This window comes from Prenolepis imparis, unplaced genomic scaffold (assembly GCF_030444845.1).
Source record: "Prenolepis imparis isolate NDT839.2.m4 unplaced genomic scaffold, iyPreImpa1.0 SCAF_121, whole genome shotgun sequence".
NCBI classification, from domain to species: domain Eukaryota; kingdom Metazoa; phylum Arthropoda; class Insecta; order Hymenoptera; family Formicidae; genus Prenolepis; species Prenolepis imparis.
In genome coordinates, this window is record NW_028141279.1 from 7,528 (window position 1) to 79,616 (window position 72,089).

Genomic DNA, 72,089 nt, shown 5'->3' on the forward strand with positions numbered 1-72,089 from the left:
TGATTAATAATAGAATAATAACTATTTGTATTATTAATACAAAATAAAAGATTGAATAGAAAATTTTTATAATAACTTTTGCTATTAGAATGCTAATTGTGCTATTACGTTTGATACGTACGTTCCTGAGACCATGTGCCGCGCTCCTTAGTTACGAGCGGCCGGCGCTGCGTTGCTACGGCGCGAGCGAGGAGTGGGGGGCAAGAGGCGTGCGTCTCGAAATCTCGCCGTAAATGGCAAGTAAATCCCAGCACTGATGTAAATAATCGAATTATTAATAAATTTTATTTATCAACAAATTATAAGTATAAAATATTAAAATATGACTTATCTTCTTAGATTTCTATCTGTTTAACATTATAACATTTCTATACAACAAAATCAACGAAATAAGAAATCTAGAAAAAAGTATAAAAGTTTGCCTTTTCAAAGTTATAATATGTACAAATATAATTTTAATAATAGAAAAATTTACATAATACAGACTTATGTTATTTTTTTATTGTTATTAATTTTAATTAATATAAAATTTTAGATGTGAATAATTTCTATTCAAGCGACAGTGATACTGATACAGAAAAATCCTTCTCTCAGAAAAAAAGCGTTCTAGTAAGTTTTATAGAAAATACAGTGTAAGAACTGTGATATAATAATATATATACATATGTAATATATACTTTCTGCTTTTTATTTTATTTATCATTTTCTATTTTCTACTTAGCATCACCATATGGGAAATGTAAAAGAGTATATTGGAATGAAACCGAAAAAATGATTGTATTGGATATGTTCGGAAGTTATATTTCGAAAAAGTTACCCTCGTTGCACGAAATTCAAGAATTAATTAAAAAGAATCCAATCGCTTTAAAACGCAGAACTGCTGTCACAATAAAAGCGTGGCTAATGAATCAGAAGCAGAAGCAAAGGGCTTTAAAATCCTAATTGTTTTTTTATTTTTAGCTTTACTTGATTTATTTTATGTTTGGCATATACTATGCATTAAAAGAATTAAACAAAATATTTAAAATATTCTTACATTATAAAATATATTTTGTAATATACTAATAATGTATGTTATTATAATGTAAGAACATTTCAAATATTTTGTTTTTAATTCTTAAAAATACAAGATATTTTATAATGTTACATTATTTATATACATATATGTAAGAACAATTTTAATTATATATTTCAATTATACTATATTTCTACAATTTTTATTTTAAAGAATTACATATTTGTTCTACAGTTAAAGTTTTTTAATTTTTTATGTAAGTATTTTTTTTAAAATACTTAAAAAGTAAGGTGTATACAAATAGTAATATAGATTTGTATTTTAACTAATTTTTCTTATCTTCTTATTGTCAATTATAATTGATCAACATTATTAAGTAGTAATCACAAATAATCACATATTTTGTTGTATTCTAATAAAAATTTAGTAAGTTTTTTAAATATAAACAAACAACTGCTTTATTAATTTTATATCTATAAATATAAATAAGCAAATACAAAGAAAGAATGTTATATCTTAAGAATGTTATGTTATGTTTCATATAAAGAATATAATTTTGTTATCAACTACTTAGTACATTTTTCAAATTAATTGTCAAAACAAATATAATAAATATGTTAAAAATACTTCGAAATCTATTATATATTATCCCCATTACGTGCTCCTTTTATTTCTTATGTCCTTATCTATTTCAAACGCCATATTGCATCTTGTGATATCAATAATATATTGCTGCGAATTGTAAGTAATGACAAAAACATTTGACATATTTAAATATATTATACATATATATTTAAATATCATATATATAATATAATATATATATGTGAAACGTATATTGTGAGAACACTTTCAGTGAACAATCGTACATTATGTAGACCAAACGTCATTATGAGGACGGTCCTCATAATATTTTATACGCAACGTATATTATGTGAACCGAATTTCACAATTCCTTTACCGACTTTTGTATATTATGAGTACCATTTTTATAATTATACGAAACGTGCATTACGAGGACTTCTTAATTTTTGTCTTTTGTATATTGCGATGACAATCCAATTTATTTTGCTATAATTTGCATATGATAAAATGATAAAGCCATTTGCTGTTTCGTTCAATTTAATGTACATAAAAGAAATATTACCTAGAAGAGACATTAAATAAATTTAAAAGATAATTTATAACATTTCTACATTAGACGTAAAGAATTTAGAAATAGCGCTTTATGAAATAGTATTATTTTAACTCGAGAAATTATCGATTGAAGAGGTTTTATTCTTCAAATCATTATCTATCGTTTTAGTACAAAACACATGCTGATCTTACAATGCGGTAGATCAATATACTATATTAAAATAAAATATTTTCTAATTTACTCCCAAAAAACGTAAGATCTTAATTTATGAACGAGTATTTTTTTTTAATAACTTGAAACTTTGCTGAAATATAAATAATTTTTATAGAAACAATATTAATTATTAAATAAATTGTATATTTAATTATAATTTTTATAGAAAAGTCGTATTTCATATTTATAAATGATTTTATAACTAAATGTTAAAATGTGTTAACGTAAATACTGCATAATTCTTGTCAAATGTTAGATAAAAACTAAAAATACAAATAAAAGTAAAAAAATGTTTTTTTTTACTTTAAAGTATTCTCCAAAAGATTAAACTTTCGCTTAACATTTTTTTCTATCTCATAGTTTCGACGATATACGACCCTAAAAGAAAAACCGTTTTTTTATAGAAGTGTTTTACCCTTTAAATCTTAATATCCGAACATATAAAAAAATACGTGTCTTTTAGATTTTTGTGTTTAACATATTTAAAAGAAAATCAAATCGGTTTCGGACAGTTGTAAAATATCCTTTGTGAGTAGTTAAACAACTTAAGTTAAACAACTCGAGTCCGAATTTTTCATATTTTGATATGTGATGTGATTATCGTCATTTTTGCATTTTGTATTTTTCTCACATTTTTATTATTTTGGCACATATTTATTTGTACCATTTGTAAATATGTATCAATGATAAATATCAAAGATAGGAGTATTAAAATTTATCACTTTAGGGGTATTAATATATTGCACAAATTTGTTATATTTGTATAATTTTTTGTTATATTGGTATAATTATTATAAATATATTTCGCTAACTATTCCTGTCAGCATGTTATTACATTGTTATTACTAATTTTATAACATTGTTTCCAGTAGTAAAAAGCAACATATACTATGAAAAAATATATTATAATTATATTATAAAAAAATTACTTTTTTTCTAATTTGAACTGATCATTTTTTACCTTATTTATCTTATTTTTTACTTTATTTGTTTATCAACATAACATACATTTCTTTGTAATCTTTATAATTTCACTGAAGAGAGAAAGTCCAGACGGGGACTGAAATGTTTGAATGAAGTAATTACATGTTACGTGCATATATGATGAATTGACATTGCTCGAGATCAATCATTTGCGATTTTTAGTTTGAATAATTACGCCGTTTGACAAAAATTATGCAATATTATTTACATTATCATTTCATTTTTTAGTAATATAAATTTATTTATAAATATGAAAAAAAAATTCTATAAAGATATGATAATTAAATATACAATTTATATTTTATAATTAATATTGTTGCCATAAATATTATTCATATTTCAGCAATTTCTCAAGTTATCAAAAAGATTCCACAAATTAAGATCTCAAACTCTTAGCCGTAAATTAGAAAATATATTATTTTAATACCAATCTATCGCACTGTAAAAGAAACGGCATGTATTTTACACTAAAACGACAATGACAAATAATGATTTGCATTTTTTCAATCGATAATTTCTTGTGTTATCAAAATAGTACTATCACATAAATCGCTATTTTAAGTTTAAATTATTTCTAATAATTATTTAAATTATTTTTTACATAGAAATGTGTCATAAATAATCGTGTTAAAATTATTTCGTATGTAATATCTTTTCATGTGCATTAAATTGCACGAACAAAACATGATTGTCAAATTTTATCATGTCCAAATTATTACAAATTAAATTGGATGGTCCTCGCAATATACAAAACACAAAAATTAAGAAGTCCTCCTAATGCACGTTTTGTATAATTATAAAAATGGTACTCATAATATACAAAAGTCGGTAAAGGAATTGTGAGGTCCGGTCCACATAATATACGTTGCGTATAAAATATTATGAGGACCGTCCTCATAATGACGTTTGGTCTACATAATGTACAATTGTTCACTGAAAGTGTTCTCACAATATACGTTTCACACACATATATATATATATATATATATATATATATATATAAAATAAGTGGTAATAACTTTATAAATTGTATCTACATAAATATTTGTTATATGTGTGTGTGACAAGGCCAAATTTATTGTATTTTATTATTTAAATTTATTATTATATATAACAAAACCAAATTTAAGAAGACTTTAATGAATAATTTTTCCGAGAAGAGAATATCTGAACAATACAGAAATAAAAAATTTTTTATGAAATAATATGAAAATTAAACAATGTTATTTTATAAATTTAGCATAAATTATATATATATAAACTTTTCTTATGTTTTTTAAGGCATTAAATATTTTTTTTACTTTTAATATTGTTAAAAAAGAAAAAAATAATAAAAATTAATATTTAACTGTGCTTATTTCGAAACAATTATTACAAAATCGGTAAAAAAAATAAAAAAATGAAAAATATGGTCAAGAATTTTAGTAGCAGTAATAAGTAATAATGGTAATAGTCTTTAATATCTTTAAGTTATTAGCAAAAGAGAAGTAAGAGTTCGGCTGATCCAGCGAGACGTTACATGTGTGTCTCGACGCGACAGTGAAATTGCGTGAGTTTACGCTGACATTCAGCAGCAGCGCGTAAAATGCATTTTTTACAAGCTATTTCTATCTCTCTCGTTATGCTCACTACTACATTATTAAATTATAAAATATGTTAATTATAAAAATATATTTAAAATAAATATATTATTTCAATAAGTGTACGTATATATTTCATGATTATTCTCTTATTAATATTCTGGAATCACACATTGCATAGCAAAAGTTATAAGAAAAATATAACAAGTTTTTACTTTGAAATAAAGAACTAAACCAGCGAAGAATTAATATGCGTAAAAATAAAAATAAAATTTAATTAAGTTTTACATAATTATGTAGTGCTACTTCTCTAAATTCTTTTTCGTGAAATTTATATTAATTTGTATACTTTAAATATAGTATTTATGTATGCCACTGATTACAGTTATTTTAATATATTTAATTTGTCAACACTGTGACGTGACGCTTTGGTACGCGTCCGTCACAAGGGCGGTAACTCGACCGCGGAGGGGATCCGGGGGTTGCGCCTCTTCTTGTCTGGGAGGGCGCCGATTTTTGTTCGGCAGACTTCTGCGTTGTACCGTTTTCGCATCTTTCGTTTTCGTTTTGTTTCGTTTAGTCTCGTTCGCGTCTACAGTTCATTGTAGTTAGCGAGTCGCATAGGGTCCCCAGTGAACGGCGGAAGGAAAACTATGTCAAAGCAAGAAAGAAGAAGATGCTGGATACCGTAGGGAGGGAGCAAGGGGGGAGCCTCTCGCGCGCGACACGAAGAATTTTTCCCGGAAAAGGTCATGTATTCTCTTTCTTCTGCGCCCGGTTACCGCCGCGCGATTCCCGCCGAGAAATGATGCTGCTTTAAAATTTACAGCAATATTACCGACGCTTAAGGAAAAGGAGGAGTGGCTGCCCGAAAGACGCAAGGCCACGAGGACCGCCACCGCTACTGCAGGGCAGGTGGACGGCCTGGACGGCCCGAACGCCCCGCCGACCCAGGAAAGGATCCGTTGTCGGCCTGGCCAGCCGGACGGACCGCCAGGGCAATTAGCGGGCTTAATTAAGACGGGCCTACCAGCGAAATCACCGTTTAGAAAATCTACCCCGATACCGAAGAGGGGCAACCGGATCGAAGAATTCGACGCGGGACGCTATCTAACACCCCTCCCAGCGAGGGAAGCGCGATCGGTTGGGGGAAGCCAATGCGTGAATCGATGCGCGAGGATCGAAGGATCGAGAGTGAGGGCGCACCTCCCAGATTTTGACTTCCGAGGGACGACCACAGCCGGCGAAATCAATTTGTAAGGCCGCCACTTGGGGTAACCCGTAGAAGTAGAAGATCGGAGTAACGCCGGCCTCAGCTCGCGGAAAAGATCCGGCGTATGACCGGCAATTACCGTTTGTTTTGTTATTAGGAATTTTCGCGAAATACCGTATCGTTACCGAGCGAATTTTATAAATTGGAGATAAATTCGCTTCGGGGACAGTCTGAGGCGGGCCGGATACCGATTCCGTTTTTTTTGTACAAGCGAGCCCACTCAGAGGTGCCGGGTCGTCGACAGTCATTCCCGTCTGTGTGTGTGATTTCTTTGATGTCCTCATAGCGATCATTCCCGCGTCCGGAAGTTAAACCGAAGTCTACTTTCGCGGTGACCTCTGTTACCGAAGAGAAACTCGGATTACGCGAAGCGACCGTTTTCCGGATCGAGATTACACGTTCCGCTGTATCGTGCGTAGATTCTCGGTTACTTCGCAGAGGGAGCGGGCGAATGAAAAGTATTACACTGCAAAAAATGGCCGTGTTCGATGTGTGTTCAACGTGTGTAGAAATAAGACATAACACACTTTGCTCACGTGTACTGAACGGCTGCTGTGTTGATACTACACACTTTGAATAGAATAATACGTGTACAATACACGTAAATGTGTAGTTTTAATATGATTAGGTGTTATACACACTTCTCGATTACAACTCGTTAACAACACGTTAATTCAAACACACTTAAAGCGTGTTGATATAATACAGAAAGTACTATGTTACACATATCGTACGGTACAACACACGTTGATAATAACGCACGAGCGAAACTAACACGGAAAAAAGAAACACATTTATAAGTGTGTAAAAAAAATTAATTGAAAAAAATACAAAGAACTAAAGAAAATATATAATGACTAACTCTGTAATGGGTGACTAACCATGTAATAAAAATGTATAATATATAAGCTAACTAATATATAGACCTATCTATATAACATGCTACCTAACTAAAATATATATATGTAAACACAACTCTATACAAATATATGTATAACAAAATATTATAATTTATAAAATCATTAATAATTGATCAGATCAGTATTAAAAGTTTGTATTTTGTGTTTAAATTCGTATAAAAGAAATAAAAATTTAATATAAACATATAAATAAATTAATCCTACGGAAAATCCATACGAAAAATGAATCAAAAAAATTAGAAATCCCGCTGTAAAACAATTTTAGGGGTGTTCGACGGCCGTAGAAGTAACGTGCAAAATGTTGCATCATGTACATCGTATACACATAATGCAACGAATACGCGTAAAACGTGTAAAAACAACACACATAGATGCATACATTCAACACACGTGTGTTCTTATTTTACACACGATGAAACGTGTAAAAAGTGTCTACAGAATGGGTGCAGTCGCACCCATCACTGCAAAAACAAGTGTGTTACTTTTACACATTTTAAGCGTGTTATTCTGTAGACACTTTTTACACGTTTCATCGTGTGTAAAATAAGAACACACGTGTGTTGAATGTATGCATCTATGCGTATTGTTTTTACACGTTTTACGCGTATTCGTTGCATTATGTGTATACGATGTACATGATGCAACATTTTGCACGTTACTTCTACGGCCGTCGAACACCCCTAAAATTGTTTTACAGCGGGATTTCCAATTTTTTTGATTAATTTTTCGTATGGATTTTCCGTATGATTAATTTATTTATATGTTTATATTAAATTTTTATTTCTTTTATACGAATTTAAACACAAAATACAAACTTTTAATACTGATCTGATCAATTATTAATGATTTTATAAATTATAATATTTTGTTATACATATATTTGTATAGAGTTGTGTTTACATATATATATTTTAGGTAGGTAGCATGTTATATAGATAGGTCTATATATTAGTTAGCTTATATATTATACATTTTTATTACATGGTTAGTCACCCATTACAGAGTTAGTCATTATATATTTTCTTTAATTCTTTGTATTTTTTTTCAATTAATTTTTTTTACACACTTATAAATGTGTTTCTTTTTTCCGTGTTAGTTTCGCTCGTGCGTTATTATCAACGTGTGTTGTACCGTACGATATGTGTAACATAGTACTTTCTGTATTATATCAACACGCTTTAAGTGTGTTTGAATTAACGTGTTGTTAACGAGTTGTAATCGAGAAGTGTGTATAACACCTAATCATATTAAAACTACACATTTACGTGTATTGTACACGTATTATTCTATTCAAAGTGTGTAGTATCAACACAGCAGCCGTTCAGTACACGTGAGAAAAGTGTGTTATGTGTTATTTCTACACACGTTAAACACACATCGAACACGCCTATTTTTTGCAGTGATCTTATGGCAAATACTTTAAGGTACATATACATTTGTTAATATTTTAGATATTATTTTCTAATTGTAAGTCTCCTGTTACATATTTTTAATTATTATTTTTGTATTTTTATGATACATGAAGAAATATACGTCGAAATTTCATGACGCACTTGATGCTAAGTCAGATATAAAACAAATGCTTAAAAACGTGGGATTTGAAATCAAGAAATGTCGTTTTACTTTTGATGTTGCACATAAATCAAAAGATTACATTATACGTAAGTATTTTAATTTTTTACCATACGTATATTAAATATAGATATTAAAATCTTATCTAAGAAATCAAATTTGTTTTAATGTAGCTATTTAACGGTGGTGTGAATTATATTATCAGTAAATCAATTAACTTTTTATGTATGTATATATGTTTTTCATGAGAATTATTTATTTTACAGCGTATATCTTCTGCGGTCTTCCCTTTATACAGCAACTGAAATCTGAGGAACAAGAAGAGTTGAAATGGCATTTAGAACACGAATGGGATATAATGCCAAAAATTAACGAAGATTTGCCGTACAATTGCCTAGGTGAAAAGAACATTGGCGCATATGACACATTAGAAATATTCGCGTATAAAAGCCCTATATATTAGATCTTCTACATAACAGATTATTATAATATATCATAACATAATAGCTCATCATTATATATTATAACATACAATAATTATCTGTATCAATCAACTACTATTTTAATCTATCTACAATATGAACTTATTCATTTATTTTATGTGATAGTATATATAATGTAATATAATATAATATAATATAATATAATATAATATAATATAATATAAATAAAAAAAATTTATATATACATATGTATAACGCGCTTATTTGCTGCAACAATGACATAACTAAAAAAATGTGATTTTTCAGGAGACATGATTTAATAGTAGTACAAATGTAGCAACTTTTCTCTCTGTATTCAACTCGAAAATTTTTGATTTCTAAGTTATGTCATTGTTGCAGCAAATGAGCGATATATAAATATAAATATATTTATATGTATATAATATAATTGTACATAATATATGATTATTTATATGTAAATCTGATAATATATTACATATGTATTAATAATTGTAAACTTTTATAATAAAAAATATATATATTTTAAAACTGTTTTTATGTAATTTGCAATATTGTTAACTATATAATTTGTAAAGTTGTAAATCTTATTTTATTAGTGCAAATTCTATTAAATATTAAAAACATAAAATACATTACATAAGCACAGATTAATGAATAATTTGAAAATTTAAAATAATATTAAAATTTTTAGAATAGTTTAAATGTGTTGCAACGTGTTTTCCGCTCGAATCCGCCGTGGTTCGAGGGCACACGGCCAAATTGACGATAATCTCGAATAATCGCCCCAAAATGCCAAAAAAAAAAAAGGAAAGAGAAACGGTAGCTCGGTATCAGGGAAAACCCCGAACGGTAGCAGGTAATATTGGGCGCCAGGCGCACGTAATCGCGCTGTCTCAATTAACGCACTAATACGCGACACGCGAATTTTCGGTAGCTCTGCGGAGAGCGACGTTCTCTTAGGGGGAGAGGAATCTGGAGAGAGAGTGTCGTAATAAATCCCAAGCTCACGTTACATATAGAAAGAAAGTAGAACATATTATACTAAAAAGGAGAATAGCTTCGTTGTACAGTTGTTCAGCATACGCCGGTAACAATATTCGCGACAATAAGAACGGAGTAATATAAATGTCGGATTTCTTAGGGGGAATGCAATGTGGTAGAAGGATCGCAAGGAAATATGAGAGAGAGTGCGGCGATAATCAAAGAGATATCGATACTCAATTTTTCGGTGTATGATACGGAGATCGTCGAAGGCGTCCGCGAATTTCTATTCTCGAGAGCTCGAACGGTAGCGCGAGAGCGTCTTCACGCAACGGGTGTACCAAAGTAACGTATCGAAAGCCGTCTTCACAATTTTCCGGTGATCCGGGCCCTCGCACGGGCAACTCTGACCGTAATCTTGACACGCGTAACAATTATCCTCAATTTTCCCAAACAATAAACACGATACCGACAAAATATACGGACCACTACACTGCAAAAACAAGTGTTACTTTTACACATTTTAAGCGTGTTATTCTGTAGACACTTTTTACACGTTTCATCGTGTGTAAAATAAGAACACACGTGTGTTGAATGTATGCATCTATGCGTGTTGTTTTTACACGTTTTACGCGTATTCGTTGCATTATGTGTATACGATGTACATGATGCAACATTTTGCACGTTACTTCTACGGCCGTCGAACACCCCTAAAATTGTTTTACAGCGGGATTTCTAATTTTTTTGATTCATTTTTCGTATGGATTTTCCGTAGGATTAATTTATTTATATGTTTATATTAAATTTTTATTTCTTTTATACGAATTTAAACACAAAATACAAACTTTTAATACTGATCTGATCAATTATTAATGATTTTATAAATTATAATATTTTGTTATACATATATTTGTATAGAGTTGTGTTTACATATATATATTTTAGTTAGGTAGCATGTTATATAGATAGGTCTATATATTAGTTAGCTTATATATTATACATTTTTATTACATGGTTAGTCACCCATTACAGAGTTAGTCATTATATATTTTCTTTAGTTCTTTGTATTTTTTTTCAATTAATTTTTTTTACACACTTATAAATGTGTTTCTTTTTTCCGTGTTAGTTTCGCTCGTGCGTTATTATCAACGTGTGTTGTACCGTACGATATGTGTAACATAGTACTTTCTGTATTATATCAACACGCTTTAAGTGTGTTTGAATTAACGTGTTGTTAACGAGTTGTAATCGAGAAGTGTGTATAACACCTAACCATATTAAAACTACACATTTACGTGTATTGTACACGTATTATTCTATTCAAAGTGTGTAGTATCAACACAGCAGCCGTTCAGTACACGTGAGCAAAGTGTGTTATGTCTTATTTCTACACACGTTGAACACACATCGAACACGGCCATTTTTTGCAGTGTGTAATATTTCATAAAGTTTAAACGCATGTTTTATAACCATCATTGCATAGAAGTATCCTCCAGGTTTCAGCATATTATAAATATTGCGAAATTCTTGTCTATTAAATAAAAAAAAAAATATATATATATAATTAATTTCTAACAGTTATGTATGTGTTATAATACTTTTGGACTAAACAAATTTATTTAATACTAATCTTATGTTAATGTTGCACCAAAATCAATTAACATAGAGCTTATTGTTTCAATATGTTGTACTTTTTATCATTATATATAATATTTTGCATAAATATCAACATAAAAATAAAAAAAAAGCAATTTCGTGAAAATTTTTAAAAGGTTCTATAAAAATATTATTTATTTAAAACAACTTTTGTAAAACTTTTTTTCTTTATATAATAAAATTTAATTTATACTTACAGAATATCATTGCGAGAAAGTATCGTCGGAAAAGAGAAAATGTGATCGAATTGACCTATATATTTCTTGGGTAGATTCTTAGTTTGAATGTTAAATACTTCAAAATCAATTTCTTTGCTGCTTTTATATGTTTTTCTCGCATATTGTATCATTTTCTCTGAACTATCGGTACCTTAAAGTAATACGCAATATTTGAGAATTAAAAAATAATTTTGTCTTAAAATTTATTATTATACACACAATTTTATATAATTTATTCTTTATATTCTTACCTATTATTGTCGATTTACTCTCAAGCTTTGGCAATAAATAATTTTTGGTGATATTTCCAAAAGCACAATTCACTTCCATACATTTTGTTGGAACAAAGAATAGTTTTTTTTGTGATACTATTCTCATTAGCTCTTCAGCATATCTCAGCATTTGTTCTTTTATGGCCAGCTCCGGATTGAATTCCATATCTTTTTATGAATGGAAATAACTAACACTCAAAAAAAAAGAACACACGAAACACAACACTACTACAATATTTTATTGTTTTTTTTGGATTTTTGTTCACCGAACGAAGTTCACTTATTGTAAGAGAATATAATAATAGATATTACGAAAATTTCTGATAACACACGGTAACAATATACTTTGCACGATAGAATGCTATGATGTAGCTAGGACACGTTATGCGTTATAGTTATAGAAGTAAAGGCCCGAGAAATTTTGACCTTTTTATATACTCTTTCCTCCTTGTTCTTCTTCTTCCATTGGCTCTACAGTCCTTGAAGGGCCTCGGCCTGGCGTACTATTCGTCGCCACTCTTCCCGCAATCTCGCCAGATCCTCCTCATTCCTTGTCCGCGTTTGGCTTCGTAAGTCCGTCCGTGTTCCGAGGCTTTGTTTAGCTTTTTTAACATGTCTTTTTACTGGGTGGGGTTGTTAGCCCCACGCCCAACCCTCCTCCTTTCTTAACCTGGCTTGGGACAGGCTATGGCAGAGTTACTCTACTTCCTTCCACTCAGGTACAAACAGTGAACAGCGGGGAAACTAGCGAACAGTGGGGAAACAACAAAGTGAGAGATAGCTATGGTGTATGTTCGACACATGCACTAACTTATAGAAAATATGTGTGTGTGTGTGTGTGTGAAATCCCTAAAAAAAATATTATATTTGTAAAATTTTGTAAAAAGAATTATAAAAATATTTTTACAAATTTGAAAAAGCTTGTTAAAAATTAGCTTTTCAAGAACGGATTGAATAAAATCAATTGAATTAATCAAGTATATAAGTAAGTTAATTATGTACTATTAATTTATAATTGACTCGAAATGAAGGAAAAATTAAGATTTTATTATATGTAGTTTTGGTAAATACAATATATGTATATAGTTTAAACAAAAGTTTTATTTTCAGCAAATTTTCAGTAGCATAAAATGACCTTATTGAAGTAAAGTACGAAATTTTGATAGGCTCCAGCTACAATTAAACGTATACATTTTTGCAAATGTCTTATATTCGACAATCTTTAATAATAATTTACGAATACGCACATAGCTTGATGTTAATTATTTTATATTATCTTCCAAAATCAAATTTCATATATGTAAAAATGAATTTTTAGTCGTATATAAATAGATATATTAAACGCGAAAATATTTTAATAAAATACAGACGACGGCTAAAATTTTTTTAACATTATTCATGCCATTGGTGATATATGTATGTCAAAATCAGTAGTGTTAATTTTTTTTTTTTTTAACATATTTATATAACATATTGTACATGTCTATATAAGGTTGTGCGTGAGGCAGGTTGATACATCAAAGATTATACTGCGTAAAGTAGATACAACCATTTATTAATAAAGACACTTATCGCTAGATCCGAGGATTTGGTGATTTAGCTATAAGTCGAGAGCTGAGTACGTTTTATGTACAAAAAGAAGACATTTTTTTCGAAAGTTGGCGTTTTAGTCCTTCCAAATGGTTCCATCTGAGCGCCAAATGAGTCAGACAATAGACTGCCTCGGGCATTCCCAGTTGGGCCGAGCGCAACAGATCGAGCCGAAAGGCCTCGAGTTTAACGCGTGAAAAGCTGAAACGGTTAAAACATGTGACAAGGGTCTGCCGTCACATATTATATATAAACAAATATTATAATTATTACACAAATATGTAATTAAAAAATTGAAATAGTCGATATAGGGAATCTAATGTTGTATTCAAACAAATCTCTATGGGGTTGTACAATAATTTCTACATATCATTTTTCTATTTACTTAGTTAATATTTGATTTTTGATGCCGACTAATTGCTGAATATCACAGGAATATAGCAGATCGCATAAGGAAATATTTAAAAATTTTGAAAAATTGATTTTACTTTTCTTAAATCTTCTGAAATGCTTATAATATCAAGAATGAATCGCGTTAAGTAAAATTTCGTAGACATAGGCAAAGAATCGTACAAATATGGACCATCTGCAGGACACAGGTCTAAGATTATTGCCGTCTATAACAGGTTTTCTTTCATTTTCAGCTTTTGTGTATTCATTGTATACATAAAGTGATAAATGAATGGAGAAAGTAAAGATTTTCAAAGAAAATTTTTACGAGCGTATATTTCTAACAGGCAAAAATATCAAAAAATGCAATAAGAGAGGTCACAAGCAGAAATTTTCAAGTAAGATGTGTGTTGAGCCAAGCGGCTTTTTAAGAAAAGCACTGTGCTCATAAATTACAAATAAATAATCAAAATAAAAATTATTTTAATTAATAAAAAATTTGTTATATAAATTCGATAAATTGATAAATCTTTTTTTTATGTTATATTTGCATACGTTAGGAATTTTGAATAAAATCGCATTTTTTTTAAATTAGTCTTTTTAATCGTTTGACATAATCTTTATAAAGTTATAGAATCGCTCGACTTTAATTATTTTTAATAAATAAGAATTTTATACATATTTGATTGTGTTGTTAAAATTAAATTTATGTAATGTTTTTTTAATTTTTTTCTGTTTTTCTCTTTTTACTTTTTAAGAAATATTATTTTATTAAAAAATATATGAAAAAAGAATAGTAATCATTTACGTTTTACAATTTGATAATAATTTTGAGAATAAGAATGAAAAAACTGCACTACTTGAATAAGCAATTTTTTACTTATTTTTTTACGAAGAAATTTCTTTCATAATTCAATAATAACGAATTTGTAACAATGATGATAATTATAATGAGAGAGATCGAAATAACTTGTTAAAACATTCTAAATAATGTGTTTCGAAAATCCTAATGTATCTGTATTATATATTTTATATATTTATGATATGACTAATGTATATCGAAAAATCTAATGTATCTCGATGCGAATTATCATGGTAAAAGTATTTCTGCTTTACTTTTTCTGTTTATACTCATGTACGATTTCTGACATCGAGTAATTACTATTGTCACGATGAGTCACACAAGAGCCGCACATTTAAGGTAGTTTTCTTGTGAATCGCAATTAATAAGAAAAATTTGAAAATTTAGCTATTTATTATTAAATATGATATCTACACGTTTGTACAATTTAAAAATACTTGACCGTTCCAAACGCGAGATAATCGCTCAAAAATTGCATTTTTTTCAGATATTACATACACAAAAAGTAAGAAAATCTCATGTTTTAGCTTTTAATAATTAATAGGAACAACAAGAAAATAATATAAGACAGATATATGGAAGAAATAAATTACACTTTAGGAATATGTTACACTCTAGAAATATTAGTAAAAAACTGAAATTATTAACCGTTTAGTTTTAGAAATGCAATAATAAAAAGATGTTTACTTTCACGGTTATTCGACGTGAAAGAGCGATTGAAAAGGATGCGCCGCAGCTCATTGTTTTGTGTGTGAAGGTCAGAAATACTTAAAGGTTTCACTTGTATAACCATAAATAATCAGATGTTTTAACGTTGACTTATAAAATTTTGAATTGTACTGTCGCAAGACGACTGCCTTAGGAATATATTTTAATGCTTTCTTTTTTTTTATTATAAATAAAGAAAGCAAACCAATATGTTTATCGGCAAAATATAGTTTATCTGCTAAATAGCTCTATTCTTGCTCGAATGAGTCGATATTTTCCATTCACGATGTTTCCAATGTATATCGAGAAAGCCTAACGTACGAAAAATCATGATAAAAATATGCTTGCATTTTTTGTACCTACGTAGGTATGATTTTTGCCTTCGAGCGATTGCTGTCCGATGAATCATGCGTTGCATATTTGAAGATAATATTATGTAGGGACAAGGAAGGACAATAGAGAACAAGATATACTTTTTGGTTGACTGTAGGTAGAAGTTGTGTAGAAGAAAAGAAAACAATGTCCTTGTGGTCTTGACGGAGAGAGCATTTTACTTCGTATATCTCAGTTTTTAAAAGAAAATATAAAACTAGAACTGATGTTCAATATTTCCTCATGCCGATGCTGCACGAAGTATTGATGAAAAATTAGAACCATGTATTGCTCTATTTATTCCGGCCTAAAATCCTTTTTGATTTTTTTGTCTTATATATTACAGATTAATATAATACTTTGCAGTTAATAGTAATACACAAGACTCTTTAACAGACACATATTTTTTAGAAATTTTGTAACATTTATGATGCTCTATAAATAATTATATATATTTTTATAATTACATATATATAATTATAAATATATAATTAGATATATAATTATAAATATATAATCATAAATATGCGAATTTATAATAATTATATTTTATTGTTTAGATTATTCAGAAAATTTAAGAAAAATATCATATACTCTTTAAAAAATGGAAACTGTTCACGTTGAAATAACATAGAAAAATTGTGCACAGATTATGTTATTACTATTTGAGAAAATTAATAATCACAAGATATATATTTATCTTTTAATTTTTGTTAATAGGAAGATTATAAAAATTTTGACTCTTAATTTTACGACTATATCTATGAATAAGAAATTAAGAAAATGTGCATTGATACCAAATGATTTCATAAAATGCATTGATGTTTATGAAGAGAGACTTAGACTTAAAGAAAAAAAAAAGAATAAGCCTAAGCCTTGTAGAAAAAATATAAAGAAAATGCAACTTGAGAACATATACATTAGATTTAATATCTTTATTAAAATAATTTTAATACAAAATTTTATAATAACCCATAATTAAAATTGTTTATAAAGTTTCAATTAAGATTAAAAATATATTCTTATAAAATTAATTTTGAAAATCAATTCTTAAAAATTCTTAAGAGATCTCAACATTTTGAAGTTCTTGCAATCACTGAAAGATCTTCGTACAACAATTTATAAAAATGTTAATTACAACTGTAAATTACAACTCGTCCTTAAAATTTTTTAAATCTGCACTATGTAACTTCATCCGATGTGTTAGCTGATTCCAAAATGTCATTCTTTCCGAGAGAAGATTGTTTTCCATAATTATCTTAGACGAATTTCCTATGTATAGATACTCTGGTGAATAATTTGTTTTCACCGGCTTCCACTTTATGGGAATTGCCTTCGTGACCTTTGGCGTTGGATTTCTAAAGAATTTTATTATAATATGTACCTTATATACTAATGCATCATTTTCAACGTATATAATCAAAAGAAAAAATTATTATAACTCCATTATTAACTCATTGTATAATTATTATAAGATAATCATGATAAAATAATGCAAAAAATAGACATTATTACGCTAACTATTATCGTGATTAAATATTAATTTTATTATATACACACATTGGTCTTTCACATTTTTATAAAATTTATATATATATATAAAATTCTGGGTAAATATGCATAATAACGGACCCAGCCCCAATCATCTTGACCTTGACAACATGTCAAGGTCAAGGTGATTGGGGCTGGGTCCGTTATTATGCATATTTACCAAATTCTGATATATAAGTCATAATAAAATCACGATGTAAATCCGAATTGTGAGATAGCTGGTTGTATTCAGTAATAAATTTTATCGCTAAAAATATTAACACTTACCCGGAATTTGCAAAATTGTACCAGAGTTCGGTCATGATACTAATTATCTCGTTATCCTCCTTGGACAATTCCGTTTCCACGAACAATTGTTCACCCACAGGGAACAAATACTGCAATTCGTCCGCGTGTGACACTCCATAATTCCTTTCTCTATCGTCGAATATCGAGCTAAAAGATGCTCCCTCTGTACGCGAAGTAGTAATAATAGACTGATGAAGTTTGATTCACAATAAAGTCTTGGATAGCTTCGTGAGTGCCGTGATTAAACCACGCGTCGCTGTACATCTGCAAAATTATTAGGTTAATACAGAAACTAATTAAATTAATTAGTAATTAAATAGTAATTAGTAAAAACTAAATTACATCGATGACTTTGAATCTAGCTTCATCGGATTCATCGATGTCTTCATTGCCGAAGTAGAATTCGCGAATACTAGTGCTTATTTCATCTCGAAATTGTGTATCTCGAAGACGGTATCGCTCTTCGTAGTATAAGCTGAGAGGTGCAACATTGTGGAAATCACTATTCAATTTCTTCACATGTTCACCTTGATCTCGTCCGTAAATACCTGAGGAGCATCTTATGCATAAATTGTTTGTTCAACTTAAAAAAAATTTTATATAAGAAATTTTATATTACGTTATCATAAAATAAGATTAATCGAAATTTTAATAATGCTTGTGTCGAAGAATTATCCAATAATTTATTAATATGTAATAATTTGCAACACGGTTAAAAGTGTGATGTTAAAACTGTATTTACATGTTATCTAGATTTTGTTTCTAAAACAAATACTTTTATAAGGTTTTATGCAAGCAAGCTTTGTTGAAATAAGTTACAGGAAGAAGTAGTTTTCCGATCTTATTCTAAAAATTATCTTCAAAATTTTATAAATGTTTCTAAGAAAAATTATCCTGCGCAGTTTTCCGATAATTGTAATTCTAAAATGATAATATCATGTAAATCTCTCGGTTTTTGAACTGGAGATCTATGTAGAAAGTTAGTAGTCCCTTATCTGCTACCTTAAGGGTTCCTTCTTCTGATGTAATTCCTGTTATCCAAGGTTTATCAGCTATACGGCCTTGTCGCACGGAAATTAATGGATCTTCCGCCATAACACCTGTGTGTCTGGGTTCGATCACTGGTTTAAAGGGTATCATTGGACAATAACCATAATGCTGAGATAAAACAAGGGATAATTAATTAATTTAAATTATAGAAAAACCAGGAATAAAAACATATGTTTCATAGGAAGATAAATAAGGCTTTGTTGAATGGTAATAAAGAAGTATGACATAAGAAAACTAATTAACAACAGTGCTAAATAGAGTGATAAACAAACTCTATAATTAAATATCAAAATAATATCAAAATAAAGGAAAAAATATTGAAATAATTAAATATTAAATAATAAAATATTAAAACATTAAAATATTAAAATTAAATAATAAATATTAAATAAGTATTAACTAATAAAGTATTAAAAATAAAGTCAAGTCAAGATTAAAAGAATCGAGCGATTTGTGTGATTTTCAATTCACGGTCTATAATGTATTGCGCGTTTATTAAAAACTCGATCAGTTTAGCCTTTATTGAAAACCGAAAATCTAAAATACACGTTTTTTGATTACAATATTAATCGTTCAATGTAGAAATACAAATTTGTTTTTATTTTTATATTTAATAAAATTATTTCTACACAAAATAAATTCATTTTTATGCAGATTTCTAAAACATATGTTATTTTTCTCAGAATTAATCATCTGTTCGTTAATAGCGCAACATTTGAATGATTGATAAAATATGCAGAATATCGTATTCAAGAAATAGGGAAAATTTCTATTATCGATAACATAATTAGCGATGACGATTCTTTAGTTAATCAGTCTCTTGCAACTTGTTTCCTGTTTTTTTTTTTTTTAATTTCAATCGATAGAGGTGCGATGCACGAGCGTGAATAAAAATGTCAATTACATATACAGAAAAACATGCACGTCTCGTTAAACTGGTTTTTCTCGCATCGCCAGAACTTTGTGAACATATTTATTCACACAGTTTCGTAACTGAATTAGATTATTTAAAACACATATTACTCATAAATAAAAATTATCTTGTCAGAAAAATTCCTACGGCGCCTATTTAAATAAATAAAGTATCAACAAACAAATAATATCGGTCACAATAAATAAATAAATATTTTAATAAATTTCATGAATATATATATACCAGATGTCTCATTTTAAAGGACTCACTCAAATATCTCATTGTCAGAAACACTGCGTTAAATAGAAAAATGTTTTCTACAAAAGTTGTAAGGTTTCGAGGGGGACATAACATAGTAATATTCATTTGACCTTGGGCAGCATCTCCAAGGTCAAGTGAAGGTGAGAATTTGAAGGTGAGAAGGTGAATTTTGAAGAAAATAAAAAAATGCTTCAGATAAAAGTTGTTCAAATTAATTAGTAGAAAAAGATGTTATAATAAAAATATGGGTTTCCATTTAAAACATTTATTCTCACCTTCACTTGACCTTGGAGAAGTGGCCCAAGGTCATATGAATATTACTATGTTATGTCCCCCTCGAAACCCTACAACTTTTGTAGGAAACATTTTTTGATTTAACGCAGTGTTTCTGAGATATTTGAGTGGGTCCTTTAAAATGGGACACCCGGTATATATATATGCAGATTGATGAAAACGTGATCTATCATCATAATTTTTTTCGAGTTTATTTTAATTTTGCATCGGGACACGCCTATTCCAAAGTGGGATAAAATGACTTCGCGTGACTGTTCACGGATCATGCAACCATATCAATGTCAGTATGTAAGCATACATATATAATTTTTCTGAAACTGATGCACGCGCAGAGATATAGAGCTTGTCTCTCACTGTTACGCTTTTAACAGCTGTGCATGAATGTGTTTAGATGACATTTTAAGTTAAATAGTAAAAGTAGATAGTTCACGCGCATACAAAATATTAATATTACAAATTGGTGTGTGTGAAATTGGCGTCTCATTTTGTGGAAACTCATAAATAAATAAGAGTTCTAGCTTTATTTACAATAGTTCTAGAGTTCCTGATAGTTTAAACAAATAATTCCGGCCATTAAAGCAAAAAAATCGATTCGGACAAACTGAGACGCCAAGTTCACGCAGCGAATGTACATGCCCAGAACTATATGAGAACTGCTTTAAATGAAGCAGAACTATTGAAAATCGACTGGCGTCTCACTTTTAAAGTCGAAAAAATGCATTTTTCGATCAAAATAATTAGTTTAAAAAAGTTCTAAGTGATTTATTTATCAGAACTCTTTGGAAATGTAATGTACATGCCCAGAACTATATGAGAACTGCTTTAAATGAAGCTGAACTCTTGAAAATTGACTGGCGTCTCACCTTTAAAGTGGAAAAAATGCATTTTTCGATCAAAATAATTAGTTTAAAAAAGTTCTAAGTGATTTATTTATCAGAACTCTTTAGAAATGTAATGTACATGCCCAGAACTATATGAGAACTGCTTTAAATGAAGAAGAACTATTGAAAATCGACTGGCGTCTCACCTTTAGACTCGAAAATATGCATTTTTCGGGCAAAATAACTGTTTTAAAAAATGTCTACTTGTTTTAATTATCAGAATTCTTTGGAAAGGCAATATACATGCCCAGAACTATATGAGAACTGCTTTAGAATAAGCAGAACTCTTGAAAATCGACTGGCGTCTCACCTTTAGACTCGAAAATATGCATTTTCGGGCAAAATGATTGTTTAACAAACTTTTTAATTGTTTTAATTATCAGAACTCTTTAAAAATGTATTGTACATGTCAGAAACTATACGAGAACTGCTTTAGAATAAGCAGAACTCTCGAAAATCGACTGGCATCTCACTTCGACATCTATAGCTATTGGTATCCGGTTGTCTTTATTGTTGTTTAATTAGTGTTTTTTGCTTTTAAAAGGTAGAACTCTTCTTAGAACTCATGTAGAACTATAGATCTTTTCATTTCTGATAATTACTGATAAGGAAAACGCCGTAGGACAAAGTGGTGAGACGCTGCGTGAACTTGGCGTCTCAGTTTGTCCGAATCGATTTTTTTGCTTTAATGGCCAGAACTATTTGTTTAAACTATCAGGAACTCTAGAACTATTGTAAATAAAGCCAGAACTCTTATTTATTTATGAGTTTCCACAAAATGAGACGCCAACTTCACACTACAAACTGGACTTGATTTATGTGCTCGACTTTTTACATAAAGATTACATCAAAATAGTAATTAACAATTTAAATCAGAGATTACATTAGAATAATTATTAATAATTTAAATAAGATTATATTACAAATAATAAATGTGATTCATATACAGGATGTTCTATTTTAAAGAAATAAAAAAAATTTTATATTAAATAAATAAATAAAAAAAAAATATATATCTTATTAGACTTAGGTATAAAAGATAAAGAGCCAGAGAGAGAAGGAAATAAAAATTTATAAATTTCATGCAACACGTAGCAACGCTATGCACACATGATTGGCAGCTTAACGAATGCCTTCAGATACCTGTCGAAATAAAGAATAAAGAAATGCGTAAGAAGGCCGCACGAGAAAACATTTAACAAGCAGTCAAAGTATTAAATATTCAGGTCAAATTCCAGCAGTTAATTCAAGTTCTTAGATTATATATATACATACTTTGCATCTAATTAAATGTTACATTTGCACACTCTAAGACACCTATATTTATGTGAAAAATATACGAAGCCTATAAATCGACAGAGAAATTAATTAGTAAGAAACAAATTGTATTAAATTATTCGATAATTGAAATTATTTATACTTCTTCCTTTTACTTCGAGATTTAAGAAACATGATTGAGATCGTTTCAACATTCATTCATTTAATATTAACGAAAGAAAAACTCCAGTAAATTAGAAGTATAGTAAAATAAATTGTTTATTTTTAAATAATCTATAATTGTAATTAAAAAAAATTGTATTTTTTAATTATAATATTTCGTTTTACATATATTAAATTGTCCCGTTTAATTTTAATTTTAACATTACGATAACTGTCATATTCATGTTTTATTTATATAATATTTTTTAATTATATTATATAAACTCTCTTAATAAAATATTATTATTGTTGAAAATATTATACATGACATCATCTACAATGATTCGTTATTATCAGAGATAAATATGTTAAAAAATTCATTTACCTACCTAGAAAAGACGATCGGTACCAATAAATCTCCTTTGCGTTTTATATTTTTATATTAATATTTAATTTATATTTTAAACTATATGCATTATTATAATTCAAGAAAGAATATAATGTATTAAAAGATAAATATTTTTTATATTTTATATAATTAATAATAATTATAATATAATAATAGATTTAATATTTATATATAATATAATATTTTATATAATATAATATTTTATATATAATTGATATCAATTATTTATATAATTAAAGAAAGAATATAATAAATTTAAAGATAAATGTCATTTAAATATTTTAAAGAGATAAATTATAAGGAATTAAAAACCACACAAAGACCGGAGAGAATAAAAGTGTTTCACACATATAGATGCAAATATATATACATATTAATGTGATTTATTATGAAAATCTTGCCAAAGACCTTACCTTCTGAAAGAGGGTTCACCATATGGTAATGAACACTTGCGCCTCCCGCACTTTCGCCAAAGAGAGTCACTCTGTTCGGATCACCGCCAAAAGAAACGATATTCTCCTGCACCCATCGCATGGCTTGCTGCTGATCTTTCAATCCAAGATTGCCCAGACATTCCAGGTCCTCCGTACTCAAGAAGCCCAGCGGTCCAAGTCTAATGCAAAAAATCGACGTGTTATTACGCATAACACATCTGTTATTTAAAAATCGATTTCTCTTTGAATTACGAGGCGCATTTTTTAAGTAAGGACCGTTTTGAAATAAAAAAAAGATCTTAACAATATAAAACTATAAAAAATAATTTATTATAGCCAAAAAACTTCTACAAGCTTACTTTATTTTTCCACATAATCATCATAAACGCCGTTACTAAGTGGTTCAAGACACAGGCGGCAGACTTTTAAGAAAATGGAATTATGAAGCTGTTGAAATTATATCAAAAATAGGTGGAAGTCAATGATGATTATGTGGAAAAATAAAGTAAGCTTGTAGAAGTTTTTTGGCTAAAATAAATTATTTTTATATGTTAAGATCTTTTTTTTATTTCAAAACGGACCTTACTTTAAAAATGCGCCTCGTATATAAAAGAAATTGTAATAACTTTCTTACTCCTCCTCCCCAATAATTGTGTAAAAACAAACATCATTCATTGTGCATATAATATTTTTACATAATTTTAATATAAGAAATTACACATCTCTGCGTGTAAAAAATTAAATTACACAATTAATCTTAGAGTGACATTAGTCATCCACGTGGTATAAAATTTGAATACACTTATTGTACTAAAGTGTAAGTCTCTTTTTCAAAATATAAAGTTACATTTTCATTATTTTTATAAAATAATTAAAATTAGTTGATAAAAATAAATGAAAATGAAAACTTTTATGATTATTTTGACAAGAAAAATTTTGATTAGATTTTATCTTATCAGAGGAACATTTTAAAAAATCTTACGTAAGAACTACTTCAACTTCCTTCTCCCAAAAGCCTAACGTAATCTAAGAATGACCCCTATATGTCTTTATATTTTAATTCGTCTGAAAATAGATGACAGATGTCAATCATGCAATCAATAATGTCATTTAATAGCGACCCCTTCAAGGTTAAAGAATAATCAAGATCGAACTTCACCGAAAATTGAGGGTGACGAGGACAAAATCGTGATCCAGCAGAAACTTGGGCCCGTAAAATTCGGAATGACCAGCCCCGGTGAGCCATCCGCCACCGTGAAACCAGATCATGACCGGATATCGATGGGCGGTGGATGACGGCGTTTCGGAAGCGCGCTGCGTATAGCCGTTCAGGTAAAGACAGTCCTCGCCGCCGACGATCTCTTCCTGATATGTGTAGCTATTCCGTTGCGTACAAATTTCCGCGTTTTCCACAGCTGCTCGTACTCCGTTCCAGGCGGCCGCGAGTTGAGGCGGCTTCAAAAAAATTAAATTGCGATGATTTTGATTCATCCATGCATGGAAATTGATCTTGCGAAGGCTCGACGATGCTGGACAAATTAAGCGTTTCAAGGACACGACACTTTGGTGAAATAAAGAAATTTATCTTGTCTTGAGATCAATAAATTGTCTTGGATACTAAGGTATCCAGAAGCTAGTAAGAGTCAAGGACAGATATTAGGTGCAATAAAATTCTTTTTAAAATCTTCTATACTTATTTTGAACGTTTCCACTCTTCGATGATCCAAAGAAAGGACCAGAAAGTTAAACAATAGGTATAGAGAAATTTAAAAAGAATTTTATTGCTCCTAATATCAGTGCCTGACTTTTACTAGTCCTTTTTATGAAACTGTCTTGAGACACAATATGAAATTGTTGTTTCAGAACGTTCAATTAAATTGTTTGGTTTCTTTAGAATTAGTCAATGTTTTTAGAAGTGGAGACAAAAATATTATTAATAAGAGAGCCGAATTTAGCGAAAGTAGGCAAAAATTTAGTAATAGAAAAAATTAAGTAATAAAAATTATTTCGATTATGCTTTAATATTATTAAAATTTTATTCGTAAAATTGTACGAATATATAATAAATATATATTACACATTTGTACAAAATAAATATTATAAACATCACGAGAATTGTATATAAAATCTAAAAATTATAGTGTATAAATTTTCTACAAATATAGATGTTTTACTTATATTGCAGAATTGAATATCGAAAATAAATTTAATACGGGCATTTATATTTATTATTATATAATATTTATTATTTAACGAGTCTTATTTGATATGGTATTTATATTTATTATAATATTAAATATTTTATAATACTGTAGTTTTATAATATAGTTTAATGAGATTTCCAATTGTGTTTTGCTCTTCCGTTTTTTACGCAAAAATGTTCTGAAAAATGAACCTTATATTTAATATGTAAATGTTCAAGTGTAGAGACAACAAATTTCGCATTGATGCGTCAGCCATTTGTAATGCTGATTAATGTATGTACATGTATATTTTATGTTATTATTCGAAGCGTAGGTAATTTATGCGCGTGCTTATTCTTGTAAGCGACTTATACGTATGAGTAAATTATTCCTGATGAGCAAAATTATGACGATGTTTATGATTAAGGAAACTCGTTTGTCATACTTGTATTGGCTTTTTACAAAATTAAGTTAAAATTATTTTTAATTTAGCCATTTTGATTTATCGAAATAGAAAAAATTTGCAAAAATTTGTAACATTATGTGTAACATTAAAGATCTTTATGTTAAATATTTTAAAATATTAATTGGTATATTTAATACCATTCTTGACATAAAACTCAAGATTTGATCTCGAATCTCAATTCATGATTCAAATATTAACCTGATATTATTTGTGATATTAATTACAATTAAGTATAATGTCTTTATTGAAAAATGTAAAATTTTTCAATACAAAATTTGCAAAAATAAACCACAGAGTGTATTGGTGAATGACTTTACTCGTGTTTATATTTGCATAATAACATCTTTTTTCATTTTCAGAATAGATCGATGATATTACGTACGAAGAATTATGCAATGTGTTTGTGATTATCTCATATTACATAATTGAGAAAAAAAATAATCGACAGCTAAAGACATTTAGACTTTTATTTATTAAGAGTTTCCTATAAAAAATTTAACTGCAAGATTTAATTAGAAAGAATCAATAAGCACATACATTTCTTTATAAACATAATAGTAAATAAAATATAGAACGATGACGTATTAAAACATACATTAAGAATAAAATAAATACTTTAAATTCTCATTTTATTTATATTTATTTATATTTATATTTTTATATATTTACTTTTCATTATATTAGTAAATGAGAAATACATTATACAAATTCGAGTAGAGAAAATTAAGAAATATATATTATACATTGCTAAAAATTTTAAATTAACATTTTATATAATTACATATGACAAATGTTAAAAAGAATTTGTTATATAATAAAATAATAATTAAATTTGATACGTCAACATATTTTAGTTTCATTTCCGCTATTGTTACGGTTTACTTTATATCTAATTGATGATAAATTTCCAAGCTTCTAGAATTCAAAATTAATATCAGATAATTTTTCTCTCTTCCCCTCTCTCTTTCTCTCTCCTTTTTTCTCTTTTTTTCTCTTATATCCTTATATCAGGTATTATATTAACATCACTGAATACGCGTGATGTTACGAAATAAACGATGAATAAAATGCAAGGAGCAATCTTCGTAAGTCGTTAAATGACGAAGGCAATCGACCAGCAGAATATCTAATGCGAGCAAATAATATTATTAGCATGATTTCCGTGATGTATATATTGCGACGTCTTTACCCGCCTCGCGAACGCCGATCGCGAAGGGGGGTTCGTGCAATCTCAAAAGTTCAACGGTAATGATTAGTTATTCGTTAACGATAGAAATTCCGGTATCCGGAGCGTTCGTTAAATATGCGAACCTTCGGTAACCGGGGTGCTCGGTAATATACTGCAATTCGGTAACCCGGTATGTTCGTGAAATAATTGGGCGCCAGGCGCGATTTCTCGCGCCACGGTAACGAGAATATTTTAGAGTAGCGGAATAGCGGTCCGGCTTCCGGCTGCGCCTAGCCCAGTCTATGGGTGAGACACGGTAGTTTACGATTAGAGGTACGTTTCGAAAAGGCGCTCACCGAGACAATTAACTGTATTGTTTACGCAGAATTTGATAATGTAATAGAAATCGATTCGTCTCGTCAAGTCATTGTCGATTTTTCCGGTTAAATTTTTTATCACGGTATGCTTCTCGTTGCAGCATATTCGATTAAAAATTTTTACGTATTTTTCTTATCCCCACCCTCCTTTACTTTCATTCACCGATGCGTTTCAAGAGAAAAAAACTTATAATGTAACGAAAAAAAATATCAGTTTCCTTTGAGACGCTCTCGTCGACGGATCGTGAAAAACTTAAACCTCGTCAACAAAAACGTATAAGTTTTTTCTTCGCAATATGGATATAGTCATCGACATACAAGGCTTCCGCGATGCGAGCGAGAAGTTTCTTCCCAAGGAAGTCGCGGTTGTTGCGATTAACGCGTCGATCGTCGACCACTGGATTATGATGCCGCCGCATCCGTTCACTGAATTACCCGAAAAAGTAAGACGACAAAACTGCTGACTCACACGAAATTATCATGGGATCGAATGGTTCGACGGCGAGACTAATCCAAAATATTTTACATTGCATTTATGTGAAATTATAAGGCACACGCGTCACATTTACGTTAGAGGCAGTGAAAAAGCACACTACTTGCGAAATCTACTTTCCAGAGAGATATATAATTTGGAAGGTATCTCTCCAGCATTTAAAAATCTAATTAGATGAAGAGTGCGGACAATATTGCGCTCATCACGGAATTCGAAAAATCTTTCATTGCGCGTTACATAACGTTTACAAATTGAAACGTTGGCTACTCGATCAAAATAATAGCGGCAGCAGCGATACTCTCAGCGTAAGTCAACCCGATACTTGTAGTTCCCCCGAAAATTATCAATTGAGTGACAGCGACGACGACGTCAGCTATGAAAGCGTGAAAACCAGCTGCGACAAGGATTATTCTGCTAGCAACGTAAATGGCAATTCCGTTCTAATTCATAATATTAAAGCTTAAACGGATAATGTATTAGAGATAAAAAAATTGTCGAGAGCCGAGCAGGCGATTGAAAAAAAAGAAGAAAAAGAAGAAAGACTTGCAAAGCTCAAATTGACGAGCGAAAACGTTATAGCGGGAGAAATAAAAACCGAAGTTATTCAAATAATACCAGGATCCACGCGTTCGTCGTTGTACCAAAAAAATGAACTCTTGCGAAATTCTACGAGCATTGAGCCATATCAATGTCAGGCATGCGGGTGTCTATCCCGCCAACAGAGTTCCGAGGGTGTGGACGAGGTCGACGGCTATCGTCGCTAATACAGACGATCATAATCGACCTGAAGAACATTGGGTCGCCTTTTTCCTCGATGAACACGGAACAGGCACCTACTTCGACAGCTATGGAATACCACCCTTGGAGCCCGGATTTCTCCTTCGTCTTCGATGAAACTCCATCATCCACCGATGGAACACTCGACAACTACAAAGATTTTTTTCACAAACTTGCGGACAATATAGCTGTGTATTTCTATATTATATGTCTGTCGGTTACGATCTTAATCAGTTTCTTACTCTTTTTACCGAAAATTGCGAACACAACGACCGATTAGTCGTACATTTATTTCGCAAAATTTTTCTTCGTTGAAGTAAGAGGCGTGTTAACGTAGTTGCTAACTGATATCATATGTAATTCAGTAATTTCAATAAAATACTTTTATGTATCGATTTAAACTTTATGTATTTGTAATATCAATTTATATGAAGAATTAGTAATAATAAATGTGTGTGAAACTTTTTACTTGTACTTTTTGTTATTTTTCTCACATTCTCTAACCTCATAGCAAAACAGAAACTCGATCTTTTAAAAAACTTTAGGGTAATTTACGACCTCGATAACATCAGCTGTCTCAATATTGCGTCTCAGACTCCCATGCCTGATCATATCTGTTTTATTATCCAACAAATGTCCATGCACTTCCTAACTATATTGTTTACTAGAATGCTAATGCACGTGTTTTTTATTAGAACTCTTTTTGTTACCTGAGGTGCCGATAGTACCCGTCAATGTGACGTTGAGTAATCGGTTAGCTATAATTACGGACGCTGGCCGATTGTATTTTTTGTATATCTTTTTGTTTCCTTTGTTACCGACGATATTTGGCAATGCGACGCTGAGTAAGCGCTCGGCCGAAATAAATGCTTGTGTTAATTTTTTTCAGCGCTATACATGGACGCCGGTGCCCATTCGCTCTACCGCAAGAGGTAGACGGGGATGTCATACTCCCTACAATGATTTCGGTATACCACGGCGACTTTAGCATTTTATCGTTATTTTGTCGGATAATTTTGTCACCCCTCTGTCATGTCATTAGTCGTCTACTTAAATATAATATTGCGTAATCTCTTCCTTTTCAATTATTTCTTACCGTATTTATTATCGAAGATTTCCTTCGACGCACCGGGACCTATGCAAATATGTTTTATTACCCTTTTTTTGTCTCACCGGCGGGACCAATCGGCATTCCCTCCACCATTCCCCTCTCTAGAGTCAGCGGCCGAGTGGTGGGGGTTAGTTTGACGGGCCATATCTGACAGCGTTAGTGACCGAGTGGTGTGGGGCCGGCGCCAGTGGCCGAGTGGTGGGGGTTTGTTATGACGGGCCATACACATGCCCACTTACTACTGACAAACAATTATATAAATAGTATCGAGAATGGAAAGCATTGAGGAACGCAATTATCTTGGAGCTCAGAAAGCATTCGAATTCAATTTAAAAAATAGGAAACAAGTGATAGACACATATATAGTTTTGTGAAGCATTTAATAAACCGTTACGATATTCTACTAGATTTCTCCAAACAGAAGTGAGATTTTGCAAAATCCTGTTCAAAGAGATGATGAGGCCAGTCAATATGATGCTGAAAAATTTATTTAAAACTTTAGGCAGCGATTAGAGAAAGAAAATATGTAATTATAACATTTATATTATAATCAAAGCAGACGTCGCATGAAATTCTTTTGTTCTCTTGTTCAAACCTTGTTAGCACACACAAGTAAAAAAATCGCAATGCAACAAATTGACGTTAACGATTTGAAAAAGAAAATTATAAAATGTTATATTTTGCACAAATTTAATAGTAACAACTATTTCCTTATCAGTCTGATAAACATGAAATTAATTAAAATGAAAATCAAAGTGTGTCAGAATATTGCGAGAGCAGATTACTCGTTGCTACAAGAAAATGTCTCAATGAAAGAATCGAATGGTTTCGCATTTTGGTATAATAATATATTTAAGACACTTATGAAAACTAATCAAGAAAAGAAGAATATAGCTGGCAAAGTGTTTTTACTTATTATCGATTGCACAACGCATCTTCTCAGAAGGGATTACTCACAGTTTTAATGTGTTTCTTTCGATAAACTCCAATATTCTCAGAACTACTATATCTAGAAATTATCGAGAAAATGGATTATTTGACATATTATATGAAGAAAACATTGTATATACATATGCCCTAAACTGCTTCGTTTACAAAATACAAAATTTCAAAGTTGTGAAAAAAATGGTTGTGAAAAATATAGTGGTGGAATAAGGCTGAATAGGTACATCAAACTTCGAATCTTCAAAACATCAAATTGAATAAAGCAGGTGGCTTATTGTTCATCAATCGGCTTATATATATATAATGCCGTTTATGTTCTAGTTTCCGTGTCGAGCTTTTAACAATAGTCTGGAATTAAAGGCGGCTTTAAAAAGGAAAACGAAATAATCATACGAATATGTCTGAAAGAAACAGTATTAGTACATAAAGAAATAATAAACAATCATAACCTTTAAAAAAAGCATGAAACATAAATCAAGTGTATTTTGATAGAACATACAAAATTTGTTGGAATAATTAGCAAATAAACCTCTTGTCTTTAAACATGTAAAACAATACTGGATGTAAAACAATACAATTATAATACTGATAAAGTAACTATTTTAACGTAAATCAAGTCGCATCAATCGCATAATACTGATAAAGTAACTATTTTAACGTAATCAATTCGAATCAATCTCTTCTCAAGTATTAATTAATATTTATGATGATATACATATGCCGATGATAAGGTACATCCAATTCTAATTAAGTAATGTAATAAATGAACATAAGCACATCAAAGTCCTTTAATTAAAATAATAATGTTAAGCCTTGGCAAACCTCATAGATAATTAATACATATGATGAATAATATAGAAATGTTGACATGTGACAAACATATTGAATCAAATAGAATTAGTGTAACAAGGTCATTGTTGGTGTAAGAATATCATATAGGTGTATATTAAATTATTGTAAATGGAACATAATAGATTAATGAATACTTCTCTATACGTGTGCAATAAAATCTTTTGAATAGTGAATTAAATCTCGATAAGAATATTAAATCATATTATAATGAGAGCAAGACTCAATATGTATAGCAAATCATATAATAAATGAGAGCGAAGCTCAATATGTGTAATAAATCATATAATAAATGAGTGAAGCTCAACATGTGTAATATAATCATATAATGAGTGAGAGCGAAGCTCAATATGTGAGACAAAACATATAATAAATGAGAGCGAGGCTCAACATGTGTAATATAATCATATAATAAATGAAATCAAGGCTCAATATGTGACAACCCACACAGCACATGATATCGTACGAATATTCTATATTCATTCTGTGAATGTACGTACTGTACGTAATATACTGAGAACATCTTTATAATATCTTGTGTAGTATATTATTTTTCGTATATTCTCAGGATATTATCAGAACATCTTGTGTAGTATATTATTTTTCGTATATTCTCGTATATTCTCAGAATGTACTTTTAATATCTCTTATAGTATATTATTTTTCGTATATTCTCATAATATACTATTGAATTACGCGCATTTTTACTTATGAGCGGATATGTATGCCATTTTGGATACGTAATTTCCGCTATTGCCGTCATTTGTCTTTTCCTTGTTCTTGTTCACTGACCACGTGCAAGTGCTATGTGCAATCTGATGCAATTATATTACGATTGTGATTAATCGCAGGTAATCCTTTTTATTTTCAAATAAATTAAATGTAAAAAGGATATTTTATAAAAGCTATTCAATGATTTATTAATACTTCATAATTATAAACACACAAATTAACCTCATTAATGCAAATTATAACCTCACAATCGAATATTATAATGTATCAAAAATATGTATTTTTATGTGAAATTCTTATTATTATGTTACAGCATTTGCACAAAAAAGGACGTCATTATCAATTGTCGTTTATTATATCAATTATCATTTTGTGATCTCTACAGAATCTTTCTAAAGAAAAAGTGTTCTCCGCATACACATATATACATATGTATATAGATGAGATGTAAATGTGAAAAATAAAAGTGAAACTCTGGATTCAAAAATCAAGTGAGTTTTATAACATATTTTAATTATATAGTGTGTACGATTAAGTAAGCTAATTGTTACTGCAATTAACTTTTAAAACAATCTTAAAAGACTAATGTATGCCAATACTCTATATTTGTATATTACACATTGATAATGAATGAAAGATATTGCATACATATAAAATAATATGTTAACTAGGCTTTTAAAACCGTTTTAAAAGTTAATTGCAGTAACAACTAATATATATTAATATATGTATTCTTATATGAAGTTCTCATTATATGTTACAGCGTTATTTGCACAAAAAAAGGACGTCATTATCAATTGTCGTTTATTATATCAATTATCACTTTGTGATCTCTGCAGAATCTTTCTAAAGAAAAAGTATCTCCGCATATACACATATATATATAGAGATGGGATATGTAAAAAATAAAAGTGAAACTCTGGATTCGCAAAAATCAAGTGAGTTTTATAACATATTTTAATTATATAGTGTGCGATTAAGTAAGAGCTAAGTTATTATACTGCAATTAATTTTTAAAATGATTTTAAAAGTTAATTTCAGTAACAACATATAGCATATAGCTTATTAAATATATGTTAGATATTATTAAATGTATTCTTATGTGAAATTATTATTATATGTTACAGCGTTTGCACAGAAAGAACATTATTATCAACTTCGTGATCTAATACTTTCTGTGAAATAAGAAAAATTATATACATATATATAATAATAAATAATAATAAGTAAAATGTTTATATAAAAAAATATAAAAGTGCAATTATACGTTCAAATAATATATGTGCAATTATAACATATATTTAAGAAATTTGAATAAAAAGATTTTATGTGTGAACAAAATGTTAATATTTTACACAAATTTTTTTTATTTATAGTAAAATTTATAGTTAAATTTATAGTATAAATATAAATGGATTATATATATATGTACCGTAAACACTCGAAATCTGTTTTTCCGTATACTTAGTAGTCAAAATTTGCATATTTTTACTAGTAAGTATATGAAAAAACAAATATGGGGTGTTTACGGTAACATATATCATTTATATTTATATATAAAATATAGAAAATATAAGTTAATCTATAGAATGTCTTGAGTATATTATTAGTACATTATTAGTACATATATGTATATACCAATGTCATACTCAAGACATTCTATAGATATACTTATTATATACTAAAAGATATTTTCAGTATGTACTGAGAAGCAGGAAAAATCGGACATAGTAGCATTCTTAGTACATACTCAGTATATCGCAGTATGTATTTCGAATGTTCCTAGAACATACGCAATATACTTTTGTGATATTCTCAGAACATTCTCGGAATTTACATGTACTGTGTGGGAAATTAGAAAGAATAATAATAAGTAAAGTTATATATGGATAATCAAAAGGTGTCTCAACAGATTCTGACTTTCTAATACATACTAGAATAATTAATATGAGATAAAGAACAAGTTTTATAATGAAATAACTTTCTTCGAACAATAAACCAAAAAGATTAATCAAATAGGCTTTAATATTTCCTTGAGACAGTTGAAGCTCGGGCAATATCCATCTTCGTTGCCTTAGTAAACCGTATTTACGAGGACAACTATTTTCTTTATGAAGAATTTTGTTACCTGGAGATGAAGAGAAACCGTTCGGCTTGATCAGAGCCCAAAGTTGCTGCCCAATCACGGTAACCAATGTTAACCAGTGATAGCAAGTATTATTTGTAGCTGGTACTCAGAAATTACGCCGTAACAGGCACTGCCAATGGCGGACACTAAAGTCGCCCCTTTGATGATGAAACTCGATAGCTTCCCATTGGTATGTTGCTGCCCTCAATGTATAGGATCTCAAAGATCGAAATTGGCAAGAATTTGGCTCCCAAGGAATCATCCAAAGATGATGTCTTTATTTTGTTGCTGCCCTTGAGGAATCTTTTGGCACAAAAGCTACTTAAAGCGGAGAGCGAAAGAAAAAACACGTCTGTTACTTCTTGTTGCCAGGAAGAAGAAGCAAAACGGAAGCTAGCTACTCGCTTGTCTTTACAGCGACAGCGCTACTACGAGGTAGCACTGTCGGTAATTTTGACCGACTGATGAACCATGGCGTGATCGGAGTCGGTATTGTCGTATGATTCCGTAACACTTATTAATACGCACGATTATCAGTGTGTATTGCCGTGTATGTGTTCCTTCAAATTTTTTACAGGTAAGTGTCTCGTTCATTACAACCTAGTCCCGCTGCTCTGATTTACAGTAATAATCGTAATATAGATCTATTTTTTATTTCCATTTTCTCGTTTATATGTATGTAATGCAAAATAAAATAGAATAAAATAATATAGATATACAATCTTAATTATAATAGTTGCCCACAGCGCAAAAATCAGTTGACATAATGAAATACAGGCAATATTATTCTTTTAAACTTCCGAGAAAAGTTTGATTCATTCGATTGATCGATTGAGTGAATAATATATGTATATGTGTATTTGTATATGGGGCATTCCATACCAAATCAACAACTTTTTTCTTCGACCATTTTTTATTTGCTTCATTTTTTTTCATATTTGTGTATCTATTGAAAGTAGCTTCATTGAATTTTTTAAGATTTTTATCTCTATCGATTTTCGAGTTATATGTATACATTTTTTTAAAATTGATTTTAAATTTCAAATATCTATAACTTGAAGAGAAATAAAAATATTGTTTATAAAAAAATGGTAATTTTTTGTTTATGAATGTATTTTTCAAAAAAATATTGAAAAAATTATAAATAAATTTTATAACATTTAATAGTGTTTTAGTCAATTTTAACCGAAATTTTTTTTTTTCTTCAATGAGATCTTTTCGAATTTTTTCAAGAAATATATATTAATTGGATATAAATTGGCTATGAGAGCCATACGCGGGTGTTATAGCGAAAATTAATTTTTTTCGCTAAAACTTGTATAATGTGCACGGGGCACGAATTTTGCTTGATAATTTTAATTCCTATATTCCTTTCTGACCCCCCTAAAAAGATATTTGTGAGAAAAATATCGGGCCAAAGTCGCATTAAAAAAAAAATGTATAAATTTTAGACTTAAAATCAAAAATTTTGAGCTATTGACGAAGAGAGGATTCAGATATTTTCTCTATAATATAATATAATAATGAATATTATATTATACATCAGATTGTATCACACATTAAGCTGAAGATGGTCCAAAAAAAGGACCGAAACATTCTAAAGAAATAAAGAATAAGTATACAAAATTTTGCGTTCTTATTTCCGACGCACCGGCTCTTATTAGCCTATTCCTTTAATCCTTTATTCGAATATAACTGAGCCTTATCTCTATCAAAATATTCTTTTTTTCCTCAATAAGACCTCTTAAATTCTTTTCAAAAAAATTTATAACATTTTAGACTTAAAAACAAAATTTTGTAGCTATTGACGAAGAGAGGATTCAGATATTTTCGATATTTTTAGACTATTTTTCGATTTTTTTTTCAATTTTTTTTTAAAATCGCACTTTTTGGTATTTTACACCATTCCGATCTATAAAATAAGTATTTCCTTTTTTATGGACCACACACTAATTATGTGAAAAAAGTGGCCGTCGTTAAAATCGACCAAAAATATGAAAAAATGTACTTTGTGTGATGCGAATCAAAAGTTCAAATGGGCATGATCTTCAAAATATGCTAGTTTTTGAGCTGCGAACTCACAGTTTTCTATTTCTTATCTAAAAATGAGCAAAAATATTACATTTATGGGCTCGTAGCTTAAAATCTAGCATATTTGAAGGTCGTGTCTATTTGAATTTCTGATCAGCATCACACAAAGTACACTTTTCCATACTTTTGATCGATTTTAACGGCCACTTTTTAAATATAATTAGTGCGTGGTTCTTTTCTTCTTTTAATTTATCAATATTTGTTTAGAAAAATATATTCAAAGAAAAAGATAACCACCTTTTTTATAATAATATTTTTTTTTAAGTTATAGATATTTGAAATTTTTAAAATCAATTTTTTTTAAATGTATAATTTAAAAATCAAGAGATAAAAATTTTAAAAAATTCATGGAAGCTACTTTCAATAGTTACAAAAACATGAAAAAAATGAAGCATATAAATAATGGACGGGGAAAAAAGTCATTGATTTGAAATGGCCTGCTATATACACATTTAAAACTCATTTCAATATTTCTAATACTAAATTATTATATTCCTAATTAATATATTCCTAATATTATATTATAATTAAATATTACTCAATATTTCGCGAACGACTGCGGCATCGCTCGGATAATGTTTCCGTAGCATTTCGTTTGGCACATAATGAGTACCTTCGAATTTACAGAAATATTTTCCAATTTCTACATTATTGATTCATTCTGAGGTGCATATCGATATAACGCCTAAAATAGAAAAAAATAAAATAAAAATAAAAAATGAAATAAAAAATGTATCATTCTATGTAATACAAATAAATATATCACAGAATAAAATACAAATATAACTTAAAATAAAGCATAATAATACGTACTTTGTGGCACATAACACAGGTCATTATCAAGTAACAAAACGTAGTATGGTTGCGATTGCCAATTATCGATGTTATACCGGTAATTTTGGCTTCTAAAGTAATACTGATTACAGTATCGCGAAGGATCCTGAAAACGTTCAATTCGGCATTCGTTGTGTCATCCTATTATGACACCAGCAATGTCTTTAATTATATTATGCTTATATATATGTCTATGTCTAACAGTCAATCCAATTGCATATTTTACATCAGGCGATCTTTGTTCGTAAACTTCTTGATCTGATGGAGTACATATTGACTGAAAAATTAACACATAATTAATGTTTTTATTATATTATTTAAATATTTTGATGTAATAATTTGGATTCGAAATAATTAGTAAGATTATATGTTTAATTATATACTAATTTGTTACTTAAAATAATAAAATGTCTTTAATGTGTAATATTTACATTGAGTGAATGCAATTTTCTTACCACTTCATAGTTTCTCAGCGGTGAAGATATTGCTTGATGAAAGGGTTTGTCCATTGGCCACAAACAATAGTAACCCAAAATTTCCATTAAAACTTCCGTTATCTTAAAAAGAAGAAAATAGTTATTAAATTTTGAATTAATCACGAAATCATCTGTAATCACAAAATTTCATTTACAAATGTGTGAAAAAAATAAAAAATAGATTTAGATAGAGTTGCCAAATTTTATAATCGATAGCTACTGGTGCAGTTCTTATTTATAAGTTATTAAATAAACTCAAGTCACATAACAAGATCTTTACTAACTAAAACTAAAGTTATAAACAGTTCCTGTTATACATTCCTGTATTTAGATATGTATTTAGACATGTTTTTGTATGAAAAATTTGATGGAATTAACCACTTATGAACAAGACAATAATTTCTGTCGAAAACAAGATTAAATCAAAATGGTATATAAATAATTACTTACAAATTTTGAAGTTATCTTTTTTGGATAAGGCACCTGTAAACATTCTGTTATGGCATAAATCTTCACTTCATCTTCATGTATCCAAATGCGAAAACATTTAGTACTTTCTGCACAATTCCTATATAAACAATAAAGAAACATGCTCATTTACACATGTACAATGTAGATGCTCTAAACAAATATCCATTTAATGATAATTTTTTTAATTTATATGGAATCTTTTTTGTAAAAAGAAACTATTGCTTTATCTCTTAGAAGTGCCTCTAATAAAGAGGCACATCTAAGAGATAGATGCGTGCCTCTAAAGTTAGAGGCGCAAATAAATGTACTCAAGGGCACATTTATCGAGAATAGCATAAATATGCTATAAATGTGGTACAAAATAGTTTTTTTACGCGATTGCCTCTAGATGCGCCGCTAAATGTGAACTCATAATACGCCTTTGTCTTTAATTGTTTATAGCTCGAAGATTAATACATCGACATTTTCGCTAAAAAAAGATGATTGGATTAAAAAGATATATAATTTCAAACAAATTATATGTATATACATGAGTTTCGTAAAGTAAATAAATGTTATGAGTAAGTGTTATATAAAGTTAATGAATATGTTATAAATATGAACTACAAAATATGTATTTATTTAAATTATATGTGCACATTTGAATGTTTCGAAAACAATATATATTCCAAAAAATATTTTAGAGGGAAATTTTTTGACTTTAGAGAAACATCTAGTATCATCACCATCTTGCAATAAGTGAAAATTCTTCAGAAAGTATAAAATTCGCTTGATTTTGTTTTAATATTATTATATTTAATATATTTTCTTAAACTAATAAAATAAGTATATACAATATAATATCTTTATTTTGAACAAGTATGTTAGCGGTATCTGATGTAGCGGGATATCCGTGGAATAAGTCACCAGTATATGTATTATGTTATTATTTTCGTGTCGGGTCATTGTTGTGTTTTCGTGTATGCTTATCTGTCCGTTGCCTCGATCTTTATTGTATACTTTTGACGAAACGTGCCATGCCGTGATTGGCTTCATTTAAAAGAATAAGCGTTTTAACTGTGTTTATAAACGGCGACCGCTCGGTCGAACGCGTCTCTCTCTCTCTGAGAATTTAAAAGAGTAATGATAATAAAGAGTTTCTACGACTTAAAGGTAATAAAGAGTTAAGAGAGTTACTTTCCCGTATATCTCTCTCTCCTATCGACATCCTATCGACTACAAGTATTAAAAAAAATTAATTGTTGATTTTAATTTTTGTAACAGATCAAGTTAATCTAAAATTTTACAAATGAGATCATATAATTCACTTGTCGACTTCAGTCAATCATTTTGCACATAGATGTATATAGACGTAAATGTATATAGACATATAGATGTATATAGAAGTAGAAATACCAAAGAATTAATCTACGAAATATAAGCTCACACTTATAAAATTGCTGTTCTAGAGAAAAGTCATACTACCATAATTGAAGATTATTATATTAATATAACTTTTTCATCCACATTTTAGAATGTTTGAACAATATAATTTAACAATTTCTGGAAAATATTAACTTTTAGAGGTATTTATAAGTCCCCTTTTTTTATATTATATATATCTATATGTATACAGGGTTTGTCAAAAGTGTGGAAACCCCTAAATAATTTTTGTAAAAATGAAAATATCAAAAAACGATAAAACACGTATTTTGATTTATCAAAAAAGCTACCCTATGACATGGATACCGATCATCCCCCACCCCCTGGTACGCGGGGGTAAGAGGGGGGTTGAAAATTTTAAATTGGATTAAGGGTCGAGTGGGGGCTCGTTTGAAAGGTCTTTTCATAACAAACACACCCTTAAAATTTTAAGTCGCTACGACCCCCTCATTCAAAATGGCGGCCGTTCAAATTTCGAAATTTCATGCACTTAGTGTTATCCAGGATCAACTGCGTGGAAGTGGCATGAATTTGATCCCTTGTGTGTGTGTGTGTGTGTGTGTGTGTGTGCGCGCGCGCGCGCGCGCGTGTGGCTAAACAAGTGTGAATGTGTACATAGTGGTGATAGGTTGCAGAACAGACGATTGAAAACTGTTATCTCTCTTTAATGATTCAAAACCTTTTACTCCGTATTTTAAAATAAATTTTACTCAATGTGTTAAAGTAAATGCTGAAAGTGGCTGCCATTTACTTTTTGACAATATGCCAATCTTTGATAGAATGCAGAAATGGCTCTACGATTCGTCTCAAAAGGTATCAAATCTATTTCATCCCTTATTCGCTGTATCAATTCTTGGATGCTTTCAGGTTTTGTTTTGTAAACCTTACTCTTCAGGTATCCCCATAGATAATAATCAAGAGGAGTTAGATCTGGTGACCGAGGTGGCCAATCCTCTCCTCCCTCATTTCTGTTCCTTCTTCCTATCCATCGTAATGGAAAAGTCTCATTTAAAATTTGACGTGGCCGTAAACCAAAATGAGCAGGAGCTCCATCATGCTGAAACCATATTTCTTCGAAATTATTTGGAAAAATATTTCGTATGGCTGGAATTATTTGATCTACAAGTAATCTCTCATATCTTTGAGCGTTCAGATTTTCTTCAAAAAAAAACGGCCCTATTAAGTAGCCATCTATTATTCCACACCATACATTAATTTTTTGTGGATATTGTGTGTGAGTTTCCCGCACTCAATTCGGATTCTCATCTGACCAGAAACGAAAATTTTGATTATTAACTTCTCCCGTTAACGTGAAAGTTGCCTCGTCTGTAAAAACAATTTGATAAGGGAAGATGGGCCGGACATCTATTAGTGCCATCATTCTTTCACAAAAACCTATACGACGCTCCAGATCTCCGTCTTGCAATTCTTGAACATATTGTAATTTGTATGGATAGAACTTGTTTTTCTTTAAAATTCTCCAAACGGACTTGGGAGCAATATCGTGAATTTGAGCGGCTCTGTTAATAGTAGAATTGGGATCTTCAATAAATGTCTGCATAACATCAAGTTGTTTTTCTTCGTTAGTGGCAGACGATGGTCTCCCTGATTTAGGGCGATTTTTTACGCTACCAGTTTCTCTAAAACGTTCTATTGTTTTTAAGACAGTGGACTTATTAATTCGACGATTCGGATACGTCTCATTAAATAATCGAGCGACAGCAGCGTACGATCGCTCGTTGTCACCCCATCCACGCATCATGAGGATAGTGATTCTTTCACGTTCCGATAATTCGCCAGCCATTTTTAAAACGTTTAATTTTTAATCTGCCTAAAATCTGTGAAAACAACTGATTTTGAGTAGCCGTGAGAACAACTGATTTTGAGTAGCCGTGAGAACAACTGATTTTGAGTAGCCGTGAGAACAACTGATTTTTAGTATCTCGAAAAAATTAATGTATGGTGTGGAATAATAGATGGCTACTTAATAGGGCCGTTTTTTTTGAAGAAAATCTGAACGCTCAAAGATATGAGAGATTACTTGTAGATCAAATAATTCCAGCCATACGAAATATTTTTCCAAATAATTTCGAAGAAATATGGTTTCAGCATGATGGAGCTCCTGCTCATTTTGGTTTACGGCCACGTCAAATTTTAAATGAGACTTTTCCATTACGATGGATAGGAAGAAGGAACAGAAATGAGGGAGGAGAGGATTGGCCACCTCGGTCACCAGATCTAACTCCTCTTGATTATTATCTATGGGGATACCTGAAGAGTAAGGTTTACAAAACAAAACCTGAAAGCATCCAAGAATTGATACAGCGAATAAGGGATGAAATAGATTTGATACCTTTTGAGACGAATCGTAGAGCCATTTCTGCATTCTATCAAAGATTGGCATATTGTCAAGAAGTAAATGGCAGCCACTTTCAGCATTTACTTTAACACACTGAGTAAAATTTATTTTAAAACACGGAGTAAAAGGTTTTGAATCATTAAAGAGAGATAACAGTTTTCAATCGTCTGTTCTGCAACCTATCACCACTATGTACACATTCACATTTGTTTAGCCACACGCGCGCGCGCACACGCACACACACACACACACACACAAGGGATCAAATTCATGCCACTTCCACGCAGTTGATCCTGGATAACACTAAGTGCATGAAATTTCGAAATTTGAACGGCCGCCATTTTGAATGAGGGGGTCGTAGCGACTTAAAATTTTAAGGGTGTGTTTGTTATGAAAAGACCTTTCAAACGAGCCCCCACTCGACCCTTAATCCAATTTAAAATTTTCAACCCCCCTCTTACCCCCGCGTACCAGGGGGTGGGGGATGATCGGTATCCATGTCATAGGGTAGCTTTTTTGATAAATCAAAATACATGTTTTACCGTTTTTTGATATTTTCATTTTTACAAAAATTATTTAGGGGTTTCCACACTTTTGACAAACCCTGTATATGTAATTATTAGAGTGTATTTATTTATGCGTGTAATAAGATACCAGGAAAAACAGAATCAAAGTAATCTGAAAGTTAATTTTATATATATTACCTGGGTTGCCAAACCAAATGGATGTTAAAAAAAGAGCCCATCGGAAAGTGTGCTGATATTTCAAAATATAAGCCCAATTTTTTCGCCACGCAGGTATACATTAACATCCAATACATATGGCTATAATTCAATTTTCTTTCTTTAATCTGTAGAAAAACAATAAAAGCGTTAAGATATAATAAGGATAATTATAATGTCAATATCATGTAAAGAATTATTATATAAACTTTTTTGCTTAAAATGATATGTACAATCACGTCTTAAAATGTTGACCATTCCTCCTGAAATACCCTGTATACAATACACATATACCTACATTATAAATTTATATGTAGAATTTTAATAATTATAATTTATAACTAATAAAAAATATCATATGTGTAAAAAAATCACATACCGTGTAATCATACGCGTCCGTATCTATTTGATTCAATTCCATTCAAAATTTATAGGAATCAAATGTTATAATAGTCTTATCGAGTATACGCTTAATCGTCTTTGCGTCCTCTTCGCTCCAATAATTTTTATCAGAATTATTACTTTTCCAAATCGAGAATTGTTCAACTGATATTGATAATAAAGGATGCGTGGGATTTTCATCTTTTAGACACTTTAATACTTTCTGCACTAAATTATCTATGAATTCATCTATAAGTAAGTTAGTAATATATTTATCAGGATGATACCATTGTAATATCATGATAATTATATCCTCCAAACACCGTTGTTTTTTGGGTGTGTTTTTAAATTTTTGACATTTTAATTTAAAAATATATCTGTTAAGGCATTGAAATATTTGTATGCTGTAGTATCTTTCTGTTAAATTGGATTGGCTAAAAAATATGTAAATATTTATTATGCGATTAATACATTAATCTATTATATATGTTAATGGTTTTAAAATTCACATTTAGTCTTACCGTGGATCTTGGGTATATACGATTCTAATAAGTTCATCAAATATGAAAAAATAATTCATGCAGTGCTTTTCTTCATCCGGACAGAGCTTTAAATCATTCATATCTTTCATGAAAATATCTCCGTTTTGATATCGATCATTACAGTAATAATACATCTTAGACATGCGAGACACATAATGCAATAATTCTGTCCTACATTTAAAACCTTCTTTTACAACGTCAATATTGGCGAGATGTAATTTGCCCATGTTGTCGTAATAGAATTTCTTTATAGAAGGCCATCTAAAATTTAAACAGAAAATATTTTAACTAATTTTCATACTAAAAATCATACTAAAAAAAATTGAACACAACGACTCGTATGTATTTAAATCAAATTGAAGAAACTGACGATGTTCAATAATCTTATATATCGAAATTGTTAAGATGTTAATTAAGTCTGTAAGAAATGTGAAACGTTTTCCACAAAACACTATTTTCAAATACATATTTACAAAAATATATTTTATTTTGTTTTATGCAATGTTTTAGTATAACTCATATTGTATGGCGTGATTGTGGTAAAGCATTATAAGTAGTAAGAAAATTTGCATGCTACTGTTATTATAACATGACGAAATATATTTTCGTCGAATTTTATATTACGCGCGCGCGCGCGCGCGCGCACGCGCGCACACACACACACACACACACACACACACACACACACACACACACACACACACACACACACACACACACACTCACTCACTCACTCTCACACACACACACACGCACACGCACACATGCACGCACGCACGCACGCACAACCAATAAATTACAAAAACACATACACACACAAATAATATTGAAGAGAAAGAAAGAAGAGAGATAGAGAGAATAAAAAAAAGTTTAATAAGCATTCTATATTTTACAGTATTTCTATTCTCGACAAATGCAATTAGATAACAATGATTTTTACATATTTCCGAATTTACAAATAAGTATCAATATAAAAAATATAAGGAACAAAATGTTACATATACTTTAAATAAACAAGGTAATTAAATAAATAGAAAATAAAAAACAAAATTTTATAACATTAAAAAATAATGATATAATCCCTAAAAACTTACGTTTTCAGAAAAGGTAAAAAATAAACGCCAAGCCACGCGCGCTAGCGCGTTATTTATTTTATAATAAAAAATTATTATATGTATTGACAAAATTAACTGTGAGAAAACTACTTAAAAATACTAAAGAAATTATTTTAATCAAAAGGTTGTACAAAACATTTATTTTTATTTTGAGATATCAAAAAAATTTTGATATCTCAAAATTTGCGAGAATTAAAAATGCACATTTCTAAAAAATTCAAAATTATATTAAATAATCCATAAAATAAATCCTTTCACCAATCCTCGCCAAACTCAATACCAATAATTCTTTAATAAACTCTATTCATGTAACATATTTTATCTTGATATGTCAAAATTTATGAAAGTTAGAGCAACCGCAAACATTTTTTGAAAAAATATAATTTTAAAGTATGAAATTACAGTATAAATTTTTATAAAAATGACAGTAATTGACAGTGTTGTACTACTTTATTTGTATGCCAAATTGGAACGCTGTAGCTTAAAAAATTTTTGAAACGTTTAAATTTTGATAAAAACGTGGATGGACACACACACACACACACACACACACACACACACACACACACACTATTTTGTTATAATAAAATATTAATAATTTTTTAGATTCTTATAATATTAAATAATCTTACTTGTGTAGATCCTTAAATAATCTGACTTGTTAGTAAATCCAACGTGAATCATCAATCATCAAACCGAAGTTTCGTATAAAATTTCTACGTGGGCTTAATAATTTATTAACCACATGGTTTTTGTGTTTATTATGTATAATGTATATATTATCTATTAAAACTAATAATAATATAAAATATTTTACGCATGTTAATATTTCTTATTTAATTGAAATATAATCTCAAAAGTTCGTATAAAATAGTTACTTCTTGCGTTTTCTAGTTTGTTTTTTATTTATTCTCGCACGAAAAATCATCTCATTAACAGTTGTGCTATTATTCTTACATCTTGCACAAATAGTTATTGATAGTGATGACAAATAAATTAATCTATTATTTTTTTATACAGCTTTTAAGTTTTCATAAATCTTTTAAGCTATAACAGACTTTCTATCATCTTGTGTTTTTAAAATTAATAAAATTTACGCGATTTTATTCAGAAAGTTTTATTTAAATATTAACAAAAATTTTGTGAATTTTTTGAAAAAAACTAATGGTACAAATTAATCATACAATTTCTTAAATTACATTCATATTTCGAAATTTTTTAAATGCCAGATATCATTTTAAATGTTTCAAAAGAGGATTTTTTCGCGTAAATTTTTTTGATTTTTGCAATGTTTCTTTTTATGCGATGTACCAATCATGTGAAATAACAAAAAAGTTTACAGATAAAACACTTACATCTGAGTAATCTTTCTCTTCCAGAGAATGTTGTCTCCGCTTATGTACTGAAATTGTTTGCACGTGGAACTAAAATTTATGATGTCCTTGATGCTAATATCCTTATTTGCCAGAATTGTCCAAATTACCTCATTAGCCAAATTCTCTATCTTGACCATTATTATTGCGAAATATATAGCACAATACACAAAAAAACTTGCAGTTTTAATTTGTTCCTAACGAATCGATTGATATTCTATGCACTAACTACGTTTGGTAGAGAGCACGAGGCTTATTGCACCATGGGTAGTCAGAGACTGAGTATTCAAACAACGTCTAACAATGCTTGGACTGGGGGTAAAAAAACAGAAAAAAGTAAGAAATAAAGATACAATATATATTTCTTTTTTCTCTCATTCGAGCTTCCACAACGCTCTTTAGTCCATTCTCGATCGTGTCTATTCGGATTTTGGCTACGCCCACTTTTTTCATTGGAGGAAAACAAAGAATTTCCACATTCTCTATGCGTTCTTCATATCTCATTCATTAAATAAAGAGTATAGGAAAGGGTAATTGCTGGCTTTTTGAGAGTGAGGGATGTCGACTATGTCATACTTTGTGGCAGATTTGACGACACGGATATAAAAATGTGAATGGTGTATGTAAAATAATATAAAATAATGCGTAAAACGAGATTATTTCAGATACTGAAAAAAAAATTAATTAAACATTTTAGTGCCATTACATGATGTCACTTGTGACGTTATAATTTGTACGATTCTGAGTTTACATTTTCGGGTAGATGCTTCTTTATTCTTTAGTTTCATCTAGTTGTTTGCATTATTGATTTATCTATATTATAAACTTACTGCATTTTTGTCTGCAGCGAATTCTATGCCATTATAAGCTATTGCCCATTTTAAGTAATGCACTGCAATTTTTCGAAAACCAAGGCTTCTATCAAAAAATGTTTTATACAAAAGTTGTAGGACTGCGACATCTAGTCATAAGCATACTCTTATTCCAGGTGAAGAAGTTTTTGAAATTTCAAGGTCATCATTACCTTTTAAACAGAATCATTATAATTTTTTTTTTAAGGGGTAAAACCACTCTAGAGGCAGAAAAAAAGACCTAAATTTGACAATTTATTTTGGGAGTATGACAAACGGAATAGAATTTCTTTTCAGAGGGTTTATTTAACACATATTGAAGTACGAAAAACAATTTTTTTATTGTCATTTTCATACAAAATGGCGGCGACAGAGCCCGTCGTCGAAAACAGCTTTTTTGAAAACACCGCCACGGGAGGTCGGATTTCTCGGCATGTATGAGTCCTGGAACAAAAAACAAAAAAAATTTATAATCTATATACAATTGGCTTTGGAAGTACGTAGGGTTTTTTTTTTAAATCAATTTTTGTGGAAATGGTGCACTTTTTAAGAAATGAATCGATTTTTTGCCCTAAAAATGAGCATTAAATTGTTTATAAAAAAAAAAGTTTACATTCAATCAAAAAACGGCTACGTACTTCCAAAGAGAATATTGTTGTGAAGCTACTGTAAAAATTTCAAATCGATCCATGCAATAGTCTCCGAGAAATCCGTCCTCCCAGTTTGAAAAAAGTGGTTTCGAGAAAAACGCGTTTAAAGTTTTATGAGCACTTTAATCCTTGAAATTTTTGTTTACCTCTAATCTGCGATGCCTGCACCATACATTTGGCCAACCAGGTCGATGTTCGCCTCTTCCTCTTCCTTCCTAGATGCTTTTAGTATTTTAGTAAGTAACAGGTAAACTTATTATTTCGAAAGGTAAAAGTAGTACAAAAGCGATGAATCACAGCGCGCCGCGTGAGTGCTCAGCGCGCGCTCTGAGGCGCTGCGGCAAAATCGATAATTGAACCTTTTAAAATTTGTTTTCCACTATAAATCAAATGGCATATTGTTTTTATGACCCTAAAGTATCGTTTAAGCAAAAAAAAAAAATATCGATTTTTTGAAAATCCTAGAGTGGTTTTACCCCTTAAATATAGTGTTATTTTAACAGAAAAATATGCAGTTGCACATTGCAAATTACTTTTAATCACAAGAGTATGTTTCTTCTGCACTGATTGATTTATCTCATTGTATGTAGAAAATTATTAAGGTAAGATTTGTGGCGTACATATGTGCAACGTAAGGTCCGAGCGAGAAAAGGGTAAAGGTTTATGGCGTTTAAATCTTGAATCCCGAACGTGCAAATTTTTGCATATTAAATAATGGCATTTCCACATATGTTCAACACGTTCTATACGAAAAAGTTTCCATCCCTTTCGCCCAGACCTTTCCCAATTTTTATTGCCTACATTATTGTGACTTTCTCTTTTCGCTAAAAGTACAAGCGAAGAAACCGAGAGACATTCCGGGTTTAGCTCTCGTCTCGATCGTACGAAGAAGCAGTACTAAGACTCATTCGAATTCTTTATATTCTTAATTTAGTTATACAGAATAAATATCTTTTGTTAGGAAAAAAACTGTGTTAATTTCTTTCCTCCACGTCATCACCTCAAATTATCGAAAAATGAATATATTACAAGATATTTCATATGTTTTGACAAAATATGTGTCAGAATGAAATATACCATATCTCCATAAAACCATTCATTTTTCAGTTATTCAACTCTAACAATTTTTTGCCAAATATTACGAGGAATCGACTTATGTAAAAAAATTATAATGATTCCGTTAAAAAAAATAATGATAATCTCGAAATCACGGAAATGCACATATACTTAGAATAAGATTATGCTTATGTGAGATCTCCCCTTTGAAATTCTACAATTCTAATTTAAAATTCAAAATATTAGTAAAAAAATTCTATTATTAAAATTATACAAAAGAAATTTATAAACTTCTTGTCAATACTGATTCAATTTATTTATTATTAAATAAGAAATAAATGGCTTCTCTTGTAATCTATAATGTTATTTATATATAAACACTAGTGTTGCGGTGTATATTTATTATAAGATTTTATTACTATAAAATATAAACTTTTTTACGCTTCAACTTAATACTCTTCAACTTATTGTTAATACAATTTCATATTTTAAAATTAAACAATTATGACGACGACAATTCTAATGAATTTTTGTTTATCTTCCGATTTTCAATTTATAATATATGTATATAATTCAGGTTATAATATAAAATTATAATTTATAATGTATACATGCAAATATATTTGTAATTGTAATTGTATTGTAAACCAAACCTCTTTAAATTTGAGAAAAATGGCATATTTTGTTTTTTTTTCTTTTTTGCTAATTCTTCTTCTCTGTCACAAAATCTTTTCTTTCTTTCTTTTCCAAGTAGCAATTGTCATTAACTTCTATTATTCATATATCGATATGTTTCGGATATTAAACTCGTAATAAAATGATAAAATAATAGTAAAATAGTAATTAAAAGTAAAGAATAGTAATTAAAAGTAAACAATAATTAAAGTAAGGATAAGTTTCGTGCGAATTATTAACTTTTTAATAAATAATTAACCTATTTTTAAAATTCAATGTATAACTTAATATATTTCGCGCGCGCGAATATTCTCAATAAAGTCTGCGACAATTTTTGATTTTCCAATATAAAAGCTTAAAGTTTTCCTTACAAAAATTGTTTTCTAAATATGTATGTTTCTAAAATGGTTTGTTACTGAGTTATTACGCTAAGAAAAATGCGTTTTTTGAACATACTCTTTAATTATTATACTATAATATATAGATACAAACAATACTCCAAATTGTTTTTTCATGTAAAAAGTTTTGGGAGAGATCAAAAGGGTAAAAATTTCTTTTTTAACTTTTATAAATTTTATTAACAAAATTTATTAAATGAAAAAATTTTAATGTAAATTCAATATAATAACAAATTAAATTATATATTTTATTAACTTTTTAACCAAGTTATACATTTTTAACATAATTTTAATTTAACAGTTGTGGCACAATAAAATATTCTTTTTCTTGTCATTTTGAAGGTGGAATAATCTTTATCATATTACACCATCACGTGAACATTTGGTTATCCGATCATTTTCATACATTTTTAAAAATACATGTGTGTGATTAAAATATAGAAAATATTTTTATATAAATATCTAATTTATATTGAAATTGACAATAAATTACTTTTATAATTATTTGTATATGTATACAATATATATACATATATATATATATATATATATATATATATATATATAATAGTAGTAGTAATTTTATTAGGTTTTTCGACTTATATAGCGTTTTGACTCGCTCCGATATTTCGTGGCATTTTACTTAAAACGTTATAACTTTAAATCCAATTACTATTTTTGAATTTATAATCTGCCACTTTTTTATAATCCAATTCCCTATAATAATGATTAATGACCAATATTAACCTTATACGCTGTCAGCTATCTGAGAATGAAATAAAAGTTTTCACGTCTTTTCAAAATATCTGTTTTGAACTCGCAGTATGGGACATTCTAAATTCTAAACATACGTCACGATAAGCTCACAAACAAAAACACTTTATATATCAAACAATAAACTTTATTTTTAGGTACTATATAATATACAATAACGAATATTTTACGAAATATAGCAATTTTTAATTAAAAAAATGATTTGACTCGCTCCGGAAGTTTCGATTTGTTCCGGTCTATGTACACTGGAGGTCATAAATTAAATTCTTGTAGTATACAAGTTGCAGTATGAAAGTTGCAGTATACAAGTTGCAGTATACAAGTTGCAGTATACAAGTTGCAGTATACAAGTTGCAGTATACAAGTTGCAGTATACAAGTTGCAGTATACAAGTTGCAGTATACAAACCAAAATCCTGTAAAGCTTCAAATATAATCAAAAAAGAAACTTTTCTTTATTTTCAGCTATTGTCTGTTTACGGGTCACTTAAGTTGTCAAATGACAATAGAAAGTTTTTATTTTGAAAAGAGAAAGTTTTCATATGTTTGTGACACATGGACAACAGAATATTTACAATTAGGCGGAGCCATAGACATATAATATATGTATAGACCGAGCATTTGGCCGAAGCTGTCTTGACAAATTAGAAAAGGACAAATGCTTAGCACCTTAGATCTGTCCTTCTTTTGCAATCTTTTGTATTCTCAAGAGTGGAATGGATTAGGGGCGGATCAGGGACCATTTCACCAATGATCGCAAGTTTCGTTCTCTTCCACTGCGTTTTTAGACAAAGATAGATCTACGGTATTGAGCATCCGTCTCTTTCTAATCTGTCAATACGATTTCACTACGGGAGAGATAGGCAACGTTCGGGTCTACATATTATATGTCTATGGGTGGAGCATTATCGTAAACGTTGGATAAAAATCGTACTATACTAACGATTTCGGACTTGTTTGCAGGTAGAATTACTGTTGACATTAGCGAATTGATCAATCAAAGCAAAGCATTTTACTATTATTTTTTTATAATAGTAAAATTATATAAATTTTAATAAAAAATTAATGTATGTTTTCTTAGAACTGTTCTATTTAATGTTTCTTTGTTTAAAAATAAAATAAAAATAAGAATAATATTAAATATTTATTATCATAAATTTTATTATATCATATAATTTTATATAAATTTCAATATAGGTATAAATTTTTATAAAATTTAATAAATACAATAGAATAAGTGTAAAAAATTCAAGACTCATAGAACTTCTCATTATGTACACTGATGTACAGACAAAGTTTCAACTTTAAAGAAACATTTGCCAAAGATTTCTTTGAAATCTTCTGTCACAATTGTATATCTAATAAATGAGTACGTTAAAAGACTAAAAACGAGTTTTAACTTTATAATAAAAAATTAATTTCTGATTTAAAACGTACATAGAATTATTATCGCCGCTAACATCATCACTGTCTTTATCATAGGTCAGTCTTAAACAACGATGAAATAATGCTGTACTGAATTACAGACAAAATTCACTTCACGCTGCTGTTGAATGTCCGCGTAAATTCCCACAATTTCACAATGGCACATCGAGACCTATATGTAACATCCCGTTAGATTAGCCGATCTCTCTCTCTCTCTCTCTCTCTCTCTCTCTCTCTTGCTTTTCATTTGCTTTATAAAAAGATATAATTTATAACTTTTAACTTTGACCTATAATTTAAAAAATATTAAGAATTACTACTATATATTACTACTACTATTACCATCACTACTATTACTAATATTTTTTTTTTTATTTTTTCTTGTTTCTTTTTTTACCGATTTTTTAATGATAATTCGAAATAAGCACAGTTAGAACATTATTACAATTTTCATGCAATATTTTTTATTATTAATTATTGCTATTATTTATTATTATTATTATTTATTGTTATTTATATTTTATAATTTATTATTTATTATTTAATACTTTTTTATTCACCAGAATATCTATACATAGAAAACACTATTGTCTTTTTTCTTACCAATAATTAAGGCTATCTTAAAATATAAACAACCCATGATTCATCATATCATGACAATAGCAATTGCTCGAAGTCATAAATCATACATGAGTAAACAAAGAAGATAAAGAGAGCGGAAATTTTTTTACCGTGATAAATTCGCCGAGGTACAGTAGGTTCCTTCAATATACATTAGTAAATAGTCATAATATAAACATACAAAATATATGTATATTATATTAGGTTTATTCGAGATACATTAGTCAGAATGATTTTATAAACTATTTTAGTAATAAATATAAAGATTATCACATTTTATCCCTTCTGTGTGTGTGTGTGTTTGTGTGTCAATGATAGATACCTCAGTATACAAAGCGTCTTTAAATGTTATAAGACTGTGTCGGATGTTTTCTTCGCTTAAAACAAAATTCTCTTGAAAGGCCTTTGTATTCGAAAATTTCGTAAAACATAAATGGAACGTCTGTTCGATGCTCAACAATTTCTATAAGTAAAATGGACGCCATGAATGTGGAAAAAGGGCACATACGTCAAAATACTATTTCGAGAAAATCGACTTCAAAGTTTTCATTAGAATATTACTTAATGAAAAATAATGCGATTAAAACAATTTTTTTTAAAGATGTATAATATATCCTTTAAACGTTCTGAAAACAGAGATCACGATTTGAAGATGATATTTGTATGATTTTTTATGAGTTTAAAAAAATTGATTTATGTGTGCTCCTTTTCCATAAATAGAATAAAATCGTAAAAAAATGATATCTTTTTTAATTAAATATAATTAAATTTATTAAATATAATTTTATTTAATTAAATATAATTATTTAAATTTTATGAATGTTTTTTATTTTTTATATCACTAGTACATTAATCAACAGGGTAGTTAAATTAATCGATCAAAACTAGCCAATAAATTTGTCTAAGTTACGACTTTTTCGACCATATGGTTGTGGTCCTTTTAAAGTATAACTGAGATATTAATTAAATTTTTAAGCGAGAAAAATATTGGTCCGAAAGTCGCTGAATCGGGAATCGAACCCGAGTCTTTCGCTTGCCGGGCGACTGCTCTTACCTCTAACAATAAGCTATTCAGACTCCTCGAAACAATACTTTTCCCCTTCGCTTTTGTATAGTTATTTATAAATAACGCCTTGTTATCCGCCGGCGTACACTAAACAGTTGGAAAATTCATCTATACGGGTGGGCTCCATAATTAGATCCAGGAGCAAATTTAAATTTTATGAATGTTTTTTATTTTTATATCGCTAGTACATTAATCAACAGGATAGTTAAATTAATCGACCAAAAATTTTATTAATATCTCAGTTATACTTTAAAAGGATCACAACCATACGGTCGAAAAAGTCGTAACATAGACAAATTTATTGGCTAGTTTTGGTCGATTAATTTAACTACCCTGATAATTATTTAGTTTATAACTTTCTATATATTGTTTAAATAAATATGTAACGACACCTCCGCGTCCTTCCCGACCGCCCACCCGTTGGAAGGCTGCGCCCGGCGAACACCGGCCGGGCAGGGCAGCAGGCGCCAAGCGCCAAAAATTAATCAAACCGTTAAACACGGTTCACCGAAAACGCCCGACGCACGCCGAAAGAAACCGAGTCTTATCACCCCTACTCCCGCTCCTTCGATCCAGCCTCCGATCCCGTTACTCGATCCGTATAAAAAGAGAGCTTGCGATAAGAGCTCTCTCAGATACCGTTCCGACTCCGCCGTATCACCGAATCCTCCCCACCGAAGAATAGAGATCGAGGTAGACGCTTTCGCTGCCTCTGCGAAGATAGTCTTCGTACTCAAAACTCCGGTTTCCGAAAAACCTACGAGCCTATGTATCCGAGGTAGACGAGTCCGCTGCCTCTCCCGAGATTGTCTCGAGATACATAGATCCCGTCTCTCGCACCAAGCGCATCGGCGACAGTTAGGTGGAGCTCCGCCACCTTTGCCGAGATTTCTCGACCGCCGTTGCGTTCCCGCCTCGCTCGTTCACAAGTGCATAAGTGGACGGCCGTGGAACGCCGTCCATACGATAGCCGCGAACCGCCGCGGATCCCCGCACCACGGAACACACCGCGCGACGCCCGCCTCGCATTTTAAGCGTGCCGGTCGACCGCGCTCTCTTCGATATATCGAAGAGAGCGGCCGCTCTCGCCCGACGCGGTTCTCTGTACGCGCTGACGCACGCACCGGCAAAAACTCCGGCCGCCCCTCGCGTCGCGCTGACACCCGCGCCTAGCGGTAGTGTAAACACAACCGCGTCGCGAGCCGACACCGATACACACCACCGTACGAATCAATGCAAACCGATACACACACACACACACACACACACCGCAGAGATTTAAAGCACGAGATACAGCTGTCAGCTGATCGCCAAATATCTACCGACGCGTGCGACGTATACATATGCCTTCACACCACCCATACACGCACACTTGTACATAATTACACATACATGAAATAAAGTTCATTTGTTTAATTATAATTACCGCGTTCGTTGTCTCACCCTTCACGAGCCCTGATCCCGACTGCGTTATCCCGAGCTCGCGAAAGGCTCCGTTACAAATATTAAAATAATTATATAATATTATAATATATTATATATTTTATATAATATATTATATATTATAATATACATATATATTTAATATATATACGATATATGTAATATATATGTATATACATTGCATATTGTATCATATACATAGGTCGTCGGAAAAGTTTTGAGCCTCAACATGTAAATGTCGTTACTCGTCAAAACTATTCTGATACTATAATTGTACATGCTTTGAAAGATACCTCTGAAAATTTCAGCCAAATTAGACGCTCAGTTATTGTTTGACAGTCGTTTGTGTTAGTCGATGTCAGTGTTTTTGTAAAACATACTTCGACGGTCGCTATGGCCAAAATTCACGAATTACGATTCGAATTGATTGATCACCCACCGTATTCACCAGATCTGGCCCCCAGCGACTTTTTTCTGTTTCCTAAACTCAAAGTTTGGCTCGGAGGTCAGAGATTTTCATCAAACGAGGTCATCACGTCCGTAGAAGCCTATTTTGCTGAGCAAGACGCCAACTACTATTAGGACAGGTTAATATAAAGAGATTGGAGCATCGCTGAAAAAAGTGTATCGACTTAAAAAGAGACTATGTTGAAAAATAAAACTGAATTTAACCGAAAAAATACTTGTTTCTATGTTAGGCTCAAATCTTTTCAGTCTACTCTTGTATATAATTATTATTATTTTTAAAGTAAGGTCCGTTTTGAAATAAAAAAAGATCTTAACATATAAAAATAATTTATTATGGCCAAAAAACTTCTACAAGCTTACTTTATTTTTTCTCATCATTGACTTCCACCCATTTTTGATATTGTTTCAACAGCTTCCTAAATCCATTGTTTTAAGAATCTGCCGCCTGTGTCTTGAACCAGTTATAGTAACGCCGTTCTTTAGTTCACCGTTAGGAAATTTAATAGACAACTTTGTGAGGTTTTTGGACCAAATGTTATGAGTGACAGTAAAGTTAGGCAATGGTGTCGTTTGTTTAGAGAAGGACACATACATCACGAACAAATGTTCATGACGAAGAGCGTAGCGGTCGCCCAACAATGATGATAAAAGGTTTAATGGAAGAAGTAAATACAAACATTATTGAAAATTAGCGGTTTACGGTTTCAGAATTGTCTATTCAATTTCTTAAAGCAAATGAAAAAACAAAAAGAAAAGCGTACTAAACAACAGCATTACTAACTGGTTCAAGACACAGGCGGTAGACTTTTAAAACAATGGAATTAGGAAGCTGTTGAAACTTGAACCAATATCAAAAATGAATGGAAGTCAATGATGATTATGTAAAAAAATAAAGTAAGCTTGTAGAAGTTTTTTGGCCATAATAAATTATTTTTATATGTTAAGATCTTTTTTTTATTTCAAAACGGACTTTAAAAATGCGCCTCGTATTTATTATATAATATTGTTACATTAAAGAAACAATGTCCTTTGTATATTATATACACTCGTCAACAAAATTAACGCATATGTATTTTAAGTCAAAATTTCGCATAATTTCAAATAAGCATAACTCCGCTAAAAATGATAGGATTTGAAAAATTTTTTTTTTACTGTCAAGCTTGAAGTCTACTTTAAAAACCATTCGTCAGATTTTTAATTTATCCTCCTCCTCCGTACGCTACTGCTTCAAAAGTAAGGACGTGTTTTGTCTCTAAAAAATTGCGTACTTTGTCGCACTCCACGGGGTGAAATAAATTTTTTTCGCAAATCTTATCATAACTATCGTAAAATGTGGACTTTTTACAACAAATTTAAAAAAAAAGCAAAGTTTGTACGATTTTTCTTCGCGGAGTTATTATATATGAAAGTTACCCATACATTTTTTCCATTTACCGCCAGCATTAGTATTATCCGACACGCACCACGAGGTTGCTGGTTGGATTTGGCGCATAGTGTGTGTGTGCATGTGTGTGTGTGTGTGTGTGTGTGTGTGCGCCCACGCGTGCCTGCGTGCGTGTAAATTTGGGTTCAAATTCCTTAAACAACAATTAGAGCATGCATTAATATGCGTGAACGTATAGAAGAAGTAATCTGAAGACGAGGCGGGAACACACAATTTTGAATGAGAACATTCCTATATTTCCCTCTCCTAACCATACGCACGCACGCATACGCACGTACGCACGCACGCACACATACACACACACAGCAGAGAGGGTTTGGAATCATTAAATGGAAAAAATGTATGGGTAACTTTCATATGTAATAATTCCGCGAAAAAAAAATCGTACGAACTTCGTTTTTTTTTTAAATTTGTAGTAAAAAGTCCACATTTTACGATAGTTATGATAAGATTTGCGAAAAAAATGTATTCCACCCTGTGGAGTGCGTCAAAGTACGCAATTTTTTTGAGACGAAACACGTTCTTTCCTTTGAAGCAGTGGCGAACGGGGGAGGAGGATAAATTAAAAATCTGACGAATGGTTTTTAAAGTAGAGACTTCAAGCTTGACAGTGAAAAAAAATTTTTCAAATCCGATCATTTTTAGCGGAGTTATGCTTATTTGAAATTATGCGAAATTTTGACTTAAAATACATATGCGTTAATTTTGTTGACGAGTGTATATAAAACATATAAAATATATATATATAAATATATATATAAAACATACCTGAATCGATTTAGATGATTTAGAGAAAAAGAGCACATAAGTCTATGCCCTTTTTCCATCCATGGCCTTAATTATCATAGACCAATGTGTAGAAAAAAATAGATGGTATCCTACATTGATAAAAAATTATGTAAAAAATGTGAAAAATTCTGTATTGACAGAAGGATTAATGTTAGAAATTTTGTATCATATTAAAAGAAAATATCGAATTTTAGAGATGTAAATGTGTATATCTAATTATACATGTAAAGTTTGTTTAATACAGTAGAATGTAATAATATTTAATACAGTAGAAGCCAAATTCAATTTGAAATACTCTAATATACAAAGTGTAAAGTAGAATTATTAGATAATCTTATACGTAAAATAACCTATTTTAACTACTTTTTAACTAATTAATGGCTGTTATTATGGATCTTCCATTTTGAAATTTGTAATTCTGACGCCAGATTAGCCAGATTTGTATTCAGCGACTTTGACAACATACCTTCATATCTATTTTTGTGGCAAGTTATGTTGTAATAAAAAAGAAAAATAGTGGTCATAAATGGCCCATTTTTGAGGTTTCTCTTCATACTTTGACAACAAACGAATGTCATCACGTCATTCTATAGTCAAATACTATAAGCAATCATACAAATACATGTCGGCTTAGAGGCAAAAATCGGCCACTTTTTAACATATTTTAATTTTAACCATACAATCACTATGTATAAAAATCTTATTTATTAAACAAAATTTAAAGCCAAGCATTTCCATAATTTTTAAAAAATCGATGTCAAACGATTATATATACAGGGTGTCCCATTTTAATCTCCCCAGGCAATTATCTCGAAAAATATGGAAGATATGGAAAAATGTTTTAGACAAAAGTTGTAGGACTTGAAGGGGGACAGGTGATGAAAGTATAGACTTGATCTTGAGTGACCTATTGAAGGTCAGGTAAAGGTCATCAATGTTTTCTCAAATGGAACCCCCTATTTTGTATTACATATTCTTGTAGCCCTTGTAGAGACGTTTTCAAAACACTACATATTGATGTCTCTTACGCAAGCCGTTCCCAAGATACGAAGCTTCAAAGTTGATATATCATCGGCATTTGCATTATCCAATGTACACCGCGGGGAGGTTGTTCAGTCAAATTTGTACATCAAGTGGCCCTAAAAAGGGCAGACTTTGTGTGTGTATGTGTGTATGTGTGTATGGGTGTGTGCTTTTTTAGTAAAACTTTTCTCTAATTATTTTTATTCTGGTTATTTTAATGTAAGGGAAAGGATAAGAAAATGGTAGAGAAAGAGAGATAAAAGTTTTACTAAAGAAGCACACACTCTCTTGTATACATATACAGGGTGTCCCATTTTAATCTCCCCAGGCAAACATCTCGAAAAATATGGAAGATACGGAAAAATGTTTCAGACAAAAGTTGTAGGACTTGAAGGGGGACAGATGATGAAAATATGGATTTGACCTTGAGTGACCTATTGAAGGTCAGGTCAAGGTCATCGATGTTTTCTTAAATGGAACCCCCTATTTTTTATTGCATATTCTTGTAGCCCTTGTCGAGACGTTTTCAAAATATCTATTGATGTCTCTTACGCAAGCCGGTCCCAAGATATGAAGCTTTAAAATTGACATACCGCCGGCATTTGCATTACCGATGTATGTATGTACATACATACACCGCGGGGAGGTTGTTCAGTCGAATTTGTATATCAAGTGGTTCTAAAAAGGGCAGACTTTGTATGTGTGTGTGCGTGCGTGTGTGTGTGTGTGTGCTTCTTTAGTAAAACTTTTATCTCTCTTTCTCTACCATTTTCTTATCCTTTCCCTTACATTAAAATAACCAGAAGAAAAATAATTAGAGAAAAGTTTTACTAAAGAACCACACACACACACACACACATACACACATACACACTAGTGATGTAACGAATATTCGTATTCGCATTCGCATTCGCGAATATTCGCTGATTTCAAAGTATTCGCATTCGTATTCGTATTCGCAGAAAATATGCGAATGTTTTGCGAATATTACTTTAATAAAAGTTGTCTCTTTAGAGGAAAAAATATATAAAATGTTGTAAAAAAAACTAGACAATTAAATAATTTTTCTTTATTAAGTTGGCCAGCCTTAAGGATTTACATTGTAAATTTTACAATGTATTAATAATTTTGTTGACCAAAAACGAAAAACATTATTTTACTTACACAAATTGACTAGATCTTATTTGGCTAGGATAGGAACTAAACAATTCAGCAGTTTTTTGAGTTTAAATTATTCAATATTGTTTTTTATACTATTTCATATTTATCTCTGAATAATAAATAAACAAAGTCTTTAAACAATTTTCATGAAACTCCGTAATAAAATAAACTTATCTTACAAAAACAAAATTATCTTATTTCTCCTACTCTCTGATTAAAATAATGAAATAAATGAGATACTTATATTTTTATACTAATATTTAAGTCAGAAGAAAGAATAATCTGACGTTTCAATATTTATAGCTCTTGATAAATAACTAAAAGATAAAGTCTTTGATCATTTTACAGAACTTTGTAATAAAATTAACACACAAAATAATAATTTTTGTACTGATACTCAAGTCACAAGCACATTTATATAGGTTAATTTTTGGAATTGACTTTTACTGACATTCCAATGAACTGTAATAAAAAAAATTAATAATTAAATTCAAGTAAAGGCATATCAAATTAAAAAAAAAGAAGTTTTGACACTTTTTCTCCATCCAATCTGTTACGGTGGGGTGTGTAAAGTAGACCGGCCCCACTGAAAAATCGCTCACTAGGGACGCTAGTGGGTGGAACGCATAACAATTGTCTTGCTATATCGGATAAAAATTCATATTTTTTATTAGTCTTCCACCACAGTAGTGGATCTACATCACTGTCTATGCGTTTTTCTGATAAGTAATCCGCGATATATCTTTTTAACAAAACTTCAGAATGATTGCTTTCGTTGGTAATTTGTTTGTCTTCACTATCGCTTGAATCCATTAGTAAAGCCATTGACTCTTTTAAAGATGTGCATTTTCTTAGATTTTCCGTACTTGTAGATGGTTGGGGTTCTTCGTTACTTACTTTTTTACGTTTAACGATAGGCTCCTGAACTGAATTCATGTAAAACTCCCTTTCTTTGTACATGTCAAGAATATTTTTTATAACGTGATCTTTAACGTAAGCGTGATTTCCAAAAAATTTTGATTTATATCGCGGATCCAATAAAGTTGCTGTTGTGAATAAAACATCATTTTCCAAATGAGAAAATCTACGTACTAGTTCATGTTTTAAAACACATATATTTTTGCCAATTTCTTGATCTATTTCATCTAGACTGTCAATTATTTTTTTCAAAGAAGATATTAATGGAATCACAGACGAAATCGAAACATTAGCACTACTGAGCTCCCTTGTCATATCCTCGAATGGTTTTAATAAATTAATCAGTTTTTCTAGAACAACCCAATCATGCGATGTAAGCTGAGGGATCTTATGGTTAGAAGATGCGTAAAGACATAATGAGTCTTTAATTTGCAAAATTCTCTGTATCATATAGAATGTGCTATTCCATCTTGTAGAACAATCCTGTAATACATGGAGCTTTGGCTGGTCAAGTTTTTCTTGCAATGCTTTTAATTCATCCTGAGCGGTGTTTGAATGATGAAAATGCATCGCTATCTTTTTGCATTTTTTTATTAAGTCAACTATCGTCTCTTGTGCGTTTATTCCATCTTTAACTATAAGTTGTATTTGGTGGGCTGTGCAATCTATATCTTTTACATGTAATAAAGACATACTCTTTTTCATATTCGAACCGGAATCTCTAATTATGCAAAGAACTTTCTCCATAGGGATACCCCAGAAAGATAACATTTTCTCAATTTTCGCGGCTATATTTTCGCCTGTGTGGCGACCATCATTGAACACCTCTGCTTTTAAAATTATCAATTTTCTTTCATAATCGCGTGTAATTCCGTGACAAGTCAAACTTAATAAGGACACCCCAGAAGAAGAATCCGACCATAAGTCTGTTGTAAATGACATCTTCTCGAATTGTTTTAGTAGTTCTTTCACCTTCTCTTTTACTCTCGAATATATTTTATCACACAAAAATGTTGTAAAATATTGACGTGTCTTGAGGTTATACGGAGGACAAAGATGCTGTATCAATCTACCAAATCCTAAACTTTCGACGAAATTGAAAGGTAAATCTTCCAATGCGATCATTTCGCTGACCAATTGATCAATTTGAAGAGACTTCGAGTTCTTGTCATCCCATTTTTTATCCTTTCTATGCACTCAACAATAGAACTTTGTTTAAATTCATTCTTTCTCGACGTCTGATGGGGTGATAAAATAGACAAAATAGTAAGTTCTTCTCGCTTTTTATTTTCGATCTTTTTTAGATTGCTAAACTCTTCTTTGTGTATTGATTTTATATGGTTTCTCATTGCGCTAGTTGTACGCCCTTTGCGCGAGATTAATTTGTTGCAAATTTTACATTTCGCGTAATCAGTATCAGAGAGTAAAAAATAAGTCCAAATTGGATTTCGAATTACTTTTGCTCATTTTCGATGATGTATCCTAAAAGTTAAATAAATAAATACATGAAATAAATTACTTTAAGGTAAAACTTTGAGGTTTATCACCTATTAAATACGTAACAATTATAAGAACTTACCTATAAGCACTTTAGGCACTATACGTAATATAAGTATTACGTAATAAATAAATAATATAGTACACAAACAGAAATAAAACTCGTAAAAACTAAAAACATGTGCCACTCGCGGGCACTCTAAATAAACTAAATAAGAATGAACGCGAAATGACACGACGGTAAACAAAGTCACGCCCCCCGTGTCGCCCGCGCGTCCCACGAATCTTACGCGCGGGCCAACCGGCTACAGCTAGCACCGGCAGGTTCGCGCAAGTCAATATTTGCATTCGCATTCGCATTCGCGAATGTCGGCAACAAATATTCGCATTCGCATTCGCATTCGCGAATATCCAAAATCGCACATTCGTTACATCACTAATACACACACAAAGTCTGTCCTTTTTAGGGCCACTTAATGTACAAATTTGATTGAACAACCTCCCCGCGGTGTACATTAGATAATGCGAATGCCGATGATATGTCAACTTTGAAGCTTCGTATCTTGGGAACGGCTTGCGTAAGAGACATCAATAGGTAGTGTTTTGAAAACGTCTCGACAAGGGCTACAAGAATATGCAATAAAAAAATAGGGGGTTTCATTTAAGAAAACATCGATGACTTTGACCTGATCTTCAATAGGTCACTCATGGTCAAATCCATATTTTCATCGTCTGTCCCCCTTCAAGTCCTACAACTTTTGTCTGAAACATTTTTCCGTATCTTCCATATTTTTCGAGATGTTTGCCTGGGGAGATTAAAATGGAACACCCTGTATATATGTATACGGGTGTCAGGTAATAGTCGCATCAACCGTCGTGTGCAGGTAGAGCTAGTTAAACCGAGTAGAAAAGTCCTCTACCATTTTGCGATATTCTCAATAATAAGAGAGATATTAATTAATAAAGATCGGCCAATTCGCGTGACGACGGCGAGAAGAGACAGCCCAGTTTTATGTCGTTACTAAGCATGCGGCGAAAAGAAACAGTATAATGTTACACGGTTGCTAAGCGCGCGATGAAGCGGGGAGGAGCGCTTTACAAAAGACAGTAACTCCATACGAGTAGCGCTAACTCTGGACCCCCGAGTGGACTGTCTCTTCTCGCCGCACGCTTATCATCGCGCGAATTGGCTGATTTTCTTTAATTTATTTCTCTCTTATTATTGAGAATATCGCAAAATGGTAGAGGACTTTTCTACTCGGTTTAACTAGCTCTACCTGCACACGACGGTTGATGCGACTATTACCGGACACCCGTATATGTATATACATATACCATATATGTATATGTATATATACAGTGTGGGGAAAAAGTATGGAAACCCTGAAAAATCTCGAAAAATATAAGTTTACAGATAAATGTTTCTTATAAAAGTTGTAGGGCTTAAAAAAATCGATTTACTGATCTTACAAGTTTGACCTTGGATGGCGTTGTCAAGGTCAGGGCAAGGTCATCTTGAATTTTTTAAATGGAACCCCCCATTTTTTATTACATACTCTTGTAGCTTATCTCGAGAGCTTTCCAAAACACATGAGTTATTTTTTATTAAGTACTTTTCGAGTTATGAGACTTGAAGTTTACAGTATTTTGACATAAAATATAAAATATCTTGTGAAACATTCACTTTTTGGTAATCTTACTGTAATACTTTTATGCACAGAATAATAAGACCAATCAATTGGTGTAAAAGAAACATAGTTGTTTTAAAATAAATATGTTGCAAATTGCATACATTTTTTACAACAACTATGTGTTTTCTTTTATCTATAAGAGCTCTACGCGGATGTTGGTGCGTTATAGCGAAAATTTATTTTTTCTTAATATAATAATATAATAAAATATCTCGTAAACTATTCACTTTTTGACAATCATACCCTTATAACTTTTTATGCTAGAATATTGCGAAGAATCAGTTTATATAAAAAAAATAATGTGGTTTTATTTAAAAAATTCAAGATGATCTTGCCCTGATCTTAGCAACACCATCCAGAGTCAAAGTTATAAGATTAGTAAAAAATCTTTTCAAATCCTACAATTTTGATAATGAATGTCTTCCCCTATCTTTAACCGTTTTCGAGAAAAACATGGTAAACTTTTTATCAGACTTACCCTGTGTATATATGGAAGAATATGCTAAATCGTACCGTTCGTTCCATCATATCTCTACTGTATTTCTTAAGCAGAGTTAAAATTTTAAAGTGTTAACGCTGTTGTATCACAGCTAACTTCACTCGAATGCCGCAATGTTTGTTTTTCTTCTCAAGCGATCCGTTGATGGGTGACGTTAATAGATTTATTTTGTGTACTTTTCATGTAATATTTGGCACTCCGTACCTAAGCTATCACATTGAGAAAGATAAGCAATTAAGCTTAAAATCCATATTATTATATATTTCTTTAATATTAAAGTGTATGTAATTAAAAAAATTGTATATATATTTTAAAAAGTATATTGTTCAAAATTTATTAATAATATGATGTTGTTTAATATAATTTTTTTTTAATTTTCTATTTGAATTTTAGGTGTTTTTCTGCGAGAAAAAATTATAACAGAGGAACGGGAGAAAATTTTTGACTATTTAGATTTTACAAAACAAATAAGAACAAGTTTATGGTGTATCAAAAATTTAAAGTATTTTGCATCCAGTATGTCGAATAATAACTTTCGGATAAGTAACAAAAATCATTTGGAACGTTTTCTGCGTTTTATAGCTGAAAAGTCAATGACGTACTACTATGTATCGGATGAATTGAATAGAATTGTATCTGCACGATTATAATAGTAGAATTCAATAATCTATATTGCTATTAACATTATAATTTAGTGTAATCGTACACTTAATACATAAATTATTTCAGGCAATACAATTCCAATTTGACAAGTAGATATTACTTTGACCTAATTTCCCATTTTTTAAAACAATATCGGTTTATATACAAGCTAAACAAATTTTTAAATATGCCAAAAGAAAAGCAACTTTTAGAACAGTTACTTACTATAGTGGCACAATATTTTCAACCACATATATCCTATTCGATTATTAATATGTGGTTAAATGATATTGCTCAAGAAATACGATGTCGCCTTAGAGATAAAAATCCGAAGCATTCAATATTCTCGACGTCCTTTGAGTAATTTTCTTTTTGGAGAGACTACAATATCTATGACAATTTCTGGAATCCAACAGAAGTGGAGCAAATTATGTTTATACTTGAAGAATTCATATTCTCTGATTTAGATTTCTATCAATTTTTGAATACATTAAATTTAGAAAACAAATATATAAATTACGTAAGTTATTTCGAATTATGTCAAGTATTATAATTTATAATTATAGATTATTATTATGCGCTGGCGAGAGCATAACTATTGTGTTTTATATCATTTAAATATTGAATATAATTTTTCTAATTTAATACATGTTATAGATTTCAGAATTAGTTCGAAGGAATCTCTTCTAACTATTACATTTCACATTATTGCCAGAAGACTTGGCATACACAGCACTCTTAAATTGTTTTTGTTATTATTGTGTTTGTATCTTATGGAATCCGAATTAGTAAATATAATTTTAGATTACGGGCTCTTTCTTGTTTTTATCTTAATGTATTCAGACTTTCTCATGTACATAGGTATATAAAAATTCACATATGTATATATATATATATATATATATATATATATATATAATATAAAAAGAAACTATTTTAATTATAATTAACTTTTATTATATTGTATTATTCACACACGCACAGATTAGATCTGATAAAAGAAAACAACATATATATATATATATATATATATATATATAGTAAATACACATACACAGAATAACAATCATAGTTTCCTTTTTCCAGACAAAAATTAAATCTAAACATTTTTAAATAGAACAATATAATTTTTTGTACACAAATCAGTATTTTTTTGTTTGTTCTGTATATAAACACACATTTATATGTAAACTTACAATCAGTAAAAATTAATAGTTTTTGATATTTCTTATAATTTATTTTGACATGTTGACATACTTCATAATTTATTTTTACATTTATTAATTTATATTATCATGTTTATATACTTTACAAATGTTTATCTACAAAGTGTTTATTTTAATAAATCTTAAATATCAAATAATAAATAATAAACATATAATATCAAGGCTCTGACTATTCAAAATTAATAGATAAACGGGCTAATAAGAGCCGAGCGCGGATAGAAGCGCGACAAAAAAAGAAACGAACTTAGAGTTACAAAGTTAATTTATTCAAACGTTTCGGTCCCTGATTCGGGCCATCCTCAGTAAACTGTACAAATATAAAATAAAAATAAAAGGTAAAAAATACAAAATTGAAAAAATGGCAAAAATTATTTAACAAAAAACGGTGAGGCGATGGTAAACAGAAATTTAGTATAATTATAATAAAAAGGAGGACCAACATGAGATAAAGAATAATTAAAATTAAAGATAGAAACAATACGTACATAAAAGAAAGAAAGAATGATTCATAAGAATCGTGCGGCAAAAAACGGCGAAGAGCCCCGCAGCCAATATATAATCGCAACAGCGTCACCTCTCATCGTTACCAAACGGAAAGAGAACGTTTGTGAGTGCATATTATTGCAAACCTGTGTTGATTAAAGAAAAGTTGATCGAGCTAACAAAGAAACACGAAGAAAGAGGCAACTTACCGATGCTAGAAAACACAGAGGCCTACGGGAACGTAACATATAATCGCACTTGTTGAACGATACATCGCGACTGGTCTTTAAATGGAAAGATGAGATCGAGACAATAATATAAACACAGAAATGAGGTTAACCGAAAACAGATGATAAATGAGCGCACGCTTGGCTTTAGATATTATACATATTTTCTATCATCGGGAAATATATATGCTCTAAACACTCCGTGTCATTTTGTAAATTGATGCTATTTTTTTGTAATTTAATGTGAATCATTTCGGACACGAGTCTTTTCCCTAGAATCGGCTCCTCATCCAGGATCTCCACGCTGTTCCAATCAAACTCATGGTTTAAAAGTCTATGGTCTGTTATGACCGAGCGCTGCGTCGTGTTTCTATTGATGTGGTTGCGGTGTTCGCTTATTCTCGTTTTTAGGAAACGGCGCGTTTGACCGACATAAGAAGCGTCACAATTATTGCAGGAGATCTTGTATACAACGTTCGTGTGAAGGTCTTTCGGCAAGCTATCTTTATGCACTTTAATAAACTTGTTAAGCTTGTTGATACCGGTATATGATATTTTTGTATCCAAATCTCGAATTGCACGACTAAATACGTATACTATAGACAAACATTTGGCACCCCCATGGGCTCACCGCTGTCACCGATTATTGCTGATCTAACGTTACAGGACCTAGAAAGCAAAGCGCTTGCAAACTTGTCGGTTGCACTTCCTTTCTATGTTCGATATGTCGATGATGTCGCGTTGGCGGCCCCCTCCTCCATGCTCAAAGACATATTAAAGACCTTCAATTCTTTCCATCCGAGACTCCAGTTCACAATGGAGGAGGGCGTTGATAATCGACTTAACTACCTGGACGTCACTGTTATTGTTAACGATGGAAAGTTGGAATTCGATTGGTTCCATAAACCGACGTTCTCCGGGAGATATCTAAGTTTCGACACGCTCTTTGCCAAAAAAAAGGCACAATTTTTTGTCTCACAAATAGAGTTTTCCTCCTGTCACATCCCAGGTTCCATAGAAAGAATTTCGAACTCGTTATAAATATTTTGCTCGATAACGGGTATCCATTGCAGTATATCTTTGATACAATTAACGAAAGATTGAAATTTCTGTTCGCGAAATTTAAGGAGAAAAATAATTCTTCTCTAAGTAAGAATGACACAAGCAAAAAAGAACAGCTTCCAACCACTTTCTTTAACATTCCGTATGTCCCTGGCATTTCCGAGCAATTTAGTCGTGCAATTCGAGATTTGGATACAAAAATATCATATACCGGTATCAACAAGCTTAACAAGTTTATTAAAGTGCATAAAGATAGCTTGCCGAAAGACCTTCACACGAACGTTGTATACAAGATCTCCTGCAATAATTGTGACGCTTCTTATGTCGGTCAAACGCGCCGTTTCCTAAAAACGAGAATAAGCGAACACCGCAACCACATCAATAGAAACACGACGCAGCGCTTGGTCATAACAGACCATAGACTTCTAAACCATGAGTTTGATTGGAACAGCGTGGAGATCCTGGATGAGGAGCCGATTCTAGGGAAAAGACTCGTGTCCGAAATGATTCACATTAAATTACAAAAAAATAGCATCAATTTACAAAATGACACGGAGTGTTTAGAGCATATATATTTCCCGATGATAGAAAATATGTATAATATCTAAAGTCAAGCGTGCGCTCATTTATCATCTGTTTTCGGTTGACTTCATTTCTGTGTTTATATTACCATTGTAAACCCATGTAGAATTGTAGTATAAAAAATTACCTATTGCAAACCCATGTAGAATCATATGAAAAATTATCCATTGCAAACCCATGTAGAATCGTACTACAAAAGTAATGATATAAAAAAAATTTCGCGCCAAGTAAAAGTAGAAACTTTTGTACCAGTGGAAAATTTAAGTTGCAAACCTATAGAGTCGTATAATGAACCAGTGAAAAATTCAAGTTGCAAACCCATGTAGAATAGTATAAAAATTAAAAAATTATTAAAATTAATACAAATAAAAAAAAATAAAAAAATTTTAATTAAAAAAACTAGGCACTGCTAAATTAAACAATATGCTAAAGTTAATTTTGAAATTTAGCAGTGCCTAGTTTTTTTAATTAAAATTTTTTTATTTTTTTTTATTTGTATTAATTTTAATAATTTTTTAATTTTTATACTATTCTACATGGGTTTGCAACTTGAATTTTTCACTGGTTCATTATACGACTCTATAGGTTTGCAACTTAAATTTTCCACTGATACAAAAGTTTCTACTTTTACTTGGCGCGCAATTTTTTTTATATCATTACTTTTGTAGTACGATTCTACATGGGTTTGCAATGGATAATTTTTTATATGATTCTACATGGGTTTGCAATAGGTAATTTTTTATACTACAATTCTACATGGGTTTGCAATGGGTAATTTTTTACTACTGGCGTGCCCATAGTAGGCGCCTTTTTTTACCTTTTTTTTAAAGGTAAGTTTTTATAGGGATATCATTCATTTTTGTATATGATTTAGATTTACTAGGGTTGCTCAAATAATGCCACTTTTTTCAGAAACTATTTATTAAACAGGTTTGAAATGTTTTTAAACATACATGGATATTTCTTCTTTTTAAATATATATTATTTTTTAATATAATCTCAATCAACTTCTATAACCTTATACCAGCACGATACAAGTATATGTATGCCTTTACTGTATCAACTCTTGTTTTTTCTACGTAACCATGTCATCACAGCTTCAATCATCCCCTCATCATCTTCCCAATCTTGTTTCGCAGAGATCTTTAAATTATATGTTTAACACAGTTTAGCGATAGCTTCCAATATTTAACTTTTTGAACCACTTAATTAAATGCACTTCGCAAAATACGGTTTGGAAGATGAAGAGGGCGTGATTCAAATGTGAAAACATGGTTACGTGGAAAGGACAAAAGTTGGTACAGTAAAGGCAAGTAAATACATATAATGTATCGTACTGGCATAAAGAAATAGAAGTTGATTGAGATTACCATGTATATTGTGTATAAATTGTTGAATAAATATTCTAAAAAAATAATGTAGGGTATTACTTTTTGAGCAACTCTAGTACTATTTCAAAAGATTACAATGTCATTCTGTACCTGTAATGTAAAACATATTTAAATCATTAGAGTACATACAAAATATACTGTTTCTTTATTTTATATTAACAATTATATACTTATGAAAGAAATAGTAGGATGGCAGCGTAACAAGAAAGTAATTATTATGAAAGAAATATAGTACATCTCACATATAAGTAGTATTTTGCATATCACATGTATGTAGTATATTGCATATCACATGTATCATTACCATTTTACTATTTCTTTCATAATAATAACTACTTTCATGCTACGCTACCATCTAATTATTTCTTTCATAAGTACATAATTATTTATGTAAAATAAGGAAGCAAATAAAAGCTAATAATAATAAATAATGTAAAGATAATAATGTTATGAATGCTATGTGCTATAAAAATGTATATAAATTCTTTATTATAGCTCATATCATTTATAGCACTATTATCTTTACATTATTTATTATTATTAGCTTTCATTCGCTTCCTTATTTTATATCAATAATTATGTACTTATAAAAGAAATAGTAGGATGGTAGCGTAGCATGAAAGTAGTTATTATTATGAAAGAAATAGTAAAATAAAATGGTAACGATACATGTGATATGCAATATACTACATACATGTGATATGCAATACTACTTATATGTGATATACTATATTTTTTTCATAATAATATAATAATAACTATTTTCTTGTTACGTAACCATCCTATTATTTCTTCATAAGAATATAATTGTTAATATTGTTATAAAAAATATGAATAAGAATATAATTGTTAATATTGTTATAAAAAATATGAAATAATTACTTGATTCTTATAAATCTCTTCTTCTTCTTCTATCAATCAATTATGATCCTGGATAACCGCACACTTAACCTATCATATGTCAAAAGATCTAATACATAACCCCGCACGCTGCTAATATCGCGAAGCGCCACTAACGGCGTCTGTTGTGAAACGTGAGAACAGTACAAGATTACCACTACATGCATCTATTGCATGTGTTGTTTACGTGTGATATACGTGTATGCATGTGTTGTATACGTGTGATTAATAATGCGTGTAGCACGATAGATACCACTATGTATGCGTGAACGATGATGACGTGGACGTTTCTTAAACGAAATTTTTCATATTTAGACTTTGCATTATTATATTTCCGCTTACAAAGCACGTAGAGCAAAAATAAAGACACTTTCATTATATAATTCGACCTCAATCTATCGATTA

The 72,089-nt window shown here is 30.4% G+C and overlaps 1 protein-coding gene, 1 long non-coding RNA gene and 1 pseudogene across 3 annotated transcripts; 1 reads left to right on the plus strand and 2 right to left on the minus strand.

Annotated features, from left to right (window-relative positions):
- Positions 1–17,216: 17,216 nt before the first annotated feature.
- Positions 17,217–25,199, minus strand: LOC145947686 (esterase E4-like; annotated as a pseudogene).
- A 7,645-nt stretch (positions 25,200–32,844) lies between these two features.
- LOC145947687 (uncharacterized) lies at positions 32,845–34,816 on the plus strand. 2 transcript variants are annotated; one of them, XR_014427225.1, is made up of 4 exons: positions 32,859–32,928; positions 33,123–33,300; positions 33,573–33,747; positions 33,937–34,816. It is a non-coding gene; the product is annotated as an uncharacterized LOC145947687 (long non-coding RNA). The 2 variants fall into 2 exon arrangements; XR_014427224.1 differs by having other exon boundaries at positions 32,845–33,300.
- Positions 34,817–37,998: 3,182 nt separating this feature from the next.
- LOC145947688 (uncharacterized) lies at positions 37,999–46,982 on the minus strand. Its single transcript, XM_083057462.1, has 6 exons — positions 46,706–46,982; positions 44,235–44,496; positions 43,295–43,440; positions 38,789–38,906; positions 38,318–38,419; positions 37,999–38,139 (listed from the first exon to the last, which is right to left on the minus strand). Exons 1-6 carry the CDS (start codon positions 46,861–46,863, stop codon positions 37,999–38,001), a joined length of 927 nt encoding a protein of 308 aa, XP_082913588.1. The 5' UTR covers positions 46,864–46,982.
- Between the last annotated feature and the right edge of the window lie 25,107 nt (positions 46,983–72,089).

Bases quoted from the DNA above. Each gene is read 5' to 3' on its own strand.
- LOC145947688 (XM_083057462.1), bottom strand. From the start codon at position 46,863: ATGGTCAAGATAGAGAATTTGGCTAATGAGGTAATTTGGACAATTCTG. The intron at 38,907-43,294 runs GTAATATATATA...TTGTTTATATAG, and splicing joins CATTTGGTTTGGCAACCCAG to GAATTGTGCAGAAAGTACTA. The intron at 38,420-38,788 runs GTAAGTAATTAT...CTTCTTTTTAAG, and splicing joins AAAAGATAACTTCAAAATTT to ATAACGGAAGTTTTAATGGA.